The sequence below is a fragment of the Aotus nancymaae genome, unplaced genomic scaffold (assembly GCF_030222135.1).
Source record: "Aotus nancymaae isolate 86718 unplaced genomic scaffold, 86718_ANA_hifiasm-v0.15.2.pri h1tg000062l, whole genome shotgun sequence".
NCBI classification, from domain to species: domain Eukaryota; kingdom Metazoa; phylum Chordata; class Mammalia; order Primates; family Aotidae; genus Aotus; species Aotus nancymaae.
The window spans coordinates 18,477,509-18,549,597 of record NW_026988476.1 but is presented as its reverse complement, the minus strand read 5'-3'; the positions used below and the strand labels follow the sequence as shown (position 1 = coordinate 18,549,597).

The window sequence follows — 72,089 nt, the reverse complement described above, 5'->3', positions numbered from 1 at the left end:
GGCTAATTTTGGTATTTTTTGTGTAGGAGGGTAGACACGGGGTTTCACCATTTTGCTCAGGCTGCTCTCAAACGCCTTGTCCAAAGTGATCTGACAGCCTTGGTCCCCCAAAGTGCTGGAATTACAGGTGTGAACCATCATTCCTAGCCTGAAAGCATGTTCTTCATGTGTGCTTTACCTCAAAAGGATATTACAAAAGAGAAAATTATAGAAAAATTGTTAGTAAACTGAAGACTATATAGAAAGTATTATGTAAAATTGTTGATGCAATTCCATTTGGGTGTTTTCTTTTCTCTAAAACTAAGAAAGAAATTTTTACTTTTAATATAAATAATTACCCTTTAAATTGGCAAGAAAGACAATAACAGTAACTAATTCTTATGCATATTGGATATTTCCTTTGTCATAATTTGAATATGTTAACTAATTGACACTATGACAATTACTGATAAGTTATATAATAAAAATATGTGTGGATATGCTCACTATATTTATATAAATATAAGCATACATATATAATTGTGGGTTTTGATTGATATTAAAGCTATAGATATTAAATATAGATTAATAGATATTAAAGCTATATTATGTATCATGTCTTCTGAACAAAAAGTGGCTTACTTTTGCTTTATGATTTCTCTCAAACATATGGTAGGACTACATAGAAAGGTACCAAAAACCCAAAATGCTAATAATTGCTTCTGTTCTAACAGCAGAAGGTGAGTATGAGATATGAGTTTGCTGATACAGAATGAACAAGGAAGAAGTAGCTGCCTGGTACTTTTAGGAGAATAAATAATATTCTGAAACACTGAGTACAAAAACACAAAGAACAAGTTGGAATAAAGAGTGCCTTGGCCATCTGTTTGGCTATCAGAGCAAGATATGATTTCAATAAAGCTTTTCTACTTAAAATTAAATAAATATTATTGGCTGTATTTAGTATTGTTAGTATATTACATGCACGCACACACACACACACACACACACACACACACACACAAACATCAAAAACAGTCTAGTGCTTTGTTCAGGCAAAGATGAACACAGGGAAGATTGTTCCTGATTTTTTTTTTTTTTTTTTTAGCAGAATCTCACTGTGCCACCTAGGCTGGAGTGCAGTGGTGTGATCTTGGCTCACTGCAACTTCTGCCTGCCAGGTTCAAGCAGTTCTCATGCCTTAGCCCCCCTGAGAACCTGGGAGTATAAGCACCCACCACTACACCTGACTAATTTTTTGTAGTTTAGTAGAGATGAGGTTTCACCATGTTGGCCAGGGTGCTCTCCAACTACTGAGCTCAAGCAATCCAGCCGCCTTGGCCTCCCAAAGTGCTAGGACATTTCCTGAATTGTTGATAGGAATTTGTGAGAACTACAAGCAAATAGATGGTGTATTAGTCCATTTTCACGCTGCTAATAATGACATACTTGAGACTGGGTAATTTATAAAAGAAAGACGTTTAATTGACTCACAATTCAACATAGCTGGGGAAGCCTCAGGAAATTTGCAATCTGGAGGAAAGGGAAGCAAACATATCCTTCTTCACGTGGCAACAGGAGAAAGAAGTGCCAAGCAAAAGGGGGAAAAGACCCTTATAAAACCATTAGATCTTGTGAGAACTCACTATCATGAGAACAGCATGAGGGTAGCTGCCCCCATGATTAAATTACCTCCCACAGGGTCTCTCTCACAACACATGAGAATTATGGGAACTAAAATTCAAGATGAGATTCGGGTGGGGACACAGACAAACCGTATCAGATGGAACGGTCAGGCATCTGCATATACTGTGGATTTATCCCTCTTGTTGTTCTAACTGATTATGAGACTTACCTGGATTTCTACAAGTCTTTTACTTCTGAGAACTTTATGTTACTAATCAGGAACTAGATTTCATACCAGTATGAAAAAAATCTACCAATGCACATATTTAAAAGTATATGCATAATTATACATTTGTTTATTTCAACAAATATTTATTTTGGGCTTGCTATGCATCAGACGCTTTTCTAGGAGCTGTTACGACACATCTCAGAAGCTCAGACATGGTCACTAAGCCACTGGAGTTGCCATTTGCCAAGGATGCAATAAAGAATATGACTCTCCAAAAGTTGGTTATCAAAAACATTTCTTCTACTGCTTACTGAAAAAAATGGATTTCTGTAATATATGTAAAATTGGAAAGCATTTTTCCTTAAATATACGAACAGGTGGTTCACACTAGGAAATATATCATTGGCTTAAAATTACGCATGGAGAAAATCTCAACCTTAATAGTAAGGAATGAAATGCAAATTAAAGAAGCAGTTTAATACTTTATATTGTTTTGCAAAACTTAAAAGGTTAGTGAGTATCATGTGCTTGCCAAACTGTGAGGAAAGTATCAATCTTCATGCATTAGTGGTGGGATATTGGACATGAAGTCTGTCAGTGCCTCATAAAATTAAAATTAAGCAAACTCTGTGAAACTGCCTACCCACTCCTAGGTATATATCTGAGAAAGGGCTTCCAGATCAAGCAAATAAAAATACAGAACACCTATTAAAATTTGAATTTAAGATAAGCAAAAATGATGTTTTAGTGTAAGAATGTCCCATGCAATATTTCAAACATACTTATACTAAAAACCTGTTTTTGAAAATCTAAATTTAATTATCATGTATTTCATCTAACAAATGTAACCTCAGAGAAACCATCAGCAGGTTATAAAGAATTGTAAAAAGATATTTATTGCAGCATTCTTTATAGAAGTCATCCATTATGGCAAACTAAATGTCCACTGCCAGAAAGATTAAAAAAGAAATTACAATTTATCTGTTGTGTCAACCTTTCTTTTCATTATTTTTTCTAATAGTTCTTTTTTTAAACTTTTAAGTTCAGGATTACATGTGCAGGCTTGTTACATAGGTAAAATTGTATCATGGTGGTTTGTTGTACAGATTATTTTATCACCCACATATTAAACCTAGTACTCATTAGTTATTTTTCCTGATCCTCTCCTTCCTTCACCCTTCACCCTTCAATAGTCCCCAGTGTGTGTTGTTCCCCTCTGTGTGTCCATGTGTTCTTATCTTTTTGCTCCCATTTATAAGTGAGAACATAATGTATTTGGTTTTCTGTTCCTGTGTTTGCTAAGAATAATGGCCTCCGGCTCCATGCATGTCCCTGTAAAGGATGTCATCTCATTCTTTGGTATACATGCATAGTATTCCATAGTATACGTGTACCACATTTAGTTGATCCAGTCTATTGTTTATGGGCATTAAGTTGATTCTCTGTCTTTGCTATTGTGAATAGTGCTGCAGTCAACATATGCATACATGTGTCTTTATAATAAAATGATTTATATTCCTTTGGGTATACACCCAGTAATCGGATTGCTGGATTAAATGGTACTTCTGTCCCTAGGTTAAAAAATTGCCACACTTTCTTCCATAATGGTTGGACTAATTTAAAATCCAACCAACAGTGTATCAACATTCTTTTTTCTCTACCACCTCACCAGCATCTGTTATTTTTGACTTGTTAATAATAGCTAATCTGACTGATGTAAGATGGTATTCCATTGTGGTTTTGATTTGCATTTCTCTCATCATCAGTGATGTTGAGCTTTTTTTCATATGCTAGTTGGCTGCATGTATGTCTTGTTTTGAAAAGTGTCTCTTCATGTACTTTACGCCCTTTTTAATGGGGTTGTTTCTTTAAATTTGTTCAAGTTTCTTATAGATGATGGATATTAGACATTTGTCAAATGAATAGTATGCAAAAATTTTCTCCCATTCTGTACATTGTCTGTTTACTCTGTTGATAGTTTATTTTGCCATACAGAAACTCTATAAATTAGTTAGATCCCATTTGTCAATTTTTGTTCCTGTTGCAATTGCTTGTGGCATTTTCATCATAAAAGCTTATAATCGTTCATAGTTTACAAAATTCTTTTTACCAAGTCTAATAGATTCTGGCTTCTAATGAGTTAATTCCATTTAGACTGATAAATTTTTTATTCCCACTATCTTTTTCTATGTTTATTACTTATTTTAGTGTTTTTTCCTTTTTCTTTTACTTTGTGGGTTTTATAGTTTTCATTTATTTCATTTTTTTCTTTTATTCATTTAGATGTTATTTTATATTTTCCGTTTTATCCTATTAATTGTAACCACCCCTTCCCCTGCTTTCCTAATTAGTTACACATGACTTTCCTTTTATTAGTGGGCAAAATACCAACTATTTCCTTCAGTAAGACACACTGTCTCCTTCTCACAACATACTAATCCCTCCAACTCATCTCTTCTACCCACTTCTCACGAAAAGATGTTTTACCTCTATCCTACCCAAATCATACACACAGACTGCTCAGCCAACTTCAGTATTATAGTGACATAGTTATAGTTATTAGTTTCCAAAATTTTGTATGTCAATCTAGTGCAGTTTTTAATTTACATGATATATTTTTAAATTATAGAATTTCCATTGGTTCTTTTTGTAGGTATTTCCTTATTCAGCTGACCTTTTCTATTTGTTCATTCAATAAATACTTTTACCTTTATTTTCCTGAGCACAGTTAAAGTAGATATTTTAAAATTCTTCTGTGCCATTGCAACAATTGTTTTTTCTCAGGTCCACCTTCTCCACTGACATTTTCTATTGGCAATGGGTTGCATTTTCTGTTTCTTTACATTTGTGATAATTTTGCTATTGTTTTAAAAATATTTCTATAGAGAGTATTTAGTTTAGTTTTGTTTGTGTTCTCTGTTTTGTTTATTTTAGTCTTGTTTTACCCACGGAAGACTACAGCTAATTCAAAGTCTATTTTTACCTTAAATGGGTTGCCCCTGAGGCCAGGCAGAGATGTGGCAGTTCACCCACAGAAATTGTGGTCCCCCTCCCCAATTCTCTGTTCTGGAATTTCTTCTCTTACTTTCTAGCTGTTGTGTTATCTCAAATATCTGTCCTGGTTTTCCAAACCAGTAAGACTGCAGGGTGTTTATCTGTTTTGAATTTTAGTTTTCCTTAGAAAAAGAATTTAAAAACCCAAAACTTGGAAGTGAATTTTAGTTGTTTTTGTTTATAAAATCTGATATGATTTGGCTCTGTGTCCCCATCCAAATCTCACAATGAATCCTAATAATCTCCACATGTCAAGGGCAAAACCAGGTGGAGATAATTGAATCATGGGGGTGGTTTCCCCTATACCATTCTCATGATAGTGAGTACTTTCTCAAAAGATCTGATGGTTTTGTAAGGGGCTTCCCCCTTCACTTAGCTGTCATTCTTTCTCCTGCTGCCCTGTGAAGAGGTGACTTCCACAAGCACTGTAAGTTTCCTGAGGCCTCCCCAGCCAAGCAGAACTGTGAGTCAATTAAATCTTTTTTCTTTGTTAATTTCCCAGCCTTAGGTACTTCTTCACAGCAACATGAGACTGGACTAATTCAAAATCTGAGCCTGATAAAGCTGTAGAATAAATTAAAATCCTAGCAATGCTTCCTTAGTGTTTACGGGCTTGAACTTGTTGCTTGGCTTATGGCCTTTGCCTATTATATGAACAATTATTGATGAGTTTTTTTCCCTCATGTGTAATGTAGTTAGCAAACATTCCATGCAATTGTTAGGCAGTGTGATAAGGACCAGGTCCTATATCTGAACGATGAAGGAGAATCCTGTTGTTTTGCATTTTATCACACATTTAGTACTGCCAAATTTTCAGATTATAGCCATTTTCACAGACATTTCACCGGTATTACCTCTATTCCATCCTTTATCATATAAAATTTAGTATACTTAAGTAGCTATTTAAAAATTATCTTTCACATTGTTCTATTATTTATAGTTCCCAGAGTGAAAGTCATTCTATTTGTTGTATTCCCACTGGACGTTTTTTTCCCCTCACCTATTTGTAATCTTTGACTTGCCTCCAGACTTTAAGATGCAGTTGTGGGCCAGCTGCTCAACCACAGAGCACGCACACCTGTAATATGGTCACTAACAAACACTGTTGCAATGAATATTCTTTACCCTATTCCAGTATTGCATGTGCAAAAGTATCCCTAGGATAAATATTAGCGAATGAGACTTCTGGGCTACTTGAGTGTGCAGACTTGTTTTCATCCTCCAAATTATCTGAAGTCATTGGAATTAGTAGTGCAGGACATTAGAAATCAGAGGATTGTGTACTGAAGAGGACATAAGTTAGTGTCAGGGATCCCTATGAGTTGTTGGTTGTGGGTTGGTCATCCTCAGGCTTAACAAAGATTGGCCACCATGGGTGTAAAAAAAGGATGGATACACTAGAAGTCAAACATTGCTAGAGGTAATTAGAGCTCTGGACAAGCCAGAATAGAGAGGCTTTGGTAACACCTCAATAACAATCCTGACATCCAGCTTATGCTACACAGCTTGAACCTTAGAAGAAATCGCCTCACTCTAAATTAAGACTGACTGTTGACCCACAATAACAAAGCCTAAGTTAAACCCTAGTGAGATCCTCAGAACTGACAGAATTGAGAGCTTGCGTGAGTTCCAGTAACTTACGAGGAACTCAGAAAACAATCTGGAGTTTTCTCAGCTCTACCACAGCAGGTAGAGAGTTAGGTTTACACAGGTTCAAGGCTTTCCAAAAATTGAATTGCCTACAATAGCAAAAATAAATATTTCAGAATACAAGCAATATCTAGTATGTCAGAAATATATTATCACAATGATCAGCATATAATAAAAATTTTCTAGACATTCAAAGAAACAGGAAAATGTGAATAGTCAAGAGAAAAGGCAATCAATAGAAACCATACACATACAGATTTTGCAGCCACAGACATTAAACTGGTGTTACAGTAAACAATTAAAAGGCAATTTTCAAGGATTAAAGAAAAACATGAGCTTAATTAATGAACAAACATAGATTTTTATCAAGATAAATATAAACTACAAAAAACGGAATTTCTAAAATTGAAAACTACAACAATAAAAAATAAATACCTGGCCAGGTACAGTGGCTCACACCTGTAATTTCACACATTGGGAGACTGAGGTGGACCTATCACTTGAGGCCAGGAGTTTGAGACTAGCATGGCCAACATGGTAAAACCACGTCTCTACTAAAAATATAAAAATTAGCCAGGCATGGTGGCCTGCGCCTATAGTCCCAGCTACTTGGGAGGCTGAGGCATGCGTATCACTTGAACTTCCAGGAAGTGGAGGTTGTAGTGAACTGAGATCGTGCCATTACACTCCAGCCTGGGCAACAAAGTGAGACTCTATCTCTAAATAAATAAATACATAAAGAAGAAATAAAATACATATAAATTCCAGGATGACCTTAACATCCAATTGAAGTTAGGGATAGAAAGTTAGTGAACTGGAGGACAGATCAACAGAAATTTTCCAATCTGAAGAACAAAAAGAACAAAGATTGAAGGAAATGAATCTCAGATAGGTGTGGAATAATATCAAATTGTCCAGCATACCTGAAATTGAAGGTTAAGAAGGATGAGTGAGAATGAGGCAAAAAATGGCTAAAAATTTCTCAAATTTAATGAAAAACATTAACTTATTATACTAGAAGCAGAGCACACTCAAAGCAGAATATACAAAGTCATAGCATAAAGTAAAAGAAAAAACAGAAAAATTCAAAAGAGGGCAGAAAATAAATATAAAGAAATAAAAATATAAATATTAATTTCTTACCAGAAACAAAGCAGAAGACAATAAAAGGATATATTCAAATTGCTGAATGTTGAAACATTATATTCAGCAAAAGTATCACTCAAAAATGTGTCTCAAGTAAATATATTTTCTTTTTATTAAAATGCTGGAGGAATTTTTCATCAGTGGGCCTAATCTACAATAATGCTAAAGGAGTTTCTTCAGACTAAAAGGAAGTGTTATCATAGAAGCCTGGATCTTCAAGAAGAAATAAGTAGGCTGGGCATGGTGGCTCACACTTGGTGTGGAAATATTAGTATCAGAAAAAACAGATTTCAAGACAAAAACTGTAAAAGCAACTCCAACTGGAGTACTTCATCATAAAGGTATTTCAATATTAATATGCATGCCTCTAACAAGAACTTCAAAGTTCATAAACTGCAAAGTTCATAAAGTACAGAATTGAAAGAAGAAATAGACAATCTGAGAATGTAACTGGAGATCCTCTATCATTTTAACTACCTTCTCTCAGATAAACAAATGAACCAAGAAATGGAGTATAATATAGATCTACCATTGAACCTCAATGATATTTTAAAAATATTACATTAACCCAATGATTGAAAATTCACATTCCCTCAAATGCATATGAAACATTCATCAAAATATATAAAATACATTTTAGTGTATCTTAAAAGACTAAAATCTTAGAGTATGTTTTCTGTGTGTATACACCAATAGTAAATTGGAAATCAAAAAGTGAAGATATTCAGAAAATTCTTAAATATTTAGAAATTACCTACACTATTAAATAACACATTAATCAAAAACAAAATCACAACAGAAATAAAATACTCAAACTGAAAGATAATGTAAATACAGCTTATCAACATTTGTGGGAGACTGCTGACAGTGTTTAAAGAAAAATTCATAGTTTAAAAGCCTACATTATAAAGCAAGAAATGGTTAAAATAAATTACTTGAATTATCACATAAAGAAGCTAGAAAAAAAGAACACATTAAATTCAAAATAAATATGAGCATTAAAAAAGTCAAGATTAAGCTATAAATCAATGTAATAAACAGACAACAGTAAAAAGGCCAGAAGTTTGTTCTTCGAAAATATTAATAATATGTCTAAAACTCTAAAAACAATTAATGAAATAAAACTAAAGAAAAGCAAAAATATTAAGAAAGAGAAATGGCATATTATAAAAACGAGGAAATATAAAATTTGAAGGCTACAAATGGAGTATTTTAAAAAACTTTACTAAATGAAATATAACTGAGATCAAATGAATACATACTTTATAAAAAGTAATTGTCCAAACTAACTCAAGAAATTAAATAGAATATATTTAATGAAGAAAACTTTTAGACCGTTTTAACAGAAAATTCTATAAATCTTTAAGACAGAGACTTTATCAAACATTTATTCTTTTTGTAAAAAAGGTGAAATGCATGCTTCTAATTAGAATTTATAAGACATGCATGAGCATACTACAAATCTCACAGCCTTTATTGAAGAAAAATTGTGAACATATATTTTTCATGACATACATGGAAATATCTTCAACAAAATAACAGCAACTAATGATATAAAAATATTAATATATCCCTACCAAGCGGAGTTTATCCTATGAATGCCAGATTAGTTTCATATGAAAATAAATCTATATAATAATTCACCATAATAGAATAAAAGAGAAATGCAATATCCTTTCATGAGAAAACATTTAACGAATTAAGAATGGAAGAAAACTTCCTCAACTAATGAAGTTCAAAAACCAGATGGCTATATAAAACTACATATCTCATGGTAAAGGACTGACTAATTTCCCCCTAAGACTGGGGACAAGAAAGAATGTACACTTTAACTCCATCTATCAACATTGTACTGGAGATCCCAGCTCATGAAGTAAAATAAAACAAACAAAAATTATAAATATATTAAAAAGAATGTCCAGTTGTGTATACTTGAAGACTACATAATGTCTTAAAAATGTTAATGATCAACCAAAAATATTTTTTAAACTATCAGATTTAATATGTAAATTTAACAAGATTGGAGGATACAAAGTTAATACATAAATATAAGTTCTTTTCTCTTTTTCATTCTTTACCTGCAATTTCTATTAGATGAATATACTTTTCTTGTGCTATACTTAAAAGACAAAATTCTATTTTCATTCTTGTATTGTTTACCCTTAATTTAAAAATACACATTTTTGTTTACTTATTCCTATCAGGATCTTGACTTTGTTAATATCTATGCATTCCTCTCAAACAAGATAAGCATCTGTACTTGTTCTCCCCTAATCTTTTCACTCTCTGAATCTGCCATATTAGTATTACGTGGATTTTAGATCATAGTTGGTATTTTTAAACATTTTATTAAACAATAGTATACATACAGGAGAGTTTATATATCATAAGTGATTCATAAAGTTTCATAATACATTCATGCAACACATTCTTATCATGAAGCCAAGCAATACCAGCTCCGAAAAAAACACATCTCAGGCTCCCATCTAGTAACTGCAACTCTCTGTATTTTTTCTAATTTCTAACAGTTTTGCTTGTTTTAATTTTGTACATTAATATGCTAATAAGCATATACTTTTCTGACTTTTTAAGTTCAAAATTACATTTATGAGTCATCTATTTTCTGCATGTAGTTGTGGGTAACTCATTCACATTAATGCATAGCATTCTATTATATTAATATAGCATAGTTATTTATCTGTTCTTTTATTAAGGTAAATTTCTTTTTTATTTTTCTAGTTATAGTTATGAATAAAACTTCTATGGGCACACTTACACATGTCTTTGGTGAATATGCACTTATTTCTTTGGGATATATAATCAAATATGTATTGTAGGATTACAGCATATAATATACTTAGTTTCAGTAGATACTGGTAGTATTCTATTGTAGTATCAATAATCTCATAGCAGTGTATTGGAATTTTGATTGCTCCAAATTCTTGCCAAGTTTTGGCGATTTCCTTCTGTTTTATTTTAGAAATAGTTTTACCAGCTATCTGGATATTCCTTAGCCCAATCAAGTCAACTGACCATCATACTGGTTGTGGTGAGAAGGGACACTATTGTGTAGAATATGAGCACTTATTTGGATCCAAGCTCTTATTTACTGAGTATATAGGCATAGACTCACTTCTTTTCCCATCTATACACTGGTAGTGAGAATATATATGTAAAGCCTTATTTTCAGATTGGAGATAATATAAGGTATCTGAAGTGGAGAGTAGCTCAGAGTATATGCTTAAAAATTTGAGTTTTTTTATTTTTATTTTTAACTTTGCTGCACACCCATCCTCTATCATGTGCTCACTAAGGACTTCAGAAAACAAATGGGTCCACTGTTAAAAAGAAAAGCGATCTGCCCATAACTGTCGCTTCTAAAGTTCAGCAAGAGGTGTCACTTAAATCCACAAATGAGAGGAAGACAGTCAGGTTATGTAGACTATTGATTTTTAATTAGGAGAGAGACTGAAGTAATTAGATATTCTTTGCATGCTTTATTAGGATGAAATGAATCTTGTAATAACTCAGTTTAACTGATTTTGAGAATCCAGTAAAAAATATGGACCATTAACAGCTTACCTTAGCAATTAGTGATGCTGAATGTAACAAAAGATTATCTGTCTCTAGTTTAGAAAGTAAGAGATTCTTACGATAATCTTCTAACTCATAACTCCTATGCATTTTTATCATAAGAAATGATTGCTTCTCAGATCTTGGCCTTCTTGCCTCAGCTCTATTGGCTTAATAAATACCAACTTTGAATTCACAGACTAAATCTGCAGCTTAATTTTGAAAATTTCACAATGGGCAGCATTTATTCCAAAGAGCTCAATTACCCTTAAACACAGGACAATTTTTGGATAGCAGCTATCAGCTTCCTTGTTTTCATTAAAGTTAGGATTATTCTGCATTTGCTAATTTCAGGTAATATTTTCCTATTTTGCTGTAAATGAGTTAAATGAATTATATACTTTCCTTATACACACAGGAAAGTGTGTTTTAAACTGGCAGATTTTAGCTGTGGTTGAGGAGCAAAATGGCCAAACCAAAGGAAGAACTAACACCAAGTGCACATCAGGGGAAGAACAAATATAACAATTAGAAGTAACCTGTCCAGCACCAGATATCTCAAAAGAATACAGACAAATGGTGAAGTGCTAGTCATACAGGCATAGGCTTTATGTTTGAAAAGAAATGTGCTCAAAAACCTGGAAAGGCCAGGCATGGTGACTCACGTGTGTAATCCCAGCACTTTGGGATGCCATAGTTCACTTGAGCCCAGGAGTTCAAGATTAGCCTGGGCAACATAGTGAGAATCTGTCTCTACAGAATATTTAAAAATTAGCCAGATGTGGTAGCTCATGCCTATACACTCAGCTACTCTAGAGGCTGAAATGGGAGAACCACTTGAGCCAGGAATGTCAAGGCTGCAGTGAGCTGTGGTTGCACCACTGCACTCTATCCTGAGTGACAGTGAGATCTTGTCTCAGGAAAATAAAAAAATTAAAAAATTAAAAAATAAAAAAAAAAAAATGGAAAGGCAGACTTGGAATCAACTGAAATTAAATCTCTTTTAGCTTTTTAACAACCAGTCACTACTCACATGCCTCAACAGTAGTAAGGCTACTAAAAATGTAATCACTTAGCCAAAGATACTAAGTTAATCGAATAATTTACTTTCACATTTTATTCTCTGAATAATTTACTTTGAATGTAGCTCTATAAATCACTTCTTCATCCTGATGATCCTCTAATTTTACAGCATACATTCAGCCCAAAAACTTGCACATGGTCCCTTGTATGGTTCTTATTTTTTAATTTCATTTATCATTGAATGATCAATGTTCTTTACCTTTTCAAGTATTATTTTCAAATACTTTCATATCTCAAACCAGGTTCAAAATCAACCTGCTGTGGCAAAGGTTCCTGGGGACTATAACAGGATATATATTCTGCCTTTATTAAATACTTCAGAGAGTATTTCACTAATAATAAGTGATCTTGTCTTTTTGTTCCTTTCTCTCTATTTCCACCTCCATATTAAGCAAAATTCTAGAAGATAAAATATATATACATTTTCAAATATTTGTTTTTTTGTGTGTGATAATGTATCTTCTAGAGGCTAATAAATAAGTAGAAAAACATCTTCCCTACCAATAGATAAAGTAACTATTTAACCAGTGTTTTTTTTTTGTAAGGTTTATTACCATTATTTCAGAAAAGGGAGCTGTATGTTCCTAGTTGCAATTTTTGCATAATTCTCTCTTATTCATTTAATCATCACTTCAAGATATAAACAATAAAATGTATTTTGGAAAAGCAACATTGAGTAAGTAAACATAGAATTGGTATTAAGTATATTTTTGATAAATGTTGAAATAAATTGCACATGTAGACTCTTCAATGTTACATTTTTTGTTAGACAACAGCCTCTACAAAGTTTATGGTGAATACAGACAAGCTTTTCTAATCCTATAGTGTTGTGATTTAGCTCTTAGGACTAACATTCCAATGAAGTAAATGTTATTTATTACTCAGTTTTTTACACTGAACTCATAGACTCAACCAGAGATTACCCTACTTAGGGTCTGGAGTATTTTTTCAACATTCTGCTCCTCCAACCCCCATGTTCTCCATATCCTCATTGGCTAACATTCAGCATTATCTAGAGAATTCATGTAATCAACTACAGCGAGCAATGTTGGCATCTTCTATCCAAAGCATTAACTTTTAAAGAAATTCTGAGACTAATTCTGACATCAGTTTTGAACACTAGAAAATTAGGCCTTAAATAATTTTATGTTTCTGGATAAGGTGGGTATAGGAAAATATGAACAACTCAATTTTTTGTGTCTTTATAATATCCCAATTTGTTAAAATAAAAACTCCAATTACAACATAATCATGTTAGAATATGACAGGCATAATTCTAACCAATCTCATCATATCTAAATGACTTCCCCCTTAGCTCACTCTACTCCATACCATATCAGCTATTTGCTGTTAGCTGAAGAAAGCAGGCCTAGTTCTATCTTGGGGTCTTTGCATTTACTATTACTTTTACTGAAATGCTTTTCTCTCAAATATCCATAGGATTCTCTCATTCAACTTCTGTTCAAAGGTCCACTTCACAGGGAAGCCTTTCATGTCCAATTTGCCACATGCCCCTCAAGGACAGGTGTCTTATGCTACTTCCATACATTTCTTTCTAGCAAGTATCAATAAATTAAATAACATCATTTTACCTATGTATTTTTTTTAACTGTCCAAAAAAGGTAGATTCAGTACAAGGTAAATTAGTGAAGACAGGAAAATTTTGGCCTGATTTGTTGACTTTCTTATTCCCAAGACTTAGAGCAGCTCCTTTCAACTATTAGATTATCAACAATATTTGAGTATGAGATAATTAATAAATGATAAGAATTTTCATGAGCTTTGTGAAGCACTTTTATTTTATTTTGTATATGAGACTTTTTTTTTTCTGAGAGGGAGTTTTGCTCTTGTTGCCCAGGCTGGAGTGCAGTGGTGCAATCTCTGCTCACTGCAACCTAGACCTCCCAGGTTCAAATGATTCTCCTGCCTCAGCCTCCCAAGTAGCTGGGATTATAGGCACCTGCCACCATATCCGGCTATTTTTTGTATTTTTAGTAGAGATGGAGTTTCACTATGTTGGTTAGGCTGGTCTCAAACTCCTGAACTCAGATAATCCACCTGCTTCAGGCTCCCAAAGTGCTGGGATTACAGGTGTGAGACATCTCACCTGGCCTGATACTTTTTAATAAAGAAAATATGAATCCAATTTCTTTGGATTCATATTTTCTTTATTAAAGAAATATGCTTGGAAAAGCATAATTTCAAACATGCTTGGAAAAGCAGTTTCAGTCTAATGCTATTGTTTTTTATCTTAGGCATTAATAATGAGCATTCCATTCTAATCTTTAATTTCAATATTTTAAAGGACGTTAAACTGTAGCAATGTTAGAAAGGTGATAAATTACATAAGACAATTCACCAATTAAAATTAAATGATTCATAATATCACGGGACAGTTTCTGTTATAGAAAAGAAGTGTCATAAAGCCAATTTGTATTGCAGGTTTTAGCAATGGTATCTTAATAATTTGCACTATATTTTTATAAGGATAGGCAGAGCCTGAAGATTCCTTGATTGATATAAAATTCTTTATAATTTTTTCATCATCTCAGTATCTTTTTTCAAACTAATGATTTATCTGAACATATTGTTATTAGGAAAGCTTACTTACTGAAAAAAAGTAGAATTGCTTCAACATCTTTGGCCCACATCTTAAAATATGTGAATGAAAGGGAGGATCCCAGATGGCCGAATAGGAACAGCTCTGGAGTGCAGTTCCCAGCAAGAAAAACATAGGGGGTGAGTGTTCATTGCATTTCCAAACAAGTTTTCACTGACTACAGACCAGGAGATTCCCAGGCCGAAAAGTACATGAGTTTTCAGCACAGCTGGTGCCGCTGGTTGGCACACAGAAACTCACACAAATCTGAGCGGCCTTTTCAACTGGTGCCTGGAATGCCTGGGAGACAGAGTCACCTATTCAACTGAAAGGGAGGGTGCTGAGACAGGGAGCCAGGCGATCTGGCTTAGCAGGTACCACTTCCACAAAACAAGTAATCTGAAATGCTCTGGATTGAGAGTTTTGCAGCTGGACTCGGGACAATCCTGCTCAGTGGAGGGAAGGGTGTCTGCCACTACCAAGGCAGTCTGCCAATACCGAGGCAGTCTGCCAATAGCGAGGCAGTCTGCCAATACCGAGGCAGTCTGCCAATACCGAGGCAGTTCACACAGCAGCTGGGCAGAGCCGGTGGCAGCTCAGCAACACCTCTGCTAGCAGACTGTGACTAGATTATTCTGTGTGGGGAGGGCATCTCTGAAAAAAGGCAGCAGCATGTCAGGAACTTATAAATAAAGCCGACCTCCCTAGGACAGAGCAGCTGGGAAAAGAGGCAGTTATGATTTCCACTGCAACAGACTTAAAGATACCTGCCAGGCAGCTCTGCACAGAACAACAGAGCTCCCAGCACAGCACTCGAGCTCCTATAAGGGACAGACTGTCTCCTCAAGCAGCTCCCCGACCCCCATATACCAAGACACATCTCATAAAGGAGAGCTCAGGCCAATATCTGGTGGGTATCTTTCTGGGATGAAGATAACAGAAAAAGAAACCGGCAGCAACCCATACTGTTCTGCAGCCCCTATGGGTGATCCCCAGGTGAGCAGAGCCTGGAGTGGATCTCCAGCAGTCCTGCAGCAGAGGGGCCTGACTGTTAGATGGAAAACTAAGAAACAGAAAGAAATAGTTTCATCATCAACAAAAAGGACGTCCAGAGACCCCATCTGAAAGCCAACAACTACAAAGATCACAGGTAGATAAATCCACAAAGATGGGAAGAAACCAGCACGAAAAGGATGAAAACACCCAAAACCAGAATGCCTCTCCTCCTCCAAGGGGTAACAACTCCTCACCAGCAAGGGAACATGGCTGGATGGTGAATTAGTCTGATGAATTGACAGAAACAGGCTTCAGAAGATGGATAATAACAAACTTCTCTGAGCCAAAAGAACATGTTCTAACACAATGCAAAGAAACTAAGAACCTTGAAAAAAGGTTTGATGAAATGCTAATGAGAATAAACAGTTTAGAGAGGAATAAAAATGAATTGATAGAGCTGAAAAACACAACATGAGAACTTGGTGAAGCATACACCAGTTTCAGTAGCCAAATCGACCAAGCAGAAGAAAGGATATCAGAGATTGAAGACCAACTCAATGAAATAAAATGAGAAGGCAAGATTAGAGAAAAAAGAGCGAAAAGTAACAAACAAAACCTCCAAGAAATATGAGATTATGTGAAAAGACCTAATCTATGTTTGACAGATGTACCTGAATGTGACAGAGAGAATGAATCCAAGCTGGAAAACACTCTCCAGGATATCATACAGGAGAACGTCCCCAACCTAGAAAGGCAGGCCTCCATACAAGTCCAGGAAATACAGAGAACACCACAAAGATATTCCTCAAGAAGAGCAACCCCAAGGCACATAATCGTCAGATTCACCAGGGTTGAAACGAAGGAAAAAATGCTAAGGGCAGCCAGAGAGAAAGGTCAAGTCATCCACAAAGGGAAGCCCATCAGACTCACAGCAGATCTCTCCACAGAAACCCTATAAGCCAGAAGAGAACGGGGGCCAATATTGAACATCCTTAAAGAAAAGAACTTTCAACCTAGAATTTCATATCCAGCCAAACTAAGCTTCATAAGCCAAGGAGAAAGAAAATCCTTTATGGACAAGCAATTGCTCAGAGATTTTTGTCACCACCAGGCCTGCCTTACAAGAGCTCCTGAAAGAAGCACTAAACATAGAAAGGAACAACCAGTACCAGCCACTCCAAAAATGTACCAAATGGTAAAGAGCATTGACACGATGAAGAAACTGTGTCAATTAATGGGCAAAACAACTGGCTAGTATCAAATGGCAGGATCAAATTCACACATAACAATATTAACCCTAAATGTAAATGGGCTAAATGCCCCAATCCAAAGACATAGACTGGCAAATTGGATAAAAAGTTAAAACCCATTGGTGTGCTGTATTCAGGAAACCCATCTCACATGCAAAGACACACATAGGCTCAAAATAAAGGGATGGAGAAAGATTTACCAAGCAAATGGAGAGCAAAAAAAAGCAGGAGTTGCAATCCTAGTTTCTGATAAAATAGACATTAAACCAACAAAGATCAAAAGAGACAAAGAAGGGCATTACATAATGGTAAAAGGATCAATGCAAGAAGAAGAGCTAACGATTCTAAATATATATGCACCCAATACAGGAGCACCCAGATACATAAAGCAAGTGCTTAATGACCTACAAAGAGACTTAGATTCCCACACAATAATAGTGGGAGACTTTACACTCCACTCTCGGTATTAGACAGATCAATGAGACAGAAAATTAACAAGGATATCCAGGACTTGAACTCAGACCTGGACCAAGCAAACCCAATAGACATTTGCAGAACTCTCCACCCCAAATCCATAGAATATACATTCTTCTCAGCACTACATCACACCTACTCTAAAACTGACCACGTAATTGGAAGTAAATCACTCCTCAGCAAATGCAAAAGAACAGAAATCAAAACAAACAGTCTCTCAGACAACAGTGCAAGCAAATTAGACTCAGGATTAAGAAACTAACTCTGAACCACACAACTTCATGGAAACCAAACAACTTTCTCTTGAATATTGACTGGATAGACAATGAAATGAAGGCAGAAATAAAGATGTTCTTCAAAACCAACAAGAACGAAGACAAAACATACAAGAATCTCTGGGACACATTTAAAATAGTGTCTAGAGGAAAATTTATAGCAATAAATGCCCACATGAGAAGCAAGAAAAGATCTAAAATCGACACTCTATCATCAAAATTGAAAGAGCTAGAGGAGCAAGATCAAAAAACTTCAAAAGCTAGCAGAAGACAAGAAATAACTAAGATCAGAGCAGAACTGAAGTAGATAGAGACACAAAAAATGCTTCAAAAACTTCATAAATCTAGGAGCTGGTTTTTTGAAAAGATCAACAAAATAGATCATTAGTCAGATTAATAAAAAAGAAAAGAGAATAATCAAATAGATGCAATAAAAATGATAAAGGGGATATCACCACAGATCCCACAGAAATACAAACCACTAACAGAGATTACTATGAAGAACTCTCTGCATATAAACCAGTAAGCCTGGAAGAAATGGATAAATTCCTGGACACTTGCACCCTCCCAAGCCTAAGTCAAGAAGAAGTCGACACCCTGAATAGACCAATAACAAGGGCTGAATTTGAGGGAGCAGTTAATAGCCTACCAACCAAAAAAACCCAGGTCCAGATGGGTTCACAGCCAAATTCTAACAGACATACAAAGAGAAGCTGGTACCATTCCTTCTGAAACTATTCCAAACAATCCAAAAACAGGGAATCTTTCCAAAATCATTTATGAGACCAACATCATCCTGACATCAAAACCTGGCAGAGACTCAACAAGAAAAGAAAACTTCAGGCCAATAGACATGATGAACATAGATGCAAAAATCTTCCATAAAATACTGACAAAATGATTCTAACAGCACATCAAAAAGCTTATCAAACATGATCAAGTAGGCTTCATCCTGGGGATGCAAGGCTGGTCCCACATACACAAGTCTATAAACATAATTCACCACATAAACAGAACCAAAGACAAAAACCACATGATTATCTCAATAGATGCAGAGAAGGCCTTCGACAAAATTCAACAGCCCTTTATGCTAAAAACTCTGAATAAACTAGGTATCGACAGAACGTACCTCAAAATAATAAAAGCTATTTACAACAAACCCACAGCCAATGTCATACTGAATGGGTAAAAACTGCAAGCATTCCCTTTGAAATCTGGCACTAGACAAGGATGCCCTCCCTCACCACTCCTGTTCAATATAGTATTGGACATTCTAGCCAGAGCAATCAGGCAAGAAAAAGAAATAAAGGGAGGAAGTCAAATTGTCTCTATTTGCAGACCACATGATTGTATATTTAGAAGACCCCATCGTCTCAGCCCAAAATCTCCTGAAACTGATAAGCAACTTCAGCAAAGTCTCAGTATACAAAATCAATGTGCAAAAATCACAAGCATTTCTATACACCAATAGCAGACTTAAAGACAGTCAAATCAAGAACAAACTGCCATTCACAATGCTACAAAGAGAATAAGATACCAAGGAATACAACTAACAAAGGATGTAAAAGACTTCTTCAAGAACTACAAACTACTGCTCAACAAAATAAGAGAGGACACAAACGGAGAAACATTCCATGCTCATGGTTGGGAAGAGTCAATATCATGAAAATGGCCATACTGCCCAAAGTAATTTACAGTTTCAATGCCATCCCCATCAAGCTACCAAGGACCTTCTTCACAGAACTGGAAAAAACCACCTTAAACTTCATATGAAACCAAAAGAGAGCCTGCACAGCCAAGTCAATTCTAAGCAAAAAGAATAAAGTTGGAGGCATCACGCTACCTGATTTCAAACTAAACTACAAGGCTACAGTAATCAAAACAGCATGGTACTGGTACCAAAACAGAGATATAGACCAATGGAACAGAACAGAGGCCTCGGAGCAACACCACACATCTACAACCATCTGATCTTTGACAAACCTGACAAAAACAAGAAATGGGGAAAGGATTCCCTGTTTAATAAATGGTGTTGGGAAAACTGGCTAGCCATGTGCAGAAAGCAGAAACCAAACCCCTTCCTGACATCTTACACTAAAATTAACGCCAGATGGATTAAAGACTTAAACATAAGACCTAACACCATAAAAACCCTAGAAGAAAACCTAGGCAAAACCATTCAGGACATAGGCATAGGCAAGGACTTCATGAGTAAAACATCAAAAGCACTGGCAACAAAAGCCAAAATAGACAAATGGGATCTAATTAAACTCCAGAGCTTCTGCACAGCAAAAGAAACAGTAATTAGAGTGAACTGGCAACCAACAGAATGGGAAAAAATTTTTGCAATCTACCCATCTGACAAAGGGCTAATATCCAGAATCTACAAAGAACTCAAATAGATTTACAAGAAAAACAAACAAACAAACCCATTCAAAAGTGGGCGAAGGATATGAACAGACACTTTTCAAAAGAAGACATATATGAGGCCAACGAACATATAAAAATGCTCATCATCACTGGTCATTAGAGAAATGCAAATCAAAACAACATTGAGATACCATCTCACGCCAGTTAGAATGGCAATCATTAAAAAATCTGGAGACAACAGATGCTGGAGAGGATGTGGAGAAAGAGGAAAACGTTTACACTGTTGGTAGGAGTGTAAATTAGTTCAACCATTGTGGAAGACAGTGTGGCATTTCCTCAAGGACCTAGAAATAGAAATTCCATTTGACCCAGCAACCCCATTACTGGGTATATACCCAAAGGATTATAAATTATTCTATTATAAAGACACATGCACACATATGTTCATAGTGACACTGTTTACAATAGCAAAGACCTGGAACCAACCCAAATGCCCACAGATGATAGACTGGACAAGGAAAATTTGGCACATATATACCATGGAATACTATGCAGCCATAAAAAATGATGATTTCGTGTCCTTTGTAGAGACATGGATGAAGCTGGAAACCATAATTCTCAGCAACTGACACAAGAACAGAAAATCAAACACCACATGTTCTCAGTCATAGGCTGGTGTTAAACAGTGAGAACACATGGACACAGGGAGGGGAGCATCACACACTGAGGTCTGTATGGTGGGGGGAGTAGGGGAAGAACAGTGCGGGGTAGGGAGTTGGGGAGGGATAACATGGGGAGTAATGCCAGATATACTTGATGGGGATGGAGGCAGCAAACCCCATCGCCATGTATGTACCTATGCAACAATCCTGCATGTTCTTCCCATGTACCCCAGAACCTAAAGTGCAATTGGATAAAAAATTGCACTTTTATTTCTGTGTAACCTAGTAAATGTCTATCTTAGGTAACAAACTGAATTATGGTAATGTGCTTTTTATAGCTGTTCCTAGTGATCTGCTCACAATTTTCTGGGGAGCTTACATCCCTGCTCCACATGGATGTTATATATTAGTATTAGTTTGTAATATATAAATATTAGTTTTTTATATATATATATAAATATATAAATATATATATAAATATAATTTATAAATAAATATATAAATATATATTATATATATATAAAACTAATATTATAAAACTAATATTTCCATTTTCATATTAGTAACTTAGTGAGGCTACATTCTATCAGAGCCTTGTAGGGAAATAACAGTTTTTCCAAAATAATCAGCTATAGCAATGAAGAATAAAAAACAATAGCACGAAAGCCCCTGGGGAACTGCCTGGCTCCTCAAAGCTATTGTGGACATCAGAAAATCATGTTGGGAGAGAGTCAAATTTCTCTTGTCCATTTCATTCTGTTTGAATACATAACCTCTTTAAAATTCTTTCCATTCCTCAACATTTAAAAATAACACACTCAAAAAAGCATTTATATGTAGTCATAAAAGTTGAGTAACATTAGATTAAAAAACACATGAAAGTGAAAATTAAGTCCTAAATAATTTGAATAAACACAGATGTTAAGAAAGAAAAGATGCCAGACTGTTTTCCCAAGAGACAGATCAACAAGTGAGAGAACTCATAAAAGTTATAGAGACATCACCTTCCTTATAACATCCATGTGGAGCAGGGATGTAAGCTCCCCAGAAAATTGTGAGCAGATCACTAGGAACAGCTATAAAAAGCACATTACCATAATTCAGTTTGTTACCTAAGATAGACATTTACTAGGTTACACAGAAATAAAAGTGCAATTTTTTATCCAATTATGGAAGAATTGAAACACTACTCAGAATTCAAACAGACATTTCAGGTTGACAGATTTGCTGAAAGTCTATGTTGAAGAGAAAATACTATATAGGTAGTTAAATTTTCAAGTGTGTTAACACTACAGTCATTTGGAGGGAAGAAAATCTGTTTATTCTTAACTATCCATGATTATCTGTAACAATAAAAAAACAGAATTGCATATAGTGAATTTTTAAATACGGAAATTATGTGTGTGGATGAATGATCAACTCTGAAACTGCTTACAAATCACGTTATTTTTAAAGTACAAAATATTTAATGTTCCCATGAACATGACAGTGTAAACATTTTGAAAATGTAGTAATAAGATAATATGATACAGTTTTTTTTATAACAGGCTACAAGAAAATAGATTTTTTCTATTCTGATGTTCTTGTTGGCCTATTTATTGCAGTAATCACAGCAGCACTTTTGCTGACAAATAATTCTGTAAACATATTATTTTGCTTTCTAAATAAATTCACCAGAATGGTCACTACAATGTCTTACTGATTTCTGAACTAAGATTTCTCTCTTAAAAATGCATTTTTACTCCGTCTCAAAAAAAAAAAAAAAAAAAAAAATGCATTTTTATTATTAAATTTGAATTATTTACAATAAAACAATAGAGGATGAAGCAAAGAATTTTACTAATTATATATTAACATCTTGAATATAAACACACTGAAAAAAAATGACAATAATCTCTTCTAACTGGTCTATAGTTTTAGTGTTACTGATCACTATTCAATAGCAATCAATCACATCACATTTTTCTCCTGAACATGAGGTTCATCTGGTCCTTCTCTAGTGTTTAGTCTTCACACTGATTTAGTGAATCTCGCACTTGTCTCTGACCAACATTTTATGCTTTTTTATCCTGGATAGCTGCTTCCTGCTATTAATACAAGTATACTAATTCCAGAGACCTCCTAGGCTCTGTCTGTAAATCTTCAAATTTCAAACATAATTTCAGAGACATATTTTTGATGGCAAGTTTTAGGCTTACGACTTAAACCCTTGAATTGGTCTCACTAAAATTAGCATTAGGCAATAATATCAGTTAGTACCTTTCTGATTTAACATGAATAAATATTCTCTTAACAATGCAATGAGAAAAGAAAAGGAATTAAATTTAAATACATTAAAAAAAAGAGAGTCTACATCTTCAGAATTGTATCTTGGTTATCTATCTAAAAAAGAGGAGAAGAGGAAGAAAGAAGGAAAAGGAGAAGGGAGGAGATGGGGAGGGGACAGAATTGTTCCTGAAAAATTATTTAAAAAGACTTGGAAGTTCATAAAGTAATATATTATAAATACCTACAGGCTCTCCTATACAGCAGCAATGAGCAGAAATGGTGGTGAAGGCCTTCAACTCTGCCATTAAGCAATACTCAGTTCAAACCAATAAACACACCAAGAAAAAGACCATGCATTCTTTAAAAAAAATCACAAAATGTATTAGTTTTACATGACAAAGATAATATTTGCACAGATTGTACAAAGTATTTTTAATCATTAATTTCATCAGTGCTGAAATTTTACCTAAAAGTTGGTAGGATTTATATCTTTATCTATCCTATCTTGGAAATATGGGTCAAGCATTTCCATAGAGGAACTTGTTAGGAATAGATAAAGGACACTCTTTGGCAATAAAATCTTATTTTACTTCCAAACCATTTTAATAGATAAGTTATTTAAATATTAACCAAGTAGCATGTAGAAAATCCAGCATGTGATAGGTCATATAGTCAAGTTAATCAATATTGATTCTTCTACGAGGGAAGAAGGGAGATAATGTTTTATATATAGGGACACATAAATATTATAATATTTCTAATATTCTAAGTCTCCTTGTAGTTACTAAGTAGTCCTAGTCAATGGGGTATATATAGAAATGTTATTTGGCAAATTCTGGGTGGCTCTAAGCCAAAGCAAAATGCTCTCAAATCAGACTACTTAGGTTTGATTACTGATATCTGCTCTTAGTTTTGTGATCTTGTTTAAGTCACCTAACATCTCTGCATGTCAGTTTCTTCATGTCTAAAATAGGAATATTTACCTGAACTTCCTCATAGTGTTATCACAAGTATTAAAGAAGATACCACATGCAAAGTCCTAGTACAATGCTTGGCACATTCTTAATGCTTAGTAAATGTAGTTGCTATACTATAAAGATTAGCCTTCTCACTTTTGTTGAATTTAATGTTTAAAAATTTTAAATACTGCAGGCTTTCAAAGAGTTATATGACATTAATATCTGTACCAAACGATCATATAAATTATAAGGAGGTCGAGTGATTCAGACAGAAAACTATTCTGCTACTATCCCTCCTCCAAGGTCGGCCAGAAATCTTCAGGGCAGAACTGAAAATGAATAGCTGCAAATCCGCATAATAGCATTCCTTCAGTAATTTCAATCCCAGCTATTTGAATTAGAATGCCTACTTTAAAACAAATAAAAACTAAACTAAACAAGACCCAAGCAAAACAACAACAGTAACAAACCATATTCAGACTTTTAATCCATCAATAGTCTGATTTTGAAAACCTTGTACTTGGGAAAAGTGAAGAAACTCTCTATTTCCTAATCCATTATATTTAAATTTAGCTTTAGAAATTTTAACATTTGGCTTGCACAGCAGTATTTCTTGCTCAAATGTCATTATCTAAAATTGAAATACATTGAACTTATTTCTATGAAAGTTTTTCTTAATACAAAATGCTTCCATAAACTTTATTGGTTTCCAGGGACACAGTTTCCCCTGTTGCTGAACATAACCGCCTTTTAGCCTTACCACAGAGTCTGTCCTCTTCTGGGGATCAGCTTTCTGTACCTCAAACCACAGCTCTGTATAAGAACTGGTGGATTAAAGTGTAACCCTGGCCTCTTTTTAAATCGTCTCTTCATTCAGGCTCTTCTCTAAAATGCCCCTCCCTGTCTGGCCTGTCTGGCCTAGTACAGACAGCTCCAGTCACCTCTTACCTCTTCTGTGCCCTGAGACTTGAGCTCATTCTGTGGCTTCTCTGACATACTGGAGCACCAACACTTCTGCCTGGCTCAGATCCCATTAGCCTGAACACAGTGCACACTTCTTCCTTTACTTTGATGGTGTTGTGCCTTTAGATGTCAATCTGTGAGACAGGTGGCTTCCCAGCATCCAGGGCTCTCCCAGAGAAAGGTTTTCCTTCACAATCTGCCACTGCCCCTACTCATTACTCTCCCCATAGCCTCTGTCTTGCCAGACAACTAAGAAACTATTCTCCAGTCTCTTTAGAGCAAAGTTTCTCAGCCTTGTTATTCTTGACATTTTGAACTGGAGAATTATTTGTTGGCAGGGGAAGGGACTCTCCCTTGTTTATTGTAGGATACTTACCAGCACCCCTGGTACCTCCCACAAGTGCCAATAGCCCTACCCTGCTCCTGCTTTGTGGTAACATTTGAAATGCCTTTGGATTCTGCCAAATATTTCCTGGGGGGAGAAATTTTAACCACATAAGAGATACTGCTCCAGAGAAATATCACGCCATCCTCAAACATTACTCATCAAAATATTAAATTATTCCAGAGGTCGTCTGAAGTTTATAAGGGCTTTAGTATTTTGGAAACAAAAGTGAGTAAAGACTTGAGGAGCATTTCTATTTTCCATCCAATTCACATTCCTTATCATGAGGTCATAATTCCAAATCTGTTTCATGGAATAAAATGATGAAAAGGGGGAAGAACATACAAGGCAAGTTCAGTAATAAAACATCAATTAATATTTTAAAAACATTATTCTATCACATGAATCTGTTCTCCTTATAGGTCCATTCTTTCATGCCAGTGGGAAAGACAAAGGGTATTTAAATTATGTTTGGAAGGAAGCAGGAAGTCCACATGATTCCCTCATTGATATATTTGTCCCACAGCACACAGAGCATATAACCTCAGGATATTACTGTGCAGTAGTAGTTCGTGCCTATTGTGGGATTAGAAAATCCACCTCTTCTCTTTGCACTTCTTTCTTCCATTTCAGTGATTTTTCATTCCCACAGTTCAGATTCTAAGTGGGACTCTTCTGTTATTCCCACTCCTCTAGCTGTGAACAGAGCTAAAGGAACAGATTTGACATTACTAATGCACATGGGCTGCCGATTACACAAGACCATACTGCAACTCCTTCCTTCCATTGACTGTAGTTGTTTTATCTTACCACCTCTTTCCCAGCATGTGAAGTTTTCTCTTAGTTATCACCCGATTGTTGCTATCACTTTGCTCTTAATTTTTATAGTAATTTTTAAGTATAATTTTCATTTCTCATCTTGACTGTTTTTTATTTTGCTTATTTTTATTTGCATGGAGTTGTTCTAAAGTCCTAACTCTTGTGTCCTAAGGTGGATAATTCTGCTCTATGTTTTTTATTAAATTGGGATGATAGCATTTCTTTTCTACTCAAATCAGTTCTTCTTAAGTTACATTCATTGTGTCCGGGAATTCTGGGGATCTCTACTTTCACCATATGTTCACCAGACAGCAACTGCTATTTTCCAAGTGTGGTTCCAGTGTCTGGTACAAGCCAGTAGGTACTTAATAATGTTTGCTAAATGAGTGAATATATAGATGAAAATAAAGATGTTATTCCTGGCTAACAGTCTATTCATATACCCAATAAGCAAGTGTGTAAAAAATCAATAGCAATGCTAATGATGCAATAATTTATGTTGCCTATAAGATGTAACAAAAATAGTACAGTTGACTATAATCATATTAAATACCATTTCATTGGCTGTTAAGAAAATGCTAGCAATAGCATCAGATAACCAATAATTACAGTTACAAATTCAAATATTTCCTTATCTCTTAATGAAAAAAATCTTAATTGTACACTGAGTCCACCAAATTGGGAAACTGCTACTATAATTATACAATTCACCACAATCTTCATTAGAGTCGCTATTTATTTATTTACTTTTAATTATAGTTTAAGTTCTGGGATACATGTACAGAACATGTAGGTTTGTTACACAGGTATATATGTGCCAAGGTAGTTTGCTGCACCCATCAACCCGTGATCTACATTGGGTATTTCTAATGCTATCCTTCCCCTATGTCCCCACCCTTCAACAGGCCCTAGTGGTAGTGATGTTCCCCTCCCTGTGTCCATGTGTTCTCATTTTTCAACTCCCATATATGAGTGAAAACATGCGGTTTTGGCTTTCTGTTCCTGTGTTAGTTTGCTGAGAATGATAGTTTCCAGCTTCATCCATGTCCCTGCAAAGGACATGAACTCATCCTTTTTTATGGTTGCATTAGTATTCCATGGTGTGTATGTGCCACATTTTCTTTATCCAGTCTATCACTGATGGGGTTTTGGGTTGGTTCCCAGTCTTTGCTACTGTGACTAGTGCTGCAATAAACATACGTGTGCATGTGTCTTTATAGTAGAATGATTTATAATCCCCTGCGTATATACCCAGTAATGGGATTGCTGGGTCAAATGGTATTTCTGGTTCTAGATCCTTAAGGAATTGCCACACTGTCTTCCACAATAGTTGAACTCCTACCAACAGTGTAAAAGCATTTCTATTTCTCCACATCCTCTCCAGCATCTGTTGTTTCCTGACTTTTTAATGATTGCCATTCTAACTGGCATGAGATGGTATCTCATTGTGGTTTTGGTTAGCATTTCTCTAACGACCAGTGATGATGAACTTTTTTTAATATGTTTCTTGACCACATAAATGTCTTCTTTTGAGAAGTGTCTGTTCATATCTTTTGCCCACTTTTGATGGGGTTGTCTTTTTCTTGTAAATTTGTTTAAGTTACTTGTTGATTCTGGATATTAGCCCTTTGTCAGATGGATAGATTGCAAAAATTTTCTCCCATTCTTTAAGTTACCTGTTCACTCTGATGATAGTTTCTTTTGCTGTACAGAAGCTCTTTAGTTTAATTAGCTCTCATTTGTCAATTTTGGCTTTTATGTCACTGTTTTTTACAAGGTTAAATGGCCTTTAGCATTGTCCGTTCTAATGTTTCTCATTTTGAATGTATAAAGCAGACAATTAAGCACTCAACATTTTTCTTGTAATTCCATTTTCTCAGCGTTAACTTTTTATCTACTGTTTGTACATATTAAAGAAAAAAACTGAAATGACAGAAAAATTTTCTGTAAGAATACATGCTTTTTTTTTCTTTTCCCTTAGGAAACACAGTGCCTAAAAATTGGAAAAAATAAGGAGCACTTGTTAACTAATCATTTAATTAGTATGTGATTTAGAAATCAGAATTACATATTTGTGGGCTTCTAGGGTCTTCAATTATATTTTTCCCTTTTAGATATTGTGCATTGTTACTTTGAATTATGCAAAATAACCTTTCTTCAACCTAGGCATATTTCTTTCTACATAGTTTTTTCCTTTTTTATGTCATAGTTTCTTACTTCTAGTAACCCATCCCATCAGTTACACTGGCCTAATATTTGTCTTTGTTGGAGTACAGTCCAGTTTATCAGATCCCTCTGATATTTACCTTGTGTATGGAGGGTAGACAGGTCATTAAGATTAAGCAAAAGTCAACTGGCTAAGTGTATTTTAGCTGCATGAAAGTCCTGGCAGGAGTTAAATAGGTAAAATGCTCATCTACTACTTCTGCATTTAGGCCAACACTGAGAATTGCATATAAAACTTATCGTCTATTTATATCATCAAGCCAGATGGCTTATCATGTATTCCTCAATTGATGCTCTGTGTCTCATTCTCTTCTATCATTCTTTGCAAGATGAAAATTTACCTCATTAGCTCGTTTTGCTTAGAGAGCTAGATACCTGTTAGGTTTCCTTTTATATTTTCCACTCTCAGTAGGAAACAGTTTGATCAAAATGTGTAGTTCATGCTCTTATTTAAGATATGAAAGTGTTCTCGGCAGCTACAGCTTTTTGTAGGCTTTCAAGTAAATGCCAAACTAAATTACAAATACAATTACGTTTGCATTAATAGTAATTTCTTTCTTTATTTATTACTTCTTTCTTGCTTTCTTTCTTTTTGAGATGGAGTTTTGTTCTTGTTGCCCAGGCTGGAGTGCAATAGCACAATCTCGGCTCACCACAACCTCTGCCTCCTAGGTTCAAGTGATTCTCCTGCCTCAGCCTCCCTGAGTACTTCGATTACAGGCATGATCCACCACTCCCAGCTATTTTTGTATTTTTAGTAGAGACGAGGTTTCTCTGTTGGTCAGGCTGGTCTTGAATTTCCAACCTCAGGTGATCTGCCCGCCTTAGCCTCCCAAATGCTGGGATTACAGGTGTGAGCCACCACATCGGCCATGAATAGTAATTTCTAATGAAAAAATTATTTTATTCAAATATATATATATATATGTATATATATATAAATTTTTAAATTACCATGAAATGGCCAAGTATCTTTTAAATTTAAAACTGTGCTAATATTAATAATAATCCTTAAACAATAAGGGAATTTAAATCAACAAGGGACTTGAGAGGAAAAACATGACAATTAATTTTCCCATGTCATTTTGTAATTACAAATCATTTAATAAGCAAGTATATAAAATGTAATAAAAATTGTTTAAAGTGCTTTAATAGTATTGTGAAAATTAATAATTTTAATGAAAACTGATTATCTTTCCTTTTCAAATATGTAAGATAAGGTTTTGTTCTGCATCCTCCAAATCCTAGTTAATATTAAACTACTTCATTAATAATGTTAAACACAGTGAAGTTTAAGTATAATGGTAAAAACACACAGATACATTTCCTAATATAGAAATATAAAAATATTTTAAGAAAGAAGAGAAAATGGGCTCCAATATGGGCACACAACTGGAACTACCCCAATTGGAACATAAATAATTATTTATGTTTTCCTTAAAGTGGCAATGAATGCTGAGCTCAGTGGCTCACAACTGTAATCCCAGAACTCTGGGAAGCTAAGGCAGGAAGATCACTTCAGTTCAGGAGTTCAAGACTAGTCTGGGCAACATAGGAGAACCTTGTCTCTACAAAAAATTAAAAAGTTAGCTGGGTCTGATGGCTCATACCTGTGGTCCCAGCTACTTAAAAGACTGATGAGGGAGGATTGCTTGAACCCAGGAATTCGAGGCTACAGTGAGCCATGATCTCATCACTGTACTCCAACTTGAGTGACAGTGTGAGAACCTCAAACAAACAAAAAACAAACAAGGGATCACGTCCATAGAAAAGACACCTAAAAGATAGATATATTTCAGATGAATAATGTTGCAGCTAGTATGACAACCAATTGCAGAAAGAATAAGAAATAAAAGTAAATACTTATTTAGTAATGTTTTTCATTAAGATGCCAGCAGTTCCCCTGGTATTAACACCCAGTAACTGCATGGCTGAATGATACTGTATTTTTATTACAAACTATATTCGCTAACACACACACATACATACACACACACACAATTGTTTATAAGGTCTTCTGCATTTAATAATTATTTCATGCAATGAAACATATTTAGAGCTTCATTTATGTTAAAATGCTTTTCATTTGTCATTTTCAGTTTTTTAAAAAACATTCTTTTTGAAGACTTTTAATTATTACATTTCTCAAGCTATTTCAATTTGGTTTCTTTTGACATAAAACATGATTGATAGGAGATACTTTTCTACACAGCAAAGATGAACTAAAGTAATTTAATCTCAATAACTATGCAAAAGATTGAAATTAATTGAAGAAGAAATAAAAGAAAATTGTCCAAATGATTCAGAGTAAAACAAGACTGCTATCAAAGAAAATTTTGTTATTATTGTTATTGTTCATTTTTTCTTTCTCTAATTGAAAATTTTTTCATCATTTTACACATGCAATAAATATATCTTGCTTATAAAGTCAAATCTGTCCTGTTACAGTCACCTAATACACTTTTGGAGACTATTTGAAAGAAAAGATTTGGTTATTTCCATATTTTAAAAAAGAAAGACAAATGTTTAATTAGCATTCCATGGTATACAAAGGAAAGAAAAACATTCCCTTAAAGAACCAATTTTAAACAAGTTAATAAATGTTCAATATAATATAAAGAACAAAAGATACATATAAACAGTTTTTCTTTTTTCTTATGCTTTAGCTTTCAAAGTTTTTTGCATGTAAAAATTAATGCTATCCATGGTATAGTAAAGGATTTATTTTTTATAAAAGCTTTTTTTTAAAAGAAATTATCCCCACACATTGTATGACTTTTCTTATTATGTCGTAAGTTATTTGGATGTTGACACATTTTTTTATAAGACAAAGGTAATTGATAACGGATTCTGGAACACAGTAATGAAAAAGGAAAGTTATGCATTGTATATTTTTCTATGTCATAGATTCATGACATAACTCACTAAAAGCACACTTTCCTGAAGTGTTATTGGGGAGGGTAGGTAGGGTTGGTGTGAGACTCAGGTATAAGCTTTAAGACTGGATAACAATAACAATGCATTTTAGGGTGTGTGTGTGTATGTGTGAGTGAATTTGGCTCTAAGTTTATATTTTCATAGGCAAAAATGGGATTTAACAATTTGGCTACAGGAGCTAAAGCTACATGCTTTCAGAAAAGAAGACAATGTATAAATGAGAAGATGTGCCTTTCCGTAAGTACACTACTAAAATATTATACTGTCATATACCTATATATAATGGTACAATATTTATTTGAAATATTACTTTTATTCTACTAACCAGCAAATATTGTTTCTCAAATAGAAAAGATGCACAAGTGATTGTGAAGTACCCAGAAAATAATTGTAAGCTTGTTCAATCTAACAGCTTTGAATGGTAAAGAGTCTTGATCAGAAATTAGAAAATCTGTCTTTCAATTGGCAGTCTGAAAATTGAAAACTGTATGATTTTTTTGAGGGTGAGTCACTTACTTTCTATAACTTTGTTTACAACATATTAGTCGATTTCACACTTTATATTAGATTAACAATAAAACTTCCTTCAAAAATTTTTAATTCAGAAAAATAAACCTCCTTTTGATAACTAACATGAAAATTATACCTATTTTCCACTTACAGTAATGTTCATATATAGATTACTACTTATAGTAATAGAAAAAATTGTTGTGGAACCAACTCAGAAAGTGAGAAAAACTGAACAAAAAACAACCGATTTGATTTGATATATAAACATCTTGTAGTATATCTATACTAAACATTTTGTAGTATATCTATACTAATGTATAGATATATATATAATGTAGTATATCTATTCTAATGTATAGATATACAAGATGTTTATTTTTATTTGATTTGATATATAAACATCTTGTAGCATATAAGATGTTTATATATCAAATCAAATCAGTTGATATTAGTATAGATGTATCATGTTTATCGATTGCAATATTCAATAATGTGTGAAAATTCTGGGTGATTCTGTGATATAATGCATGTGATGTTATTTTGTGGAAATTGAGAAGATCATTCTAGAATTAATACAGAAATAGAAAGACCAAGCATAGCCATTATGATCCTAAAATATGTAAACTCTAATTTAGAGAATATATACTAACAAATATCAAGACTCATTAAAAATGTACAGAACTTAACAAAGTATATTAATGGAAAAAGGACAGACAAATCGCCAGTGAAATAGAGTAGAATAAAAAAAATCCTAGCATATAGGGATGCTTGATTTAGGCAGAGTCTGGCATTATGGCATAAAGAGCATAAGTTTTGTTTTGCATTGGTTTGAATAAATGACAGTGAAAAGAGCATGTTTTGTTTTGCATTGGTTTGAATAAATGACAGTTGAAACTCATACAGAAAAGACATGAATCTTAACCAGACTCTGATATGGCAAATACATTGGGATTATCAGATTGAAAATATAAAACAACTATCATTAATATACTATGGGCTCTAATGGAATAAGTAGACAACAAGCAAGAAAAGACAGGCAATGTTGGTCAAATCATTTGATATGTTGTGAGGTAAAATATTTTGATATGTTGTGAGGTGAAACTTAGTTTTGCTTACAGAAAACCTCCACATCATTCATAGATTTAAGTCCTGTGTGCTAGTAGAAATATCAGTGACAGGGCCGGGCGCGGTGGCTCACGCCTGTAATCCCAGCACTTTAGGAGGCTGAGGCGGGTGGATCACGAGGTCAAGAGATCGAGACCATCCTGGTCAACATGGTGAAACCCCGTCTCTACTAAAAATACAAAAAATTAGCTGGGCATGGTGGCGCATGCCTGTAATCCCAGCTACTCAGGAGGCTGAGGCAGGAGAATTGCCTGAACCTAGGAGGCAGAGGTTGCAGTGAGCCGAGATCGCACCATTGCACTCCAGCCTGGGTAACAAGAGCGAAACTCCATCTCAAAAAAAAAAAGAAGCATCAGTGACAAAAATTTGCACTGTATTTTTCCTTCCATTTCTATTTCCCTTTTTTTTTTTATAAATAGTGAATTGATTACTATTTATGACTAAATAGGTTATCAAGATTTCATAATCATTTCAGAAAGCTTAAGGAAATAGAATGACAGGTGAAAGAAATTTAAAGTACACCATAACTTTCCCTTTCTCTTTTGAGTCATTAAATGGAGAACATCTATAGGCATTGAGAGCCACCTAGGGCCAGGGATAGAGGCAGGTACCTTCGGTAGAAATTGAGAAATATTTTTAAAGAATTCCTAATATAATGGTTGCAAGGGCTGGGTGACAAAAATAGGTGCTTGTATGTGTTACTAGACATGACAGTCATATGGCTTAATATGCAATTCCTTACTATAAGAAAGTGATGTGAGTCATTAATCCTTAGCTAAGTACTCAGCATTAAGTGGCATATAGTGTACACTAGACTACTATATATATTTAACAAGATTTTACAATTTCTGACTCTTCTTACAAGCTTTTTTATTTTATTAGGTTTCTAGTTTCATGCACAGATTTCACCATGGATTTGGTATATTGAGAAAAGAATTTCCTATCATTGGGAAAATATTGCATTAGCTCTACTGCAATTTGATAATAATATGAAACCACAGAGATAAAAACTACCTTAAATGGTCTGAGTTTTATGATGTAGTATAATTACAGTGACTTACCTCTTTAGTAATATAGGTAAAATTGTATAAAAGCTATGTATTCATTTAAACAAGTTTTGGAATAACATAGTAATAATGTAAAGTTTTAACAATTTTTTGTCATCTCCGTGTTAGCTTGTCATGCCTTATTTTTGCTTCTGTTTGTTTTATTTATTCAGTACTTATAAAAATTCACTTCAATTTTTTTTTTATTTGTTAAAATTCACCTACAACTGCCTTCAAAGGGTCAGCTGACAAAAGATGGATGTCATAATCTGCTCACTCTGGCATTTCTCTAAATAGAAGGTAAAGTTTGTGTACTCTGTTTTTCTCTCCTGAGTCAGTGATTTATCTCAAGAACAAAAGTACATTTACTAAAGTGCTGAATTAAATTAAAATATTATTACTGACTTATTCCAAGAAAGGAAACATGTCCCAGTTTAAAAGTAATAAGAAATATTTCACATGTATATACAACTTCTAAATTCTTGAAATGAGTTTTTAAACAGAAAAATTTAAGAATTTTATATATAACAGTCTGCATCATAGTTTGAAGTACTAGGATATTCAGTTTGGATTAAAACATATATATTAAAGATATATGTATCTATATCTATGGTCCTCTATTAACTTGAATTTTAAGAGAAATTTTAAATGATATTTTAAATATTCTAGCCTATTCATTATATGTAATGAGTATTCTTTTTTTTTTTTTTTTGAGACGGAGTTTCGCTCTTGTTACCTAGGCTGGAGTGCAATGGCGCGATCTCGGCTCACCGCAACCTCCGCCTCCTGGGTTCAGGCAATTCTCCTGCCTCAGCCTCCTGAGTAGCTGGGATTACAGGCACGCGCCACCGTGCCCAGCTCATTTTTGTATTTTTAGTAGAGACGGGGTTTCACCGTGTTGACCAGGATGGTCTTGATCTCTTGACCTCGTGATCCACCCGCCTCAGCCTCCCAAAGTGCTGGGATTACAGACGTGAGCCACCGCGCCCGGCCCTGAGTATTCTTTTATTCTGTAAATCTTTCAATGGATTATTGTGTCGTCATACAAAAAATTTAACTATTACAAATTATATTTCTTATAATTAGAAATTATTGACATATAAAGGTATGTATATTTGATATGTATGCATGAGGGTGTATATGAATGTATGATTTCATCAATATATTTTATTTCCTTGGTTTTAAGATGTTTTCATGCAAATTTACTTTATCATAGTAATATTTTCCCTCAAAATTATTTAAAACTACAGTAATTATCTGCTATCTGCTATGATTTTCTTTCATTTTTTCTTTTTACATTTTTTTTTTATTGCATTTTAGGTTTTGGGGTACATGTGAAGAACATGCAAGATTGTTGCATAGGTGCATACGTGGCAGTGTGATTTGCTGCCTTCCTCCCCCTTCACCTATATCTGGCATTTCTCCCCATGCTATCTCTCCCCAACTGGAACAATGAGAACACAGGGACACAGGGAGAGGAGCACTTCTTTCATTTTTTATACAGATATTTTTATTGTATACATATCAGGCACACAGAATAAAAACACTACCCTCTAGAACATGAGAAGTCAATAGAAAAAAAGATATATAAATGGAATGAACATAAAAACAACTAAGCATGTGATCTTCAACCACATTCATATAGTTTTTAAACTAATCTTTTACAATTAAAAAGTCACTTATTTGAAACTGTAGAGTTGACAGATGATATGTGCCATGTAAGTATTAGTTTAGAAACTTACAAAACAATTTTATTGGTGGTATTTAAGAGTGGAGAGAAAACTGTGCAACTATCATGTTTCGGGGGACACAATTTAACAGTGAAGTTTTTATATTATAGAGAAGAAAACAAGGGTAAGTATCAAGTATTTTAGAAATGCTATCTAAACTAGAATGACATTTATTCAGTATGATATATTCTTTCCCTACTCCGTTCTAATTTTTTAAAAACTACCAAGTGAAGTTACAGAAGTTAAACCACTAAATCTGGCATCTTTTCTTTCTTACACAAAAAGTATCTTCTCTTATAAATGGGGTTATTTAATTAAGTATCTTTCTTGGTGAACCCAGTTATAATCAAAAGAGGCCATAAGACCACAGACTACTACTGACAAAAAGTGACAGTGCAGACACTTTTCATCAATCAATAGGCAGTCCGAGGGACACAACAGAACACAAGACTGGGTAAGATGAATTTGGTGAGAAAGCAAGCTAAACCTCCTGTGTCTTAATATTCAAAGTGAGTCATTCTATGCAATTTTTTACTTTCATACTAATCCAAGAAATGCCAAAAAATATTATTCTGTTTAAAGGCAGGGAGGCATATCATAACTTTCCAAAACATGTCAATGCAAACATACATATTTTAACTAGAATAACTCATTTTCTAATGATGCATCATTACTGTACTTACAGTTAGTAAAGTGAACAGGCTAGTATTATAACCTATTTATATTCAAGGAACATTGTAAACTAGCCAACAAAATTTACCTATCTTAAAGAAAAAACTCAGTCAGTTGAGATTGAAACTGTAGGATTAGCTTTCTAATGCAGAGGCCAACTCTTGCCATAACATGAATGTTAGTAAAGGAGCTCACTGCCATGAATACTTAGAATACATAGGTACTTGGCCAACTCCAGACCTAAGGGCAATATAAAGCTACTCCAAACAAAACACCCCACAAATAATAAAAACCCAATTCCCCATCAGAGCTTTATTTCTCTTCTGTTGTTTAATCCTCAGAGTACATCCAGCACAGTGCTGCATTAGGGCGGCATACAAAACTTCAGTTTGTCTTCCCAATTCCGTTTGCTGTTCTAAAGAAGACACACAAGGATAATGATTTTTTAACATATCTGGCAATTTAGAAGTTTTCTCTTGAAGATACTGAGAATGTCTCTTAAATGCGAAATTTGTTTCAAACTGCACCTTCTTTTCCATACTTTGCAAGTATGGCATAGTAGACATATTATATTTAATTAAGCAACTTGTCTTCGTTTTTGTATTGGGGGTTTTAACATCATGGGTTGGATCTTTTGTTTTGCTGTCTTGCTTTTTTTCACAATCTTGAAATAGCACATTTCTATGATGTTTACTCCCTATTTCCAGGTTTTCTGGATCTACATCAACACCTGTATCTTCAATACTGACTTCTTTGACTTCTTCCTTGGTTGCACACATCTCTGTCTGTATTTTCTTCCAAATTAACTTTTTATTGACTCTTCATTGTTAGAATATCTACACACCTTCTCCATATTTTCTCCAAATTAAATTTTCTTGACTCTTCATCATTAGAATTGTGTGTTGCATCTCTTCAATAGGCTTAGCCCCTGCCAGAATGGCTTTCTTACAAATTGCAATAATATTTTCAACAGGACTTTTGATTGGTTCCATATGTGCAAGACATATCCAATACTTAGCAAGCTTTTTGGCATCTGGGATATTTTTAATCAGGTCATTAAGTGTGACCAGTATATCTTCTTTTGGACATCCTTCATTAATCAAGCTCAGGCATTCAGAAAATGTGTTGTTTACTTTTTCAGTAAATAATCCTGTTCATCTTGTTTTGCCATGGTAGTCCAAAAAGATCCAACTGGTTTTTCCTTTTGTCCTTCAGACTCACGCTGAGTAACTACTGAGTTCGGAGGCTTTTTTAGCACTCTTCCTTTGCCAGTTTTCCACTCACTCAGACGAGCTTTTCTCTCTTCGGTGGTTTCTTTGGGATCAGCTGATCTATCAACAGTTGCTTTTCCTATAGTATGTCTTCGCTGGTCAATGGGCTTTGACTTTTCCATCAGTTTGTCATTAGACTATGAAGCAGGCCTGGCCACAACTTCAGATGCTATGCTTCTTGACAGTGTCTTACTTCTTACTATATCTTGACAAGAACTGGTTTTGACACTAAATAAAGCTGTTTTTGATTCTAATGGTTCTTTTTCATGAGGCACTTTCCAGATTGTAACATGGGCAGATGTTCTACTGATGCCTTGTTTCACAGTGTCCTGGGTATTACTGTGATGACTTCTAATTGGAGGTCACACAAGTTGTGTGTTCTGAGATGTAGTGCTCACAGATTTCGTGGTGGCAGTCATACTTGAGGATCTATTACTTTTCACTGTTACACTGCTGGTGTTAACAGGCTGAGGCTTTGTGGCTTTAGGGACAATGGTTGAAAGTGTCTTTGTTGCTGCAGAACTCTCATCTTTGACTTGTGGAGGTTTTCTAAGTGAATTAACCTTAGACTGAACAATCTGGCCATGATAAGATCCAAGCACAGGTTTCTTGGGCATGTTAGCATCTCGCTTTTGTTTTTCTGCAGTTATCTGTCTCTTTTTCCTATTGTTTTTAATGTGAAATGCCTGGCTTAATGTCATGTGTTGACTTTGGGGATTATCTTCAGTTAGTAACAATTGCAGAGTTTGATTACCATCCTTAGGTTTATGTGTGTCAATTACTACAGTTGAATTGGTTAGTTCATTTGAAGGTTTTAAAGAAATAAAATTTCTCCCCACTATTGTACTATTTCTGCTCCCTGCAGGTCTCTTCACATTTTCTTTATCAGCCATTTTTGTTTTAAGTTTCAGCACTTTAGTCCTTTCTTGAACTTAGTCCTCAGATGTCACAGATCTCTGACCTCTACTGGATAACATCTCATTTTCCCACTTGTATGCAAAAAGTGTTTTTCTTCTCAACAGATGTTCCTGGAGTTTTTGTCTTCTTTGCTCTTTGAATGTGGCCTGGACCCTCTGACTCGGAGGCAGCTGCAGGTCTTGGGGCACGGCCGGGGTACTCATAGTAGCTTCGGGTCGGAGGATGCATCTCCACCTTAGCGCCTATATAGAACTTCCTCCAATTATCTGCTATGATTTACATGGCATGTTGGGTGGATTATTTTTTTACAAAAGTAGATTATTTTTTAAATGCTTACATGACCTTTTATATTATTCTTACATTAAGCTTTATTTTCAGATTGTGTTTACTATTCTACAGTGCTATATTTATAGTCTATAAAGGTATTAAGCTCACTATGTACTTACATTTCTTCCCAGTGGAAAATTTTTTACTATAGAAATAGTATGTCATTATTGTCTTTTGATATGTTAGTAATTATATCAAAATAACTGGTAGAATCTTGTAAATTACATTAAAGCATAATCAGAATTGTAAAAATATGGTTTATACTAAAATAAACATCAATATTTGATGACCAACACATTGAAAATTACATTTCAAAGTAGCAAAATGATATGATGAAAAAGTTTATTTTGATTTCTTATAGTGTCTAATTAATTATTTTAAGCAGATCTTTACTATTAATTTTATTGCATGGTAATCCTGTTTTTCATTTCCGCAAAGAACCCAGTATGAAATGTGGACAGAAACAAATATTAATAGAAATTATACTCAAGTAGATATTTGCCTTGTGTCCAAAATGTCTTATCAGACAGATTTAAAAGTGTGTGGATTATACTGATTTGTGTTTGTAAATTGGAATGTTTGGAAACTACTCAATATTAGGTCATTTTAACAGAGGTGCAACAAATAATGTAAGTAATTTACAATGCGTAAAACACTCATTTTCAAAGGAAGAAAATCAAGAACAGACCTAAAATTACTTATAAATAATATCTATCTGTTCAATAGTTTATACCATGTATAATGTGATTAGCAATGCAGTGGAAATATGTTTGGTCACATCCCATTCTAATGTCTTTATAAGAAATAGTGCATGGACATGAATTCACAATGTATTCTGTAATATATTTAGTTTTAAGACTTACAGGTCCTTTTGAATTTGTGTTCTCAATGGTATTAAGTGGTACAGACAGTAAGAAATGAACAACCTGTTTTGAAAGTTGCTCATGAGTTAGGCACATAAGGGTTAGTATTCCTGAACAGACACTATGTTTGTTACAATGCTAACAAAAAATCTGAATTCTGTTCAATCCACACAGTAAGTTGACTATGGCAAATCTTTACAATTAGTTGACTTAAGTAATTCATTTTCTTATGTAGTAACTTCTATCTAATCTATACAACAGCACATCTTTATACAAATCAGAGTAAGAAAATCAGAATAAGGAAAGACCAATTGAAAACATGCAGTTCCTTCCTTTGATCATCACAAAGTGTAAGATTGGCTTATATAGGGATTATTTCCGTATGATATTCTGTTGTTTAATATTAATGAGCAATTAATGGTAAATGTGACTTTTTGTGATTAACTGAATTAGAGTATACCTATTAACATATCTTCTGCTCAGCCATTTTTGTTAACATCTTTTGCTGAATTTGACCTATAAACCCTAAGAAGGTCAGGTTAAGCTTTAGATTTTCTTTGAATCTCGCTTTCTTTCTTCACCATCAACCTTTCACTTCCTTCATGATCTCATCCACTTCCTTCATGATCTCATTCACTCCCATGACATTTCTTACTGTCCATATGTCACTGAATCCTACATATGTATCTCAGGTATAACAATGCCACATATACAGTTTTATAATTCAAAAATTCTCGAGTCTTCTTTGACTGCTTCCTTTCCCTTTCCCCTACATATGTTTCTAATGTGCCTGTTAAGTTTACATTCTAAATCTCTTATATTCATTTTTTTATTGAACTCCACTACTACAGTTATAATACAAATAACCATTCATCTTTTCCTTGAACTGAGGAATTGGTTCCTGGTTATTTTTGATTATGGTAAGAACACTTACATAAAATTCACCATCTTAACTATATTTAAATGCAGATACTATGTAGTTCAGCAATGTTACATATATTTACATTGTGAAACAAATCTCCAGATCCTTTCCATTTTGTAAATCTGAAACTATACTCATTAAACAACTCCTTTTTTCCCTCTCCTCACTGTTCCTGGTAACTATTACTCTACTTTATGTTTTTATGAATTTGACCACATTAGATACCTCATCTAAGGGGACTCATACAGTATTTGTCATTTTCTGACTGGCTGATTTCACTTAGCATAGTGTGCTCCATGGCTCATCCCTGTTATAGCATGTGAAGCATTTCCTTTCTTTTTAAGGCTGAATAATCTACTGCATCACATTTATCCATGCATGCATCTGTGGATGAGTATTTGGGATGCTTGTGCTTCTTGACTATTGTGAATAGGGTCGCCATTAAATGTGTGAACACAGATAGGTCCTTGAGATTGAGACCCTGCTTCCATTCTTTTGGATATATGCTTAAAGGTAGAATTGTCAGATAATGTGGTGGTTGTATTTTTAATTTTTTGAAGAACTTCCATACTATTTTCCATAGCTATTACACTATTTCACAACCACAACTAAAGTGCACAAGGGTTCCCATTTCTCCACATGCTTTCCAGAACTTGTTATATTTTGTGTTTTTTTTTTTTTGAAAGAAGACACCCTAACCAGTGTCAGTTAATATCACATTGTGGTTTTGATTTGTATTTCTTGGTGACTGTTGACACTGAGCACCTTGTCATATGCTCATTGGTCATTTGCATATCATCTTTGGAGAAATATCTATTCAAGTCCATTGCTTATTTTTTAATTAGGTAATTTGGACTTTGTCGTTGTTGTCCAGTTTCAGGAGTTTTTAATATGATCTAGATATTAACCCCTTATCACATACATGGTTTAAAAGTATTTTTCATTCTTTAGGTTGCCTTCATTTTGCTGATTGTGTCCTTTTATCTAACTCATTTTCTAGTAGCTTCTTTTGTACACCCAATTTATTCTCCATATTCTTTACTGAAAAATAATCATGAAGTCTAAATATGACCCTGTAATTTCACAACTTAATATTTATTTGTGCCTTCCCAAGGCTCTCAGGAAAATATTTAAAATGCTTAAAATTGTGCTAGATAATCTGGCATATACCTACCTCACCAATACCTTTACACATCCCCCCCACCCCTCACTTCATGCCACACCTGTTTTCATATACTTCCTTTCGCGAGCTAGGTTCCTCTCTATCTTACATTCCTTGCCTGTTTTATTCATTCTGTATTACTTGTCTCCTTTTTCTTTGAAAAGTAAACTTCTACTGTATTTGAGCCTCAGATTAAACGTCATTTATTCAGGGAAGTCTTTCTTGACTCACCAGCCTAGGACAGGTTTCTTGTTATGTAATACAAATGCTCTCTAAACTCATCTGAGGTATTTATCAACGTTATAATGCAATAAGTATTTAAATTATGCAAATATTTATTTCATGTCACTCACCTCAACTAGAATGTAAGATATGTAAAGAACAAGTCATTCCTATTCCCTACTGTGTCTCTAAGTCTAACAAAGTTCCTTGCCCATTTAACTGATCAATAAATGCTTTTGAAATGAATAAAATAACAAATGAAGGAATAAATTCATATCTGATCTCTATAGACACTCTCAACTATAGCACCAGCTAATGATGTCAGTTTAGGAAATATGGTGCTTGTTCCTGGGATGACAATGTTATATTCTAGTTGATACTCAGAAATGAACAAACTCAAAATTAGTATGTTTGAGAGTGTAGCCAGCTAAATGCAGGCCAAGAGTCACGATAAAGTATGTTAGAAGTAAGGGAGCAAGTAAAACCCAAAATTGGGTTAGGAGCAAGGTTAGTATTAAAAATACTGACTGGATTTTAGGAAATCCCTATGAACAAAATTGAAGAGAGGTTTGCTTGAGTTTCTGGCCTTGAGACACACCCAGGACAGGTGGATGGCATAGAATGAAAGGTGTATTTTCAAGGGTAATAAATGTTAACATCATCAAATTCAGGGCCAAAAGGACATAACTATTCATATTTTTTAATAGTTTAAATACCTGCTTTGAGTTATCACAACTTTATATCACCTTCTTTATTATGTTTTTTTGATAATATCCACATGATTTGTATTACTTTGCAACCTGTATTATTTTATTATTATTATTATTACAACCTCATAATTTTAAGAATGTATTAAAAGTAAGGTATGCAGAGTAAAGCGATTTAGAATATTTTATTGGACTAAAAGAATCACACTAATTTTAATTAGTGGTCTAGTGTCCCAACTAGGAAAATATGTAATTGTCTGTCAGAAACCATCTCTCTCTATGACTAGGAAACAAGGCTATTTGCTCTCTTCTTACACACTGGAATCTAATCATAGTACATTATTTACTGCTCTGATCTTAGCAACAATCTTCTGCTAAATATTTTGCAGTCATTTACATCAGGAAAATGAAGACATTAATTTAAAAGGGCAGTTTTACTTTTTGGTTGTGACTATTCTCTTTTATTTATTTTTATTACTCTAATGTAGGACATACTTTTCATAAATAACTTAAAAGAAAAAATTTAATACTCTTTTCTAGATAGTATTTAACACACTGTTTTACATGAAAAGATATTTGTTTTGACTATTTCATAAAAATGTCTTTTACCCTTCGAAATGCCAGCATCTGACAGTTGTGAACTCTTTACTTTGTCGAATAATCTCTAATTCTGGGAAAATACCAAGAGTATTCCAGTGATTGACCTTTAAACAAGCCTTGCCTTCTATTGGAATTTAAAATCTCTGTGGCTGAATTCACCAAAGGATTATTTTTCTACTATATATTATCATAAATATAATACTTACTTTATAAATTATCAAGTAATATTACATTCTGTCTGTATGAAAGTATCAGACTAAATTGTAATACCTTGAATTTCCTAATAATTTCATTACCACTAGTCATCATTGAGGTATCATAGGGTTTCTTCCTTTACCCACAGTGCTTCAGTAGGAATGAAAAATTTTTCTGTGGGAAAGGTAGCTTGTTCAATATTAGTTATATGTAATCAATATTAGTTATATGTAAAAACAAATTCACCATATGCTATGCCTTACATTTCTTTCGTTTTCTTCATAATGCCTATTAAGTATGTATTCTTTTAGGCAAATCGGTTTTTTTCTCTGCATCCCAGGTTTCTTGTTAGTAGAATGAAGACCTCTCAATAATAGCATATTAAGCTTCCTTCCACTACTGTCACTTGTGTTATGGATCTCAGTGGGGGTTACAGCGCCCCCAAGAGTGTAAAAGTTCTTTCCTTAGGAGGTGGGATCTTAGACATTACAATAGTTTGTGGCCCTCCAAAAGGCCACCATGCATAAACTAATATACAATAAATCTGTGATATTAAAATTCTATGGAAGGAAGGAAGTGATTAGAAAAAGTATGTCCAGAATAATCTTTAGGTGGTAATAATTATTTTAAAAGTTGAGAAATACTGCTCTCTGTGTTCATGTGCCTCATGTTGTGGGCTCTGGTAAAATCATTTTTACAACCCTTTTAAATCCTTTTTCCGTTCATGTCATATAATCATTACGTGGGTCTTATATATAGGCAGGGTGATTAGTTTCCATCCAGTGTTTGCTTGCATGTAGACACTGCTTCTGTCATCTAGGACAGATTATCTGATTTTTGAGGTATGATTCAAAGATAGAACAAAAGATTGAGCATGATTTGAGTTACCACCTCAATAAATATTGACAGTCAATTTCTTCCACTTTTAAATCTTTTAAATATTAGATAAAAATTATAAAAAGACAGAGAATGCTGTTTTTTGTCATCTTTGAATCCAACATTTTGAAAAAAATTAAGCAGATATTTTTGGTTTATATTATTTTATCGCAGAACATGGTCTAAATGTCCCTTTCCTGTTTATTAAGCAAGATAAAGCAAAGAAAAACAAAAAGCAAAGCACATAAAGCAAGTGACTCAGAATAATAACAGACTTGTCATCAAAATGTAGCCAGTTTTTAGAAAGACTTACACAAATTCTATGCCTGAAAACTGTATACTTTAAACCACAGAAACAAATTAAATACTCAAATAGCAAAGTTATTATCCCAAGAGCCTAGGTTAGACTGGACAAGCCATTACTGGTTGCAAAGTATGACAACCTTCAAATGCCCATCCCAACTATTACTTTTCCAACTGTGCTGGAAGCCCCATTATAGCACTCACAGGGCGTTGTTGCAGTTTACTAACGAAACGATGATTTCCAAAATGAACCAATTCATCAGTGTTTAATATAGGTAATCTGTTTTAAGCCACAGACTAATAAAATGTTTAAGGTACAGTTAATTAAATAGATAATTAATTTGATTTTTCATTATATTGTGATTCTAATTATATTATGCAAATATACACACTCATTATAGGTACAAAATACACAAGACAAATACAAAATGAGCGTAATAGAATAGTAGCACAAACGTATATTTCCTCGTTTTCTGAACTTGTGAATATGTTATATTACAAGGCAAAAGGAAATAAAGATTTCAGATGAAACTGAGATTGCTAATTAACTGACCTTAAAATAAAGAGATTATTCTGGATTAGCCAGAGGCCAAAAGTAAACACAAGTGTCCATATATAAGAAAGAGGGAGGCAGAAAAGTCAGAAATTAAGAGATGACATCCTGAAAAAGAATCACTTGGCCATTGCTGACTTTGAAGATAAAAAGGCACCACAAACCAAGGACTGAGGGAACCTGCTAGGAACTGGAAGAAGTAAGAAAATAGATTCTACCCTAGAGTCTGCTATATTATTTCACTCCCACATTGCAGTAAAGAAATACCAGAGATTGCGTGATTTAAAAACTCAAAAGAGGTTTAATTGGCTCATGGCTCTGGTTCTGCAGGCTGTATAGGAAGCATGATGCTGGCATCTGCTAGGCTTCTGGGAAGGCCCCAGAAAACTTATAATCATGGCAGAAGGCAAAAAGGAAAGAGGCATGTTACCTGGCCAGAGCAGGGGCAAGAGACAGTGAGGGCAGTCGTGCTACGTACTTTGAAATGATGAGATCTCATGAGTACTCACTACCTTGAGGACAGTACCAAGAGGGATGGTACCAAATCATTCATGATGTATCCATCCCCATGATCCAATCATCCAATCACCTCCCACCAGGTCCCACCTCCAACTCTAGGCATATTTGTCTGTTCTCCTGCTGCTAATAAAGACATACCCAAGACTGTGTAATTTATAAAGAAAAGAGGTTACTTATTTATTTATTTTTTAGTAGAGATAGGGTTTCACCATGTTGGCCAGGCTTGTCTTGAAACCCTGACCTCATGATCCAACTGACTCGGCTTCCCAAAGTGCCGGGATTATAGGCGTGAGCCACCACACCAGGCCCAAGACTGGGTAATTTTTAAAGAAAAGAGGTTTAATTGACTCACAGTTCTACATGGATTGGGAGGCCTCACAATCATATAGGAAGGCAAAGGAGGAGCAAAGTCATGTCTTGGCAGTGGGCTAGAGAGCATGTGTAGGAGAACTCTGCTTCATAAAACCATCAGACCTCTGGAGACTTATTCAGTATCACAAGAACCATATGCCAAAGACCTGCCCCCAAGATTCAATTACCTCCCAACGGCTCCCTCCCATGACACATGGGAATTATGGGAGCTACAATTCAAGATGAGATTTGGGTACAGACACAGCCCAACCAAATCACTGGGAATTACATTTCAATATGAGATTTGGTTGGGGACACACATCCAAATTATATCATCTGCTTAAAGGAAAGTAGCCCTACCAATACCTTGATTTAAGCTCAGAGAGACCATTTCATATTTCTGAGCTCTGGAAATAATAACTTTATTTTATGTTAAGCCACTAAGTTTTTGGTAATTTGTCAAGCTTCAATAGGAAACTAATATAATGAAATAAGTATTCAATGATTATCAGTGTACTACTAAGGACAAATGAATTGTAAAAGTATCAGAAATCATGCTTATGTATTTAAAGACATTACTTCTATAGAGAGATAGTACAGCAAAGTCATTCAAAAGGTTTCCAGAAGTAATCTGCATGGTTTTAAGCCCCAGCTCCACCACATTCTAGGTGAGTAATCGTAGCAAGTTGCTTAATATCTGTGGCTCAATTTTCTCATCTTAATAATGGATGAAGTAATAATTGTTCCTCAAAAATTGGAGTAAATAAATACAGATAATACTATAATCAACAGTACAGGGCACAGAGTAAATCTAATGCATATCTTTCCTATTACTGTTTACTTATTTTTATTTGCTATTTGTGCCATTATTATTCAAGAGATAGCATTATAGCATCTATCTCAGTTTTTGTATGATATCTCATATAGCCAGCATATTTCTTTTATCTTCAATATTATATGTCAAAGAGCTGATTAGCCCTTGACTATTAAATAATCAATAGATTGACAGAAGAAGATTTATTAAGCGGCATCTTGCAATTATCTTTCCATCAGTGAAGGCATCTTAGGCATCCCTCTTCTATGGCTGGCAATATACATACTTTGACTAATCGCATCTTCAACATGAATTCTGTACATCAGAAATAAACATAAGAAACTTGATAATTTTTTAAACCACTTCTGGGTATTTCAATGGTAATTAGCTCATGATGGCTGATGAGAGCGACCCAGCTCCTGCCACTTTCACAAGGATGGACCAAACAACAAGTAGATAACCACACATAGAAGAGCATAACTAAGAAGACTCACAGAATTCAGCAGGAAAACTACAGGCATACATACAACCATACAGGAAAACTCTCTGAGGCATAGAAGCTTAAGATGGCAGTATTCAGAGAAAAGTGAAGCAGCTAACCAGATCGGTTTGAAGCTAAGAGTGATTCCTCATTATGGGTAAAAGTTAAGGGAAAGAGCCTTAGCAGTCCACATTCCCAACACAGATGCCTGCAGTTCTAACTACAGGAAAGCCCCTTGGTCCTCAGAGGCACAGAGCCAACTATAGGGAGCTCCCTGGAATTTATGTGGCTGCATTTTTCCAGTAGGAGCATTTTCCTCAGGCCCCACCATTGGGCTGCAAACCACTGCAGCACTCCACCATTTTGACAATGGAGCCACGACTGAACCACAACCTGCCCTGGGGTCCAACAGCTGCTGCATTTCCACATCCCTAGGCCTCCAACAATATCCCTCAATATCCGCACGAAGAGCTGCAGTATCATGATGGTGGCTAGACCCAGTGGTGTGGATATCACTGGAACCCATGCTCATGCAGCTAGCTCTCTACACCCCAGGTATAAGTGGTCCAGCACATCAAGGAGGCTTCCCCCAGAACATAAGGAGCTTAAGTGTTAGCTTCCCAGAGCCTGAGAGCAGGCTGCCTGAGGCTACTTCCCACCTCAAGCAGTGAGATCCCTATGACCCATGTGTCCCACCAGGAGCCAAGAACCAGCCCACCCATCCTGCTAATTACCCTGATCTGATTACTATACCTTACGTGTGTCAAAACATCACTATGTATCGCAAGAACATGAATAATTTTTGTCAATTAAAGAAAATTCTTCAGGTTATTCCAATATACAACAAAGAATGAGAACCACTGCTATACAGGATGTCAAAATAAATAAGATAGTCTTCAACTAAATTATATACTTCAAAACAGTGAATTTTAAGAAATGTCAATATTGATATTTCAATAAAGTTCATGTAAAAGTAAAAAGATATTTCAGTATATATATTATGTGTTTAAAACCTCAAAGAACTATAAAGATCCATTTGGACCATTACTGGTCATTTTCTTAGAACTCTGTACATATTATGAATATTTTAGTACTTATGTTTCATAATAATAATTAAGATTTACAGGAAAAATTGAAAAAATACATTTACCCAAGTAAGAGAATGATCTCTTCAATAAAAACTACAAAATGCTGATAAAAGGAAATTAAAGAGGACACCAAAAAAATCCATAGTCCATGTTTATTGTTTGGAAGAATCAATATTGTCAAAATGTCTGTGTTACCTAAAGCAATCTATAGATTCAGTGCCAACTCTATAAAATACCAATTACATTTTTTACAGAAATGGAAAACACAATCCTAAAATTGGTATAGAACCACAAAAGTTCCCAATCCTCAGCAAAAATAACAAAATTGAAGTAACTACATGGCTTCAAAATATACTACAAAGTTATAGCAACCAAAAAAGCTTGCTACTGGCATAAACACAGATATATAAACCAATGGAAAAAAACACCCAAATCTCATCTTGAATTGTAATTTCCATATTTTGCACATGTTATAGGAGGGACCCATTGGGAGGTAACTGAATCATGGGAGTAGTTACCCTCGTGCTGTTCTCTTGATTGAGAGTGAGTCCTCACAAAACCTAATGTTCTATTTTTATTTTTATTTTTTTGAGACTAAGTTTGTTTTGCTCTCATTGCCCAGGCTGGAGTGCAGTGGCATGATGTCAGCTCACTGCAACATCTGCCTCCCGGGTTCAAGGAATTGTCCTGCCTCAGCCTCCTGAGTAGCTGGGATTATAGGTGCCTGCCACCACACCCAGCTAATTTTTGTATTTTCAGTAGAGACAGGGTTTCACCATGTTGACCAGGCTGGTCTCAAACTTATGAGCTCAGGTGATTCACCTTTCTTGGCCTCCCAAAGTGCTGGAATTACAAGCATGAGTCACCATGCCAAGCCAATCTGACGGTTTTATAAGGGGTTTTTTCCCCTTTCTCAGCACTTCTCTCTCCTTGTGCCATGTGAAGAATAATGTGCCCTTCCCTTTTTCCATGATTGCAAGTTTCCTGAGGCCTTGCCAGCTATATGGAACTGTGAGTTAATTAAACTTCCTTTATTTATAAATTACCCAGTCATAGGCAGGTCTTTGTAGCAGCATGAGAACAAAATTATATAGTAAACTGATACTGGGAGTGGGGTGCTACTGTAAAGACACCCAAAAATGTGGAAGCGACTTTGCAACTGCATAACAGGCAGAGGGTGGAACTGTTTGGAGGGCTCAGAAAAAGAAAGGAAAATGTGAGAACATTTAGAACTTTCTAGAGACTCAGAGGTCTCAGAAAACAGGAAGATATGGGAAGGTTTGGAATTTCCTAGAGACTCGCTGATTTGCTTTGACCAAAATGCTGATAGTGATATGAACAATGAAGTCCAGGCTGAAGTGGTATCAGACGGAGATGAGGAACTTATTGGGAAATGGAATAAGGTCACTCTTGCTATACAAAGAAACTGGCAGAGATCTTTCTAGGAAAGACCTCTTTCCTAGAGATCTGTGGAACTTTGAACTTGAGAGAGATGATTTAGGGTATCTGGCAGAAGAAATTTCTGAGCAGCAAAGCATGCAAAAGGAAAAAGAGCATAAAACTTTGGGAAACGGAATAAGGTCACTCTTGCTATACAAAGAAACTGGCAGAGATCTTTCTAGGAAAGACCTCTTTCCTAGAGATTTTTCTAGGAAAGACCTCTTTCCTAGAGATCTGTGGAACTTTGAACTTGAGAGAGATGATTTAGGGTATCTGGCAGAAGAAATTTCTGAGCAGCAAAGCATGCAAGAGGAAAAAGAGCATAAAACTTTGGGAAATGGAATAAGGTCACTCTTGCTATACAAAGAAACTGGCAGAGATCTTTCTAGGAAAGACCTCTTTCCTAGAGATCTTTCTAGGAAAGACCTCTTTCCTAGAGATCTGTGGAACTTTGAACTTGAGAGAGATGATTTAGGGTATCTGGCAGAAGAAATTTCTGAGCAGCAAAGCATGCAAGAGGAAAAACAGCATAAAACTTTGGAAAATTTGCAGGCTGACTATGCAATAGAAAAGAAAAGCCTGTTTCCTGGGGAGAAATGCAAGCTAGCTGCATAAGTTTGCATAAGTAACAAGGTGCTGAACTTAATCACTAAGACAGTGGGGAAAATGTCTCCAGGGCATATCAGAGACCCTTGCAGCAGCCCCTGCCCCCATCACAGGTCTGGCAGCCTAAGAAAAAAATAGGATTTTGTGGGCCTGGCCCTGGGATACCCCTGCCCTTCTCTATGCAGTCTTGGGACATGGTGCCCTGCATCCCAGCTGCTTCATCTCCAGCCATGGCTAAGAGGAACCAACTAGAGTTCAGACCATTGCTTCAGAGAGTGCAAGCCCCAAGCCTTGACGCAGGCCACATGGTGCCCTGCATCCCAGCTGCTTCATCTCCAGTCATGGCTAAGAAGAACCAACTAGAGCTCAGACCATTGCTTCAGATAGTGCAAGCCCCAAGCCTTGATGCAGGCCACATAGTGCCCTGCATCCCAGCTGCTTCATCTCCAGCCATGGCTAAGAGGAACCAACATAGAGCTCAGGCCATTGCTTCCGAGAGTGTAAGCCCCAAGCCTTGGTGGCTTACACATGGTATTGGGCCTATGGATGCACAGAAGGCAAGAATTGAGGCTTGGGAACCTCCACCTAGAATTCAGAGGATGTATAGGAACATCTGATTGTCTAGGCAGAAGTTTGCTGCAGGGGCAGAGCCCTGATGGAGAACCTCTTGCTTGGGCAGTGTGGAAAGGAAATGTGGGATCAGAGCCCACACACAGAGTCCCCACTGAGGCACTGCCTGCTAGAGCTGTGAGAAGAGGGCCACCATCCTCCAGACTTCCAAATGGTAGATCCACTGACAGCTTGCACCATATGCTTGGAAAAGCTTCAGACTCTTAACACTTGTCCACGAAAGCAGCCAGGAGTGGGGCTATACTCTGTAAAGCCACATGAGAGCCCACCTCTTGCATCAGAATGCCCTGGATGTGAGAGATGGAGTCAGAAAAGATCATTTTGGAACTTTAAGGTTTATGAATGCCCTATTGGATTTGAGACTTGCATGGAGCTGGTAGCCCCTTTAATTTAGCCAATTTCTTCCATTTGAAATGGATGTATTGACCCAGTGCCTGTACCCATATTGTATCTAGGAAGTAACTGACTTTCTTTTGATTTTACAGGCTTGTAGGTGGAAAGGACTTGCCTTGTCTCAGATGAGACTTTGGACTTAGACTTTTGAGTTAATACTGGAATGAATTAAGACGTTGGGGTCTGTTGGGAAGGCATGATTGTGTTTTAAACGTGAGGACATGAGATTTGAGAGGGGCCAGGGGCAGAATGATATGGTTTGGCTGTGTCCCCACTGAAATCTCATCTTGAATTGTAGTTCCTATAATCCCCATGTGTTGTGGGAGGGATCTTCTGGGAGGTAACTGAATCATGGGGGTGGTTACCCTTATACTGTTCTTGTGATAGTGAGTTCTCACAAGATCTGATGGTTCTATAACGATCTATTCCCCCTTTGTTTGGCACTTCCCCTTCCTGCCACCATGTGAAGAAGAATGTGTTTGATTCCCCTTATACTATGGTTGTATGTTCCCTCAGACATCCCCAGCCATGCAGAACTGCAAGTTAATTAAACCTCTATTTTTTATAATTTACCCAGTCTCGTGCAGTTCTTTATAGCAGTGTAACTAACTAATACAATAAAGAACCAAAATATAAATCCACATATTTACAGTCTACTCATTTCAACAAAGGTTTCAAAAATATGTATTTGGGAAAGGACAGTCTCTGCAGTAAATGGTGCTGGAAAAACCAGATATCCCATGTATAAGAAGGAAACTATATCCATATATCACCATATTGGAAAAATCAAATAAAAATGAAAATACTTACATGTAAGACCTGAAACTCTGTTATCTATTAGAAAAAAACATTATTAGGAAAGGGCTTCAGGACAATGGTCTCGACAAAGATTTTTTGGGTAAGATCTCCAAAGTACAGGCAACCAAAATAAAAGTTGACCAATAGAACCACTTTAAGCAAAAAACTTTTGCAGACCAAAGGAAACAATCAACAAAGTGAGGATACAACTCACAAAATGGGAGAAAATATTTGCAAACTACTTATCTGGCAAGGGATTAATAACCAGAATATGTAAATAACTCAAGCAACTCAATAGGAAAAAAACTGATTAAAAACTGGACAAAGGATATGATTAGACATTTCTCGAAACAAGATACACAAAAGGCCAATGAGTGTGGGAAAAAAATGCTAAACCTCATTCATCATAAGAGCAATGCAAATTAAAACCTGACTATGTGAGATATCATCTCACTGTATTTAACATGGCTTTTATCAAAAAGACAAGCAATAATGTATGTTGGAGAGGATATGGGGAAAGGGGAACTCTTCTACATTGCATGTAAATTAGTACAGGCACTATGGAAAACAGTATGGAGGTTACTCAAAAAACTAAAAGTAGAACTGCCATAGGATCCAGCAATCCAATTGCTGGGTATGTAATCTAAAGAAAGAAAATCAGTATATTGAAAAGGAATCTACACTCCCATGTTTATTCCAGCACTATTTACACCACAATATAGTTAAAACTAAGTGTCCATCAGTGGATCCATTGATAAAGAAAAATTAGCAAATATATAGACAACATTATTCAGCTATAAAAAAGAATGAAATTCAATCATTTACAGTAACATGGAAGAGCCTAGAGAACATTACATGAATGAAATAAGGCAGGCACAAAAAGAAAAATGTCACATGTACTCTTTCATACATAGGAGCTAAAAAGTTGACCTCAAAGAGATAGAGTACAAAGGTGATTACCAGAGGCTGGGAAAAGTGGGGGGAAGGGAGATGAAGAGAAGTTAGTGGGTAAAAAACAATACAGTTAGAAGAAATACATTCTTGTGTTTGAAAGCACAGTACGCTGTCTATATTTATCAATAATTTATTGTATATTTCAAGATAGCTAGAAGAGAAGAATTGGAATGTTCTCAACACACAGAACTAATGTTTTGGTTGATGGATATCCCAATTACCCTGACTTAATCATAGCACATTGTATTCATGTATCAAAATATCACCTATATCCCATAAATCCATAAATATATACAATTATGATTTATCAATTTAAAAACTGAGAATATTAGTAAATTAGTTAATCTTGAAGGCATGTTCTTCCCTTTGAAGCATATACTGAGTTTTTCTAATTCCACATATATATATATATATACATGCATCAGTCACTTAAGATTTACCAGTTATTGTTATCAACTGTTTCCACATTATATTTTTGTTAAATAAGACTACTATGATAATGAGTCTGTATATTTTGGAGTGCATTTGTTTGTGTAAAGAGGACAATTTACATGTACCATAAAAATAAAATTTCTCTTTTGTTTGCTTTCTTCTTATGGGAAAGTGTTAATGTTAGCAATTTTCAAAGAGTAAAACAATGGTTCCTTTTAATATATTTATATCATGACAAATTCACTTATATCAGGCAACCTCAAGGAAAGAGAACGTATTATACATTTCTTAAAGCCACACAAAATCCTTGAGATGTAAGAAGTTATCTAATGACAGTTTTTACTTTAAAAATGAAATTACTTTTATACAGAGAAAAAAAAGAGAAACCAAAACACCACAAAATCTTAGATTTTTTTCCCTCTACTTCTAAAATGAAACTAAGTAAAACATTCAGAGCTTCATCAAGTTTCTTGAAGGCTGTTTATATTGTGCATGATGGGAAGATGTTTTGTTGTCACAATCATGTCAAACAATGAAAGGTTACACATTGATAGACTCAGCAATTTGAGGAGCTGTAAAGATTTTGAAAGTCATCAAATCCACACACAGCTGAAGTTTAATAAAATATTGAATAATCCATTAAAATTTATATCATTCTTCTTTTGTCAGTGTATTAGAGACCTCAGATATTTGTGCTATGACATACACTGTTTTAGTTTAAGTCTATGTATGGTTAAAAATGAAAAATACTAGATTGTTGTTTTTCTTTGTTTGTTTTTCATGATAAAATCTCACAACTACTTGAAACATTGCCTTTCTTTGTTCTCTTCTGATTAGGTTAGAAGGATACTGTTGTCCTTTGGTCCTCAAGTTATGGTTTCTAACATCTGGTCTTTCCCACCAGTGCCAGCAAGTTTGAGTATCTAAAGATTGAGTATAATGAAATTTCCTCCATATATTTTAAATGCAAAACATCTGCTTGTATTCTCATTAGATATCACCACCTTCAAATGAATAATGATAAATCAATCTTGTCTTTATTGAATGGATTTAGTAATCAACATCCAAGCCTAATAAAAATATAATCTAATGATGATAAGAACTAGAAAAATTGTTCTTTTATTTAGACTATTAAATCTAATTAAACTAAAACTAAGATGTTCATTTACAAAAGAAGCAAAAACTAGTTATTTATTAACAGAAATGAGTTGTCACTGCTGAATTTCCCTGTGCCTCAATTTTCTTGGAGGTTAATTTTAAAGGTAAAAGAAGATTCAACTCTCTTCACACATAGTGAAATTGGAGTGATGAGGGAATCATAGGTTGAATGTAACTTTGAAATTGTAGCAGTATTATCTCAGAAAATAGAATATGACAATGTTGATTCAAAAGAAAAAATACAAGTATTTCTATTTAAGCAATCTCAATAAGGGATCAGAAAATTGAGATGGGGCAAGACAAAAGTGGAAACTGGAAAAAAATATGTTAAAACCTCTTCTGTGTCCTGAAGCCTGGAAGCTAGAGATGTCTGTCTACTATATAAAATGATCATTCAGCTTTAATGTCTATATAAATAACATAGATTTTTAAAAAGAGATTCACAATTGTAATTTAAAAAATACAGAAGATTTACTGGTTTATGTGCATAGAGTTGTTTGTAGTAATCTCTGATGGTAGTTTGCATTTCTGTGGAATCCATAGTGATATACCAAAACAGAGATGTAGAGCAATGGAACAGAACAGAGGCCTCAGAAGTAACACCACATACCTACAACCACCTGATCTTTGACAAACCTGACAAAAACCAGAAATGGGGAAAGGATTCCCTATTTAATAAATGGTATTGGGAAAACTAGCTACCCATGTGCAGAAAGCTGAAACTGGACCTCTTCCTAACATCTGCTACAAAAATTAACTCTAGATGGATTAAAGATGTAAAGATAAGACCTAATACCATAAAATCCCTAGAAGAAAACCTAGGCAATACCATTCAGGACACAGGCATAGGCAAGGACTTCATGACTAAAACACTGAAAGCAATAGCAACAAAACCCAAAATATACAAATGGTAGATCTAATTCAACTTAAGAGCTCCTGCACAGCAAAATAACCTATCATTAGAATGAAGCAGCAACCAACAGAATAGGGAAAAAATTTAGCAATCTATCCATCTGACAAAGGGCTAATATCCAGAATCTACAAAGAACTTAAACAAATATACAAAAAAAAAAAAGAAAAATCCCATCAAAAAGTGGGCAAAGGATATAAATAGACATTTTTCAAAAGAAGACATTTATGAGTCCAACAAACAAATGAAAAAGTGCTCATCATTATTGGTCATTAGAAAATGCAATTCGAAACCACATTGAGATACCATTTCATGCCAGTTAGAATGGCAATCATTAAAAAATCAAGAGACAACATGTGCTGCAGAGGCTGTGGAGAAATAAGAACTCTTTTACGCTGTTGGTGAGAGTGTAAATTAGTTCAACCATTGTGGAAGACAGTGTGGTGATTCCTCAAGGATCTAGAAATAAAAATACCATTTGACCCAGCAATCCCATTACTGGGTATATACCCAAAGGATTATAAATAATTCTATTATAAAAACACATGCACACATATGTTCATTGTGGCACTGTTTACAATAGCAAAGACTTGGAACAAACCCAAATGCCCATAAATGATAGACTGGATAAAGAAAATGTGGCATGTAGATATATATATATACACACACACCATGGGATACTATGCAGCCATAAAAATAAAGATGAGTTCATGTCCTTTGCAGGGACATGGATGAATCTGGAAACCATCATTCTCAGCAAACTGACACAAGAACAAAAAACCAAACACTGCATGTTCTCACTCATAAGTGGGTGTTGTAAAATGAGAACACATGGACACAGGGAGGGGAGCATCACACACTGGGGTCTGTTGCGGGGTGCAGGGCCAGGGGAGGAACAGCAGGTGAGGGGGAAATTGGGGAGGGATAACATTAGGAGAAATACCTAATGTAGGTGATGGGGGGATGGATGCAGCAAACCATCATGGCATATGTATACCTCTGTAACAATCTTGCAAGATCTGCACATGTATCCCAGAACTTAAAGTAAAATTAAAAAATAAATAAATAAAAATTTTAAAGAAAATGTTAAAGGACAATCTCAAAATAAAAAAGGAAAGTTTTTGGGTAAATTAAGTATTATTTCTTCCATAAATATAAATCCCAAATAAATCCAATCTTGGATAGAAAGAAAAAAAACACAGAAGAGTGCAAAGAAGCAAACTGTCTTCATTAGTGTATTTTGCTTTGTTTCTTGGCTGTCCAGTTTGAAAGCATAACATTAAAAACCTAGTGTGTATATGCACATGCACACATGTTGTGTGTATTAATAGTATAATAAATCATATATATGCATTTATTTTTTACTAAAGTGACTTTTGACAATTGGCAGGGAAGTTAGAATGTTCTTTTTATTTAATATAATCCTAAATATAAAATTTGCATTGATTTTTACAAATATTATTAAGGTTTTCAGGTGCTAATAAACATCCTTGAAGGATAATATGACTTTTATGGAAACATGGTAGGGATTGATAAAAATAAATCCTTTGGACACCATAGAAAATAAACAGTAAAATAAAGAATTATTTTAAAATATTTTAACAGCCATGATTATAAAATACCTATAAACTATTTGCCTGCCTTTAAGTAAGTGATACTTATTTTAAAGTTCAATTATTAAAGTTTTCATGAAGCAATGTCAGACAGTCACAGAAGAGGAGGAGTAGGAGTAGGAGGAGGTAGAGAAGAAAAATCATTTAATTTACAATAAATTTGTAAATGTCTAACAAAAGTGTTGCCTTTTGGAACTCCCCTAAGTGTATTCATGTCAGAATGGGGTAATATCATAAATCCAGGAGTGATTTCCTAATCAGACACTATGAGTTACCATAAAACCATGAGGATTTTTTTATGGGGTGGGAAAACAATTGTGTCAATCTCAGCTTACAAGAGCATTCCAATTTGTCTGTGTGGTGTTTATAGTCTAAGAGAGTACAGTGTCTTCATAGGTCCTTAATAAATAGATAACTCCTGTGGGGGGATCTGTACATATTACAGCTCTTGACTTAATCTTATTAAAAAGAAAAGAAAGACAAACTACAGACAAAAATGGTATCAAAGAAAAAATATATTTACTAACAGTAAATAAATAGCCTCTATAGCAATTATTTAAGCCAAGAAGAGAAAATACCTTTCCAGACTGTGTCCTTGCTATCACTTCATTTTCCATTGCCTAGGCTAAGTAACACCATGTACATCCAGCATAAAGCCACTTGAAAACTGTAGGCCTTATTTGTTCTTGACCTCTACTTCACAGAAAAAGCAATGCACTTACTTTGGCAGGTTTTATGAATTCACAGTGTTCCTTGCAGAGAAACTGAAAAGAAAACACATATTTTTACTCTAAGATTGGGAAACATATAGCTGATAATATGAAAAGTTGTAATTCACTTTCCCCCTTTGGCTTTTTGTTGAATTAAAACATCCTCCTTATTTAAAGAAATGAATATTACTGCATGATGGTATTGCAGTGGTGTAGTCATTTACATTTGCTCTGAATCATGGCACAATCCAACATGGTTCTTATTTTGACATTTTAGCAGAAGTTGGAATAACTGGTGTGAAGTATCACTTTTAATTGAAGGCACCTCAGTAGAGAGCAGAGAGGGCTTCCTGACCACTCATGTAGATGAAATCTTCCTAAAATCCCTGCTGAAAAGATGCATTCAAGTAATAAAATAAAACAAAAGGAATCAGAAATGTGGAATTATAAAGTAGATATTTATCACAATGCTTTTCCCCTTACTCTGGTTTATGCCTTCTCAAGCTGGAATCTGAAGTTCAGTGTAGTACCTCCTTTGAAACTTTTTTGAGTGCTTACCATTTCTTTTTTTTTCCCAGTTTCTGATAATAGTTTTTATCACTGAGGAGAATAAAGATAGCTTTTTTTAAAAATTGTAATTTAGGTTCTGGGGTACATGTGCAGATCATGCAGGATTGTTGCATAGGTACATACATGGCAAGGCATTTTGCTGCCTTCATCCCCCTATCACCTATATCTGGTATTTCTCCCCTCATTATCCCTCCCCACCCCACTGTCCCTCCCCTAGCCCCTACTCCCACTGACCACAGTGTGAAGATCACTTTTTTTAAACCATTTTCCTGAGTGTTGAGTAGAACTTGAAGAAAGAATCCTAATTTATTTCAGCTAACTCACAATAGAGTAGCTATAGGACTTCAAGAACTGTAAGAATAAAATCTCTATTTACATGATGTATGTTATATCTAGGGTTAGATTCTGGCTTACTATAGTAATCCACAATTTCTATTCCTGTTGGTAGTAAGTCTTAATAGATATTCTGTGTAATTTGTCCCAGCCACAGTTTCCACTGTCTGAATACAGATATCAAGAAGCTGTAGAGTATCAGAAGAGGAAGATATCAAGAAATAGAACATTCAAGATACTAATTGCCAATAAATACTATTCCCAACTCTCATACACCAGGACATCCTAGGGGAGAAATGGCATATTATCTGATATTAACTTAATGTATTAAGTATTTAGTGCTAACTATGTGTTAGACACTATTCTAGGTACCAGATAAGCAGTGTTCTCATGGAACTTATACTCTAGTGGTTGGAGACATTCAATTTAAAAATGAATACATAAATTAAAATAGTGATAATTATTGTGCAAAAAGTGAAGTTCAGAAGAAGGTAGGGATAATTGGGGAGGGAATGATTATTAGTTATTAGGCAGAAAAGGCATTGAGAAGGTTATATTTGACCTCTAAAATCAGGAAATAACCAAGATTTATAGAGTCTTGGAGAGAAATGCATTCAAACAAACAAAACCATAATGACAGCTTTGCTTGGCACAAATCTCAAATTGTCCTGGCATTTTTGCTCAGCCTATGTCAGCAATAACAAGTTGTCAAGCTTATAGAAGCTTGACAAAGTTGTTCACATAGGTGTATTAATCTGCTCTTACTCTGCTACTAAAGACATACCTGAGACTGGGTAATTTATAAAGGAAAGAGGTCTAATTGACTCCCAGTTCAGCATTGCAGGAGAGGCCTCACAATCATGGCGGAAGGCAGATGAGGAGCAAAGTCATGTCTTACATGGCAGCAGGCAAGAGGGCATGTACAGGGAAACTCTCGTTTATATAACCATCAGATATGATGATACTTATTCACTATCATGAGAATGGCACAGAAAAAATCCAACCCCATGATTCAATCACCTTCCACCAGGTCCCTCCCATAACATATGGGGATTATAACAATTCAAGATGAGATTTGGATGGTAACACAGAGTCAAACCTTATACAAGGTTTTGCATACTCCCCTTCTTTAATTCATAAAATTATTTGAACAAAACATAGTTATATTTAAAAATTATTATTATTGTGGAATAATTCAAACCTTCAGAAAAGTAAAGAGAGTATGAGTATGACAAACATCTATATACTTACCACCTAGATTTAATAAATCTTATGTTTTCTAAAATTATTTTAAGGCAGTAGTAACACATCATAGAATCAATGAAGACATTTTTATACCTGGGTTATTTATGATTTATTGTTACCAGTTAACAGAAAATGATATAAAGACCATACCATGGACTGATGCTAGGAGCAAGAAGCAACTATGGCAATATAGTTCTTAGTATACAAAAGATCTATCCATCAGTGAGTAGAAACACCCCATCTAGGAAGACACTTTTTCTATCAGCATACTAACAGGGCCCATAGTGAGATGTAGAAAGATTACCAGAAAGAGGACATTCTAGAAAAGGACTTCAGATTGCTAAGTGTCCAGTTTGCTGTGACCCACAAAATAATAGATCTAGCAAAGGAGCAAAGACCAGGAAGGCTGCCATGTTCTCTAATAGAGCAAAGAAGTAAAGACCAGGAAGGCTGCCATGTTCTCTGATAGAATGAGCTTCAAACACACAACTGAGATCCCCACTCCCCCCAAAAAAATGGTGCACATGAATAAAAAGTATAGTAAGCAACAGAGATCCAGTGACAAAAATGTCTCATGAGCATCTGCATGAGTACACAGAAATTAATTGGTTTGATCAGGAATACAGAAAATCCCAAAGAAGAGCCCATGTAAAAACAAGAAAGAATTTACTTGGCCACCACCAGATGGAGCTGGTATTTACTGCCTTAATCCACAAATATTATAGGTGAGCCAAATAAAAAAATGGCAATCTCTTTGTTATCAAAGTATAGAGCCACAGGTCAGGATGAACAGGCAGGTACTACTGTAGTTATGGAAGCAGCAAGGAGCCCAGATGCTGCATCCATTAGCCTTTTAAAAAGGTGGTACTCGATCACTCTTAAGTAGGAGAAAAGAAAGGACAGGGACACATCGCGATTTTGAATGTTGATTACAATGTGGATAAAATAAGTTCATGGGAATTTACAGCAGATGTGATCATTAAACCTGGGTTAATTGTACAATGACTTGCTCCAAATCGTATCATTCCTGGATATCAAACCAGAGACAGTAATTATAAATCCCCTCATCAGCCAGGAACTGGGTAGTCTAATAATTAAGAGTACAGAAAAAACGTATAGATAACATTTTCAAATCTCATGACCGCAAAGAGACAGGTGAAGAGGGATAAAGTGACCACTAACAGGTTCAGATGCTTTGCAAGTGTGTCCTGTTTCTCATAAGACAACTACAAAATCCCAGCTAAGTCATTTTGACAATAGTGGTTGGCAACAGATGATACATGAATACTTGCACAATGTTCCTCAAGAGTCTGCTCCTTTGGAACAAGATTTCTGAAAATAAGTTGTATTAGTCTGTTCTTACACTGCTATAAAGACATACCTGAGACTGGGTAATTTATAAAGAAAAGAGATTCAATTGGCTTACTATTCTGTAGTCTGAATAGGCTTCTGCTTCTGGGGAGGCCTCAGGAAATTTAGAATCACAGTGGAAAGTGAAGGGGGTGCTAGCATATATTCACATGGCCTGCAGGAGAGACAGTGTAGGGGGAAGTGCTACACACTTTTAAACAACCATAACTCACAAGAACTTACTCACTATTGTGAGAACAGCAAGGGGGAATTCAGCCCCCATGATCCAGTCACCTCCCACCAGGCCCCTCCTCCAAAATTGAGAATTACAATTCAACATGTTATTTGGGTGGGGACATAGACCCTAACCGTATCATTCTGCCCTGGCTCCTCCAAAATCTCATGTCCTTCTCACATTTCAAAACACAATCATGCCTTCAACAGTCTCCCAAAGTCTTAACTCATTCCAGCATTAACTCAAAATTTCATAATCCAAAATCTCATCTGAGACAAGGCAAGTAACTTCTGCCTTTGAGCTTGTAAAATTAAAAGCAAGTTAGTTACTTCCAAGATACAATGGGAGTACAGGCACTGGGTAAATATACCTGTTCCAAGAGGGATAAATCAGCAAAACAAAGGGGCTACAAACCCCAGGCAAGTCCAAAACCCAGCAGGGCATTCATAAATCTTAAAGATGCAAAATAATCATCTTTGACTCCATGTCACATCCAGGTGACACTGATCCAAGGGGTGGGATCCCAAGGCCTTGGGCATCTCTAATCCTGTGACTCTGTAATATCCAGCCCCCTTGGTTGCTTTCACAGGCTGGCATTGAGCGCTTGTGGCTTTTCCAAGTGGATGATGCAAGCTGTTGGTGTATCTACCATTCTGGAGTCTGGAAGATGGTGGGCTTCTTCTAACAGCTCCACTAGGCAGTGCCCCAGTGGGGATTCTGTGTGGGGGCTCCAACCACACATATCCCTTCTGCACTGTGCTAGTAGGGTTCTTCATGAGAGCTCCACCCTTGCAGCAGACATCTGCCTGGACAGCCAGGTGTTTCCATACATCCTCTGAAATCTAGGCAGAGGCTCCTAAGCTTCACCTCTTGCCCTCTGTGTACCTGCAGGCTTAACACCTCCTGGAAGCCACCAAAGTTTGTGACTTGCACCCTCTGAAGCAGTGTCCTGAAATATATCTGGGGTCCTTTTTAGACACAGCTGGAGCTAGACCTGGAGCAACTGGGACACAGGGAGCAGTGACCCAAGATTGCACGAGGCAGTAGGATCCTGGGCCTGGCCCATGAAACCGCTCTTCTTTCCTCCTGGGCCTCTGAGAGTATCATGGGAGTGGCTGTTGTGAAGGTCTCCAAAATGCCTTCCAGGCATTTTCCTCATTGTTTTGGCTATTAATATTTGGCCCCTCTTATTCAAATTTCTGCAGCTGACTTGAATTCCAACACAGAAAATTGGATTTTCTTTTCTACCACTTGGCCAGGCTGCAAATTTTCCAAACGGTTATGCTCTGCTTCCATTTTAAATGTAAGTTCCAATTTTAGTTCATCTCTTTGCTTACAAATATAAGCATATGCTTTTAGAAGCAGCCAGATCATATCTTGAATACTTTACTGCTAAGAAATTTCTTCCACCAGATACCCTAACTTGTCTTCTTCTGATCCCTCCAAACTGTTCCAACTTCTGCCTGTTCCCCATTTCCAAAGCTTCTTCCACATTTTCAGGTATCTTTATAGCAATGCCCCATTTTTGGGTACAATTTTATGCATTGGTTTACTCTTACACTACTATAAAGACATATCTGAGACTCGGTAATTTATAAAGAAAAGAGATTTAATCAGCTCACAGTTCTAAAGGCTATACAGGGTTCTGCTTCTGGGGAGGCATCAAGAAACATAATCATGGAGGAAGGTGAAGGCGAAGCAAGTACATATTTGCATGACTGGCAGGAAAGAAAGAGGGTGAAGGGGGAAGTGCTACAAATTTTCAAACAACCAGATCTTGTAAGAACTCGCTCACTGTCAGGAGAACTGCAAGTGGGAAGGCCTTCCCCATAATCCAATTATCTCCCACCAGGCTTGTCCTACAACATTGAGAATTACCATTTAACTTGATTTGGGGTTGTACACAAACCTGAACCATATCATATGTTATTGATTAGAATTTTTGTAATGGTAAAGTATACCTCATTCAGTAAAATGAATTTAAATACTACATAAGAGGACTGTAATTATTAAAATGAATAACAAAACATAGTGGAAAAAACAGGTATGGAATAAAACACTTTCTACTGACTCTAGACCCTTATATTAGTCTTCAAACTTACAGCACCACTCACCCAAAGAGGATAAGAAAATTGAGTTGTCTAGTTTCCTTACAGAACAACAGTCTAAAGAACCAGCATAACACTTCCCAACTCAACTCTGACTACATGCTTTACTTACATAATGCTTTTTAAAGTATTTTATTCTTTCCAAAAAACATAAAGTAGTGATAATATTTAAAAAATTTAGTTAGCATTTAACCCAGATGGAATTTCATATTTTTATTGATATATAATCAGAATGCGTGATGAGACACAGAATTTAAAAATGACTTTTTATGAATTTGGAATTTCCTTTGCATTGTTGGAACAATTAGATTTTTCTGGACTTCTCAAACTTTAATATGCATAAAAATTACTTGAGGGATGTTATTAAAGTACAGATTCTGATTGAATAAGGTTGAAACAGGCCCTGAGAGTCTTTCTAACAAGCTTCCAGGTGATGATGATGTTGCTGATCCAACGGTTATACTTTGAAAAGCAAAAGACTTAGTTCCAGAACAGAGACTTCACTTTTATTCCTTCTAATTCAAACCTCGGTTAGTTGATGGTTTTCAAATTTCTCAGTGAAGTCAGAACTGAAGAACAGGCCAGAAACAAATGTGAGATATTATAATGGATTTTGAATAAACATTTTATCATACCTTAAAAAAAAACTGAAGAATTTTTCCCACATAGTGTTTTACTTGCAGCCAAAGTGTTAGTTCTGTGGCGAGGTAAATAGGCTATTATTTGTATGCCATAAGCTTGTCTTAAACACTTTCTAATTTTTTTTTTTTTTGAGTCAGTCTTACTGTGACACCCAGCCTGCAGTGCAATGGCATGATCTCGGCTCACTGCAACCTCCACCTCCTGGGTTCAAGTGATTCTTTTGCCTCAGCCTCCAGAGTAGCTAGGATTACAGACACCCATCATCATGCCTGGCTAATTTTTGTATTTTTAGTAGAGACAGGGTTTCACCATGTTGGCCACACTGGTTTCGAACTCCTGACCTTGGGTGATCCGCTCGCCTTGGCCTCCAAAGTACTGGGATTACAGGCATGAGCCACCGAGTCTGGCCCTAATTTTTGTTTTAATTAACAGGTAGCAAAAAACAGGCCTCTGAAATTTAAAAACCACAAAACAATAAAAGAAGTAAACCCTTTTGTTGAAAAGCTCCAATTCCCATGTTAATGTCTCATTCAGAGTCTAATTGTAACCTAATTAGGAAAATTAAGATGAGTAGAAACAGCTGGAACAGAAGGCACTTGGAGTGAAGTGTACCCTCTGCAGTCATTATTTGATGGAGATCATTACCCAACTCTACACGCAGCACATGATATTTAATATGATTGGATTAATTTATATCTGAAAAGAGTAAGAGTATGTTATGTAAATAAATCAAATGACCTATTAGCTCAAATTCTTAAACACTCAGGTATCCGATGTTGCAAGTACACATCATGTGATGAACCTACAAAATGCTGTTAGTCGTCTTTCAATATCTGTCCACAGCATTACCTTTTCTCCTTTTGGTCATATTCATCCCATGAGTGTTAACAGCCAGATATGCACTGGTAACAACATTGTGATGTCTCATGTTTAATTTTATGTGTGGTGAGTGTTAAAGGGAGAATAAAAGCCTTAATCCGAATTTAACACTGGTAATTACATAAACCTGTTCTTGCAATTCAAGAAACTTTCACATTGAGGAAAGTGTTACACTGTTTTAGCATCTGTTTAGAAATACAAGTTACAAAGTTAAAAGTAATGACTTCTCCAAGACTTACTTTTCTCATGTGCAAATGACAGACAGTAGCAGTGAATATCCCATAGGACTGTTGAGAAGACTAAATGGGCTAGGTTCAAGTGAGGCACTTGGATTGTGCCTGGCCCATTAACTACTCTCACAGGACTGTTGAGAGGACTAAATGAGATAGTCCAAGTGAAGCACTTGGATTGTGCCTGGCCCATGTTAGCTATCTTTATATATTTGGACCCAGAACTTTGATTATTATGATTCACATAATCTCTTTTAGATTAAAAGATAAAAGTTTTCCATTTAAGAGACAAATTGTAAAATAGTTAAGTATCATTTTCATTTATATATGATCCAGTGTGTATATACTGGCCATCTCACCATTCCAGCAGGCCCATCTACAATTATGCTACGGAGTCAATGCAAACAAGTAAAATAAATGATAGGAAAAAATAATATTTTTGATATGCACATCAGCAATGTGAATATGAGCTAAAGCATTAATAAAGACAGTTTCAAATTCTCTGGGTGTGCCTCCATTTTAAAGGGAAATGTAAAGGCAGTAAATTTTCTGGTCTGACATCATGTTATCTATTGTTTTTGTCTTTTGAGTGGATAAGAATAAGGAAACATAATAATGCCATGTAGTACATGATATTTAAGTATTGCAAACTCCCACCTACCTTTCACACACACATACATTAATACATACACATCTACAGAAAATACGGCCATGTAAAAAAGGTCCTAGTTGAGGTCTGGTGAATTTGAACGTTTTCTATAGAATAACAACATAACTCTTTAATTTGATCAAGACTAAAAAACAACTTAATAATTTCCTGGGAAATAGGTTTGTCTCATGGAAGTGACCAGGTTCACAGAGCTCACTGATCAATTCAGTCAATTTGTTTGCTCTGATAACCCTGGATAAGGAGCCTGCCAGGATCAGTAGCTTTAAGCACTGCTATGGTTTACACTGGAATAATGGTCTTTTGTTGATATAACCATTTTCTAGTAGGAAGGAGTTCTCAGACTTTATAAGAGAATGAGCTACCAGTTATATTTTGTAATACCTGAAAAAAAAAGTGAATCAAAAAAAGATGTGCTCACTGGAACATATATAATGCATTATATCCACAGGATAAATGGGCTAAAATTCCATTTCTGATATAGGCAATCTCTGATTCAGAAGAATAAAAATAATATATTCATTACTATGACCACATTTGCATTAACATAGCTAAAGGTAAAATTTTATCCCTTGTGTTTATGCTCCTAGACAATCTAGTACTTAATTTTTTTGAAATTTCTATTTTCAATATCCCCAGGGAATACACATACATAGAAATGCTCAGCTACTTAAAAGTGACATAGAAGCAATTCTGCATATCTTTCATGACTAATGGAAATACAAAAAAGCAGTTTCTAACTAGCTAAGGCTGACAAGTTTAGATTTATACTCTGCAAGCCTGATTATTTATAGTCTATTTATTTCTACACTAACTATAGAGAAACCAGAGCCAATGCAATTTGACTGTTATTTTAAAGACTGGCAAGCAAATTAATTTGCATATTTTGTTTGAATTCAGTTTTTATTCCAATAAAATTATTAATTTTTAAAGTCTAATGAAAGCTAATTGGATACAAGTAATGCTAAGAAATCAATAAAAGTTATTCAGGAAGAGGATTAATATCAAACAACTTCAGTGAATTTCAAAGTAATCAGCACTTTTTAATGACCAAGATTCAGCAATTAAAGGCACAAGTTAATCACTGCTGAGATAATATAGAATTATTGGGGGAAATATATAGGCTATATATAAAAATAAATCATAAAAGATCTGTCAGATAATGTTTTGGTTGCAACTGTAAAATTTCAACAGATGCAATATGTGTCCATACATTCAAATTTGTGAAAACTTACCTATACAATAAATACTACTCACATATAACATGTAAAAAAAGCATTCTAACCTTATTTGCATTATTTTGCAATTGGGAAAGGACCATTCATGTCACTAAAACTTTTAGCATCTGTAAGTTTATATCTGGTTTAAAGTTCCTGTCCACTTTGTAAAATACACGTGGGCTATAAAAGACATCAAAACCAAAATCTGCATGTTTTCTAAGAGGTCAAAAGCTTACTTTGAGGAGTCCTCACAGATTGTAGTGTCCACAGGCTATGGGAAGAAATAGAAAGGCAGCACAGAGGCTTCCAGGGAATATACTCTTTCTAGAAAGATGAGAAGCTGATTTCTTAAACTATGTAGTTAACATTTCCTCATCTTTTATTCCCTCAAAATCTCCAGCAATCCTGTTCCTTGTATTTACTGTGTGGCTTAATATGGTTAGACTTTGTGTCACCACCCAAATCTCATCTTGAATTGTAATTCCTGAGTGTTGAGGGAGAGACCTGGTGGGAGGTGATTGGATCTTGGGGGCAGTTCCCCCTATGCTGTTTTGTGATAGTGAGTGAGTTTTTATGAGACCTGTGGTTTTATATGTGTTTGGTAGTGTCTCTCTTGCTCATTTCTTCTCTCTCCTCCCACCCTGTGAAGAGTTGCCTTCTACCATGACTGTAAGTTTCCTGAGGCTTCCCCAGTCATGTGGAACTGTGAGTCAATTAAACCTCTTTTTTATAAATCACCCAGTCTTGGGCAGTTCTTTACAGCAGTGTAAGAACAGACTAGAACATGGCTAAAACCCTACTGTTTTCAGTGCTGATTTCTGTGCTGCTTTTACCAAATCTGAGTCATTAATTGCGCACACTATCTATCGCAGTGATGGGCTTTGAAATTTGTCTGTATTTTTTCTTGTGAAATCCTTTTTTTCTAGAATATTCCTCACCTCTCATTCCTCTAATTAACTCCTGTTTGGCCTTTTACAATCAGTTTTGATCTCACTTAATGTAAGTCAGAATAGTTATGTTACAATGCGGCAATGAATATTTCCCACATCTCAGTGGCTTAAAGTCAATTTTTTTTACCCACACCATAGGTTTGATATAATTTGCTAGGAGATGACTAATTTTAGACCCTTGGGATTGGCAGAGGCCCCTTCTCACTCTTTCATGATTACCACAGCAGTTGATAAGAAAGTAGGTATAAGAAACAATGCACTGGTTCTTCACACTCCACTCAAAAGATAACACATCACTTTTGACCACATTTCTTCAACCGAAGATAGTCACCTGGACATATACAACTCAAAAGGAATAAAGGAGGGCCATTTTATGGTGTGGTCCAGTGGGAAAAGGAGTAGGCATTCATGAACATCCCAGTTGTCTCCAAAGGAGTAAACACTGTGTCAAGTTTATGTCACGATACTCCCTGGTTATGCAGATTTTAGATTTTTTGTATTCTGAGTACTATTCCATATCTAACAATTTTAATACTACTTATTTCTAATAAGTGTAACATGTTATCCCTGCACTTGAGAAGAGGAAATCCACCCTACGAACTTTAACCAGTCGATCTCTAACTTGCAAACCACAGCATGCTTAGAAAATAATCAATTGATCTTTGAGATGATTTTTTTTCTTTTCTTTGAAAAAAAAAATTTGAAGAGAAACATTCAGCAAGATAGTGAGCCTTTATAGTTAGTCAAGGGTAAAGCAGCATTGAATATTCATGGTAAAAGTGACTACAGAATTGAGAAAAGGCTATTTCCTGGCTAATTAGGCTTCTATTTTTTAAGGTATGTATATATTCAGACAAATTGAAAAATTTGTCATAACATTGAGAAGGAACTTACGTTTTTACAATAGATAGTATAAAGCCAAAATGAGATCCTGGAAGCAAATTCCATTTTATTTTTGACTATGGCATAGCAAACACTTAGATTCTCTCATAAGTGGGAAACACTCTCTTCTCTTCCCAAATAAAAAAGACTGGAAGTGCTAATGACAGATCTGATTATGCACCCATAGAATAGAAACATCTGCACATGGGGAAAGATTCCCAAAGGCTAAATGACAACTCCACTTTAGCAGATAGTTTTTGGGAGGGAAAACTGAGTTTCTGTTTTCACTTGTCACAGCTTCTCTAATGACTACTATCTGGATGTGACTGGCAATGCCCCTCCCAGCTGTACCCAAATAAGTTTATAAAAAAGTGCTATGAAGAGCATCTGTCTTGTGTGCTGGTGCTGTATCTGTTTCCAGCACACAGTCTTTCTTCCTGGGTACCAGTCTTGTGATTGCATAATTTTACTGGCCTTCTATCTGCATTATTTTGCAATTGGTTTTATGTTTTATTATTTTTCATTAGTTTCACTAAGGTTCATAGTATCTGTAAAATTTTATCTAACAATATTTCTGCTCCCTGTAAATATATGAGAAATGTTCTTACATTAATGCAGCTAGATGAACATATGGCAAATTCACTGTGCAGAAAGATAAATGAGAAGAGTCTTAAGAAAGCAAAGTGCGTATTTGCATGCTATATTGAATAGGGTCCTTAGCTCTCCTTGAATACAATTTAGGATATTTTTTAAGTTAATAGATTTTATTTTTATAGCAGTATTAAGTTTACGAAAATCAAGCAAGTAGTACAGAGTTCTCATACACTCTTTTTTCCTTCTCCCTCATAGATCTCCCTGTTACTAATACCTTGCATCAGGTACTTTTGCTATAATTGATGAACAAATATTGATGTATTATTATTAACTAAAGCTTGCAGTTTATATTAGGGTCTACACTTTGTGTTGTACAGATCTGTGGGTTTTGACAAATACTAAATATCATGTCTCCACTACTACATTATATAGAATAGATTCACTGGCTAAAAATCCCCTGAGTTTCACCTGTACATCTCTCCTGTTCCCTACAAATCCCTGGAAAGCACTGCTCTTTTTACTATCTCTTTCTAGTTTTAATTTTTCCACAATGCCGTGTAGTTGGACTAAGACCATGCGCAGCCTCTTCACACTGGCTTCTTTCACTTAGTTGTATGTAGTTAAGCATCCACCATGTCTTTTTGTGGCTTGATAGCTCATCTTAAAAGAAATTATTTTCATAGTATATATTTAGGATGTACAACATGATGTTTAGATTTATTATACATATACATAATGAAATGATAACTAATGAATACTACAGTTAAATGTATACATCCATCACCTCTATAGTTATCTTTCCCTTCTTGTGGTAAGAGCACCTAAAATCTGTTATCTTAACAACTGTTCAGTATACAATATTATTAACTATAGTTATCATGCTGTGTCATAGATCTCTAGATTTAGTCATCCTACCTAACTACAAATTTGTATTCTTTGACATATTTCTCATTTCCTCCCTCTCCCTGCCTCTGGTAACCACTGTTCTATTCTCTGTCTTAATTTACTTGACTTTTAAAAATATTCTGTATGTAAGTGAGATCATGCAGTATTTTCCTGTGTCTGGTTCATTTCACTTAGCATAATTTTTTTAAGTGTAAATTAATAGAGTTTAAAGACTGTATTGATTCTTATCCTACTGCAGTTTACTTAACATCTTGATCATAGTGGATTCTTAGTAAATATTGTTTCATGAGAATGATGATGATGATGATCATGATGAGGCTGTTACTTGGTGAATGTAGATAATAAAGTTCAGAGAACTGAGCAAATCTGTAGCCAGATCAGTTCTATCCTATTGTATAATATTTTTGAAGAAAATTCTGATAACAGGCATTCTGACAAAATTTTGTGGTGGGGAAGAATTTCCCACCTTTATTCAATTTAGACATTTGCAGCAGCTCACATTTCAGTGCCTTTATAGCATCGTGTACCATACTGTTATTTAATTTACACAAAGGTCTTAGTATATCTCCTCCTGTATATTTTTATCCTGTATCATTTTCTCTATTGTCTTTTATTTACATGGTATAAATAAGAGGCTGTTTTGACAGTCATAGTAAGACAGGAAAATTGACCTTTCATTTTTCATTTATTTTGGTGTTCATCACAGATTTTAGCTAACAATAGGGTTACTATATCAGAATAATAATAATATTTGCATGACTATAAAAGACCATCCCTATAAAAGTCAACCAAAAGGATAGTCAGTAGTAAATAATATGATTTAAAATATTTGAGCTGTGAAAAATATTCCCTTTCT

General features: G+C 35.1%; 1 pseudogene; it reads right to left on the bottom strand.

The window, feature by feature from the left end:
* Positions 1–37,202: 37,202 nt before the first annotated feature.
* LOC105719950 (cytoskeleton-associated protein 2-like) lies at positions 37,203–38,998 on the bottom strand (annotated as a pseudogene).
* Between the last annotated feature and the right edge of the window lie 33,091 nt (positions 38,999–72,089).